At 50.2% G+C, this 72,089-nt stretch overlaps 1 protein-coding gene across 1 annotated transcript; it reads left to right on the top strand.

The window, feature by feature from the left end:
• The first annotated feature begins 29,794 nt into the window (after positions 1–29,794).
• Positions 29,795–56,459, top strand: CLDN15 (claudin 15). Its single transcript, XM_032978497.2, has 6 exons — positions 29,795–30,189; positions 32,050–32,278; positions 53,379–53,543; positions 53,795–53,876; positions 55,080–55,193; positions 55,717–56,459. The coding sequence occupies exons 2-6, from the start codon at positions 32,068–32,070 to the stop codon at positions 55,829–55,831; spliced, it is 687 nt and encodes a 228-aa protein (XP_032834388.1). The 5' UTR covers positions 29,795–30,189; positions 32,050–32,067; the 3' UTR covers positions 55,832–56,459.
• The last annotated feature ends 15,630 nt before the right edge of the window (positions 56,460–72,089 follow it).

Below are 72,089 nucleotides of genomic sequence, written 5' to 3'. Positions count from 1 at the left end.
CACTCACCCACTCATCCACCCACTCGCCACCTCACTCACCCACTCACTCACTCACCCACTCACCAACTCACTCACTCACTCACCCACTCACTCACTCACCCACTCACCCACTCACCCACCCACTCACTCACTCACCTCACTCACCCACCCACTCGCCACCTCACTCACCCCACTCACTCATTCACTCACCCACTCACTCACCCACTCACCCACCCACTTACTCACACACTCACTCACCCACTCACCCACTCACCCACCCACTCACCCACTCACTCACCCACCCACTCACCCACCCACTCACTCACTCACCCACTCACTCACCCACTCACCCACCCACTCACCCACCCACTCGCCACCTCACTCACTCACTCACCCACTCACCCACTCACTCACCCACTCACCCACTCACCCACTCACTCACCCACTCACCCACTCACCCACCCACTCGCCACTTCACTCACTCACCCACTCACCCACTCACTCACCCACTCATCCACCCACTCGCCACCTCACTCACCCACTCACTCACTCACCCACTCACCCACTCACCCACCCACTCACCCACTCACTCACCCACCCACTCACCCACCCACTCACTCACTCACCCACTCACTCACCCACTCACCCACCCACTCACCCACCCACTCGCCACCTCACTCACTCACTCACCCACTCACCCACTCACTCACCCACTCACCCACTCACCCACTCACTCACCCACTCACCCACTCACCCACCCACTCGCCACTTCACTCACTCACCCACTCACCCACTCACTCACCCACTCACCCACCCACTCACCACCTCACTCACCCACTCATCCACCCACTCGCCACCTCACTCACCCACTCACTCACTCACTCACCCACTCACCCACTCACTCACTCACTCACCCACTCACTCACTCACCCACTCACCCACCCACTCACTCACTCACCTCACTCACCCACCCACTCGCCACCTCACTCACCCCACTCACTCATTCAATCACCCACTCACTCACCCACTCACCCACTCGCCCACCCACTTACTCACACACTCACTCACCCACTCACCCACCCACTCACCCACTCACTCACCCACCCACTCACCCACCCACTCACTCACTCACCCACTCACTCACCCACTCACCCACCAACTCACCCACCCACTCGCCACCTCACTCACTCACTCACCCACTCACCCACTCACTCACCCACTCACCCACTCACCCACCCACTCACCCACTCACTCACCCACTCACCCACTCACCCACCCACTCACTCACTCACCCACCCACCCACTCACCCACTCACTCATCCACCCACCCACTCACCCACCCACTCACCCACTCGCCACCTCACTCACCCACTCACTAACACCCACTCACCCACCCACCCACTCACCCACTCACCCACCCACTCGCCACCTCACTCACCCACCCACTCACCCACTCACCCACCCACTCACCCACCCACTCGCCACCTCACTCACCCACTCACCCACTCACTCACCCACCCACTCACCCACCCACTCACCCACTCACTAACACCCACTCACCCACCCACTCGCCACCTCACTCACCCACCCACTCACCCACCCACTCACCCACCCACTCACCCACCCACTCACTCACCCACTCACCCACCCACTCGCCACCTCACTCACCCCACTCACACTGCCTTACAAACGCGACTCCTATCCCGGTGATTCGCGGATTTTCCACTCGCGCGGGGGGTGGCGGTTAGGGGGGGGGGGTTAGGGGGCTGCCCCGCCCCTCTGGTGGCTACGAGTTGGTAGAGTGAACAACAGGAACGGATTTAAAAGGCGATTTAAAATGTTGCTGTTGTTGTAATGAAAATGATTAATGGCGTGTCTAGGGCAAGAGGAGATGTTGACTACCTCGCCTGGTATGCAGGAGGTCGTGGGTTCGATCCCGACCCTGACGATGCCTGTTGCTGTATATTTTGAGTCTGCGTCTCTCTCTCATCATCATCATCATCACGGTGGCTAGGAGATGTTGACTACCTCGCCTGGTCTACAGGAGGTCGTGGGTTCGACCTCGATCCTGACGCCTGCTCTATAATTGGAGTCTGTGTGTCTCTCTCTCACTCTCCCGCTCATTCATTCATTCATTCACTCACCCAATCGCTCTCCAGCTCATTCATTCATTCACTCACCCACTCACTCTCCCGCTCATTCATTCACTCACCCACTCACTCTACCGATCATTCATTCATTCACCCACTCGCTCTCCCGCTCATTCATTTACTCACCCACTCGCTCTCCCGCTCATTCATTCACTCATTCACCCACTCACTCTCCCGCTCTTTCATTCACTCACCCACTCGCTCTCCCGCTCATTCATTCACTCACCCACTCGCTCTCCCGCTCATTCATTCACTCACCCACTCGCTCTCCCGCTCATTCATTCACTCACCCACTCACTCTCCCGCTCATTCATTCACTCACCCACTCGCTCTCCCGCTCATTCATTCATTCACCCACTCGCTCTCCAGATAATTCATTCACTCACTCTCCCGCTCATTCATTCACTCACCCACTCGCTCTCCCGCTCATTCTTTCATTCACCCACTCGCTCTCCCGATCATTCATTCACTCACTCTCCCGCTCATTCATTCACTCACCCACTCGCTCTCCCTCTCATTCATTCACTCACCCACTCGCTCTCCCGCTCATTCATTCACTCACCCACTCACTCTCCCGCTCATTCATTCACTCACCCACTCACTCTCCCGCTCATTCCTTCACTCACTCTCCCGCTCATTCATTCACTCACCCATTCACTCTCCCGCTCATTCATTCACTCACTCTCCCGCTCATTCATTCTCCCGCTCATTCATTCACTCACCTACTCACTCTCCCGCTCATTCATTCACTCACCCATTCACTCTCCCGCTCATTCATTCATTCACTCACCCACTCACTCTCCCGCTCATTCATTCACTCACCCACTCACTCTCCCGCCCATTCATTCACTCACTCTCCCGATCATTCATTCACTCACCCACTCGCTCTCCCGCTCATTCATTCACTCACCCACTCGCTCTCCCGCTCATTCATTCACTCATCCACTCACTCTCCCGCTCATTCATTCACTCACCCACTCACTCTCCCGCTCATTCATTCACTCATCCACTCACTCTTTTCCGCTCATTCATCCACTCACTCTCCCGCTCATTCATTCTCCCGCTCATTCATTCACTCACCAACTCGCTCTGCCGCTCATTCATTCACTCACCCACTCACTCTCCCGCTCATTCATCCACTCACTCTCCCGCTCATTCATTCACTCACCCACTCGCTCTCCCCATCATTCATTCACTCACCCATTCACTCTCCCGCTCATTCATTCACTCACCAACTCGCTCTCCCGCTCATTCATTCACTCACCAACTCGCTCTGCCGCTCATTCATTCACTCACCCACTCACTCTCCCGCTCATTCATCCACTCACTCTCCCGCTCATTCATTCACTCACCCACTCACTCTCCCGCTCATTCATTCACCCACCCACTCGCTCTCCCGCTCATTCATTCACTCACCAACTCGCTCTACCGCTCATTCATTCACTCACCCACTCGCTCTCACGCTCATTCATTCATTCACTCACCCACTCGCTCTCCCGCTCATTCATCCACTCACTCTCCCGCTCATTCATTCTAGCGCTCATTCATTCACTCACCCACTCACTCTCCCGCTCATTCATTCACTCACCCACTCTCCCGCTCATTCATTCACTCTCTCCCGCTCATTCATTCACTCACCCATTCACTCTCCCGCTCATTCATTCATTCACTCACTCACTCTCCCGCTCATTCATTCACTCACCCACTCGATCTCCCGCTCATTCATTCACTCACCAACTCGCTCTGCCGCTCATTCATTCACTCACCCACTCGCTCTCCCGCTCATTCATACACTCACCCACTCACTCTCCCGCTCATTCATTCACTCACCCACTTGCTCTCCCGCTCATTCATTCACTCACCCATTCACTCTCCCGCTCATTCATCCACTCACTCTCCCGCTCATTCATTCTCCCGCTCATTCATTCACTCACCCATTCGCTCTCCCGCTCATTCATTCACTCACCCACTCGCTCTCCCGCTCATTCATTCACTCACCCATTCACTCTCCCGCTCATTCATTCACTCACCAACTCGCTCTCTCGCTCATTCATTCACTCACCAACTCGCTCTGCCGCTCATTCATTCACTCACCCACTCACTCTCCCGCTCATTCATCCACTCACTCTCCCGCTCATTCATTCACTCACCCACTCACTCTCCCGCTCATTCATTCACTCACCCAATCGCTCTTCCGCTCATTCATTCACTCACCCACTCGCTCTCCCGCTCATTCATTCACTCACCCACTCGCTCTCACGCTCATTCATTCATTCACTCACCCACTCGCTCTCCCGCTCATTCATCCACTCACTCTCCAGCTCATTCATTCACTCACCCACTCGCTCTCCCGCTCATGCATTCACTCACCCACTCACTCTCCCCCTCATTCATTCACTCACCCACTCTCCCGCTCATTCATTCACTCTCTCCCGCTCATTCATTCACTCACCCATTCACTCTCCCGCTCATTAATTCATTCACTCACTCGCTCTCCCGCTCATTCATTCACTCACCAACTCGCTCTGCCGCTCATTCATTCACCCACTCGCTCTCCCGCTCATTCATTCACTCACCCACTCACTCTCCCGCTCATTCATTCACTCACCCACTTGCTCTCCCGCTCATTCATCCACTCACTCTCCCGCTCATTCATTCTCCGGCTCATTCATTCACTCACCCACTCGCTCTCCCGCTCATTCATTCACTCACCCACTCGCTCTCCCGCTCATTCATTCACTCACCCACTCACTCTCCCGCTCATTCATTCACTCACCCACTCGCTCTCCCGCTCATTCATTCACTGACCCACTCGCTCTCCCGCTCATTCATTCATCCACTCACTCTGCCGCTCATTCATTCATTCATCCACTCACTCTCCCGCTCATTCATTCTCCGGCTCATTCATTCACTCACCCACTCGCTCTCCCGCTCATTCATTCATTCATCCACTCACTCTCCCGCTCATTCATTCATCCACTCACTCTCACGCTCATTCATTCTCCCGCTCATTCATTCACTCGCCCACTCGCTCTCCCGCTCATTCATTCACTCACCCACTCGCTCTCCCACTCATTCATTCACTCACCCACTCACTCTCCCGCTCATTCATTCACTCACCCACTCACTCTCCCGCTCATTCATTCACTCATCCACTCACTCTTTTCCGCTCATTCATCCACTCACTCTCCCGCTCATTCATTCTCCCGCTCATTCATTCACTCACCAACTCGCTCTGCCGCTCATTCATTCACTCACCCACTCACTCTCCCGCTCATTCATCCACTCACTCTCCCGCTCATTCATTCACTCACCCACTCGCTCTCCCCATCATTCATTCACTCACCCATTCACTCTCCCGCTCATTCATTCACTCACCAACTCGCTCTCCCGCTCATTCATTCACTCACCAACTCGCTCTGCCGCTCATTCATTCACTCACCCACTCACTCTCCCGCTCATTCATCCACTCACTCTCCCGCTCATTCATTCACTCACCCACTCGCTCTCCCGCTCATTCATTCACTCACCAACTCGCTCTGCCGCTCATTCATTCACTCACCCACTCGCTCTCACGCTCATTCATTCATTCACTCACCCACTCGCTCTCCCGCTCATTCATCCACTCACTCTCCCGCTCATTCATTCTAGCGCTCATTCATTCACTCACCCACTCACTCTCCCGCTCATTCATTCACTCACCCACTCTCCCGCTCATTCATTCACTCTCTCCTGCTCATTCATTCACTCACCCATTCACTCTCCCGCTCATTCATTCACTCACTCACTCTCCCGCTCATTCATTCACTCACCCACTCGCTCTCCCGCTCATTCATTCACTCACCAACTCGCTCTGCCGCTCATTCATTCACTCACCCACTCGCTCTCCCGCTCATTCATACACTCACCCACTCACTCTCCCGCTCATTCATTCACTCACCCACTCGCTCTCCCGCTCATTCATTCACTCACCCATTCACTCTCCCGCTCATTCATCCACTCACTCTCCCGCTCATTCATTCTCCCGCTCATTCATTCACTCACCCATTCGCTCTCCCGCTAATTCATTCACTCACCCACTCGCTCTCCCGCTCATTCATTCACTCACCCATTCACTCTCCCGCTCATTCATTCACTCACCAACTCGCTCTCCCGCTCATTCATTCACTCAACAACTCGCTCTGCCGCTCATTCATTCACTCACCCACTAACTCTCCCGCTCATTCATCCACTCACTCTCCCGCTCATTCATTCACTCACCCACTCACTCTCCCGCTCATTCATTCACTCACCCAATCGCTCTTCCGCTCATTCATTCACTCACCCACTCGCTCTCCCGCTCATTCATTCACTCACCCACTCGCTCTCACGCTCATTCATTCATTCACTCACCCACTCGCTCTCCCGCTCATTCATCCACTCACTCTCCCGCTCATTCATTCACTCACCCACTCGCTCTCCCGCTCATGCATTCACTCACCCACTCACTCTCCCCCTCATTCATTCACTCACCCACTCTCCCGCTCATTCATTCACTCTCTCCCGCTCATTCATTCACTCACCCATTCACTCTCCCGCTCATTCATTCATTCACTCACTCGCTCTCCCGCTCATTCATTCACTCACCAACTCGCTCTGCCGCTCATTCATTCACTCACCCACTCGCTCTCCCGCTCATTCATTCACTCACCCACTCACTCTCCCGCTCATTCATTCACTCACCCACTCGCTCTCCCGCTCATTCATCCACTCACTCTCCCGCTCATTCATTCTCCGGCTCATTCATTCACTCACCCACTCGCTCTCCCGCTCATTCATTCACTCACCCACTCGCTCTCCCGCTCATTCATTCACTCACCCACTCACTCTCCCGCTCATTCATTCACTCACCCACTCGCTCTCCCGCTCATTCATTCACTGACCCACTCGCTCTCCCGCTCATTCATTCATCCACTCACTCTGGCGCTCATTCATTCATTCATCCACTCACTCTCCCGCTCATTCATTCTCCGGCTCATTCATTCACTCACCCACTCGCTCTCCCGCTCATTCATTCATTCATCCACTCACTCTCCCGCTCATTCATTCATCCACTCACTCTCCCGCTCATTCATTCTCCCGCTCATTCATTCACTCGCCCACTCGCTCTCCCGCTCATTCATTCACTCACCCACTCGCTCTCCCGCTCATTCATTCACTCACCCACTCGCTCTCCCGCTCATTCATTCACTCACCCACTCACTCTCCCGCTCATTCATTCACTCACCCACTGGCTCTCCCGCTCATTCATCCACTCACTCTTCCGCTCATTCATTCTCCCGCTCATTCATTCACTCACCCACTCGCTCTTCCGCTCATTCATTCACTCACCCACTCGCTCTCCCGCTCATTCATTCACTCACCCACTCGCTCTCCCGCTCATTCATTCATCCACTCACTCTCCCGCTCATTCATTCTCTGGCTCATTCATTCACTCACCCACTCGCTCTCCCGCTCATTCATTCATTCATCCACTCACTCTCCCGCTCATTCATTCATTCATCCACTCACTCTCCCACTCATTCATTCTCCCGCTCATTCATTCACTCGTCCACTCGCTCTCCCGCTCATTCATTCACTCACCCACTCACTCTCCCGCTCATTCATTCACTCACCCACTCACTCTCCCACTCATTCATCCACTCACTTTTCCGCTCATTCATTCTCCCGCTCATTCATTCACTCACCCACTCGCTCTCCCGCTCATTCATTCACTCACCCACTCACTCTCCCGCTCATTCATCCACTCACTCTCCCGCTCATTCATTCTGCCGCTCATTCATTCACTCACCCACTCGCTCTCCCGCTCATTCATTCACTCACCCACTCGCTCTCCCGCTCATTCATTCACTCACTCTCCTGCTCATTCATTCACTCACTCTCCCGCTCATTCATTCACTCACCCATTCACTCTCCCATTCATTCATTCACTCTCCCGCTCATTCATTCACTCACTCTCCCGCTCATTCATCCACTCGCTCTCCCGCTCATTCATTCACTCACCCACTCACTCTCCCGCTCATTCATTCACTCACCCACTCGCTCTCCCGCTCATTCATTCACTCACCCACTCACTCTCCCGCTCATTCAGCCACTCACTCTTCCGCTCATTCATTCTCCCGCTCATTCATTCACTCACCCACTCGCTCTCCCGCTCATTCATCCACTCACTCTTCCGCTCATTCATTCTCCTGCTCATTCATTCACTCACCCACTCGCTCTCCCGCTCATTCATCCACTCACTTTCCCGCTCATTCATTCTCCCGCTCATTCATTCACTCACCCACTCGCTCTCCCGCTCATTCATTCACTCACCCACTCGCTCTCACGCTCATTCATTCACTAACCCACTCGCTCTCCCGCTCATTCATTCAGCCACTCACTCTCCCGCTCATTCATTCTCCCGCTCATTCATTCACTCACCCACTCGCTCTCCCGCTCATTCATTCATTCATCCACTCACTCTCCCGCTCATTCATTCATTCATCCACTCACTCTCCCGCTCATTCATTCTCCCGCTCATTCATTCACTCGCCCACTCGCTCTCCCGCTCATTCATTCACTCACCCACTCGCTCTCCCGCTCATTCATTCACTCACCCACTCACTCTCCCGCTCATTCATTCATTCACTCACCCACTCGCTCTCCCGCTCATTCATTCACTCACCCACTCACTCTCCCGCTCATTCATTCACTCACCCACTCGCTCTCCCGCTCATTCATCCACTCACTCTCCCGCTTATTCATCCACTCACTCTCCCGCTCATTCATTCTCCCGCTCATTCATTCACTCACCCACTCGCTCTCCCGCTCATTCATTCACTCACCCACTCGCTCTCCCGCTCATTCATTAATTCATCCACTCACTCTCCCGCTCATTCATTCACTCACCCACTCGCTCTCCCGCTCATTCATTCACTCACCCACTCGCTCTCCCGCTTATTCATTCACTCACTCTCCCGCTCATTCATTCACTCACTCTCCCACTCATTCATTCTCCCGCTCATTCATTCACTCACCCACTCGCTCTCCCGCTCATTCATTCTTTCATCCACTCACTCTCCCGCTCATTCATTCATTCATCCACTCACTCTCCCGCTCATTCATTCTCCCGCTCATTCATTCACTCGCCCACTCGCTCTCCCGCTCATTAATTCACTCACCTACTCGCTCTCCCGCACATTCATTCATTCATCCACTCACTCTCCCGTTCATTCATTCTCCCACTCATTCATTCACTCACCCACTCGCTCTACCGCTCATTCATTCATTCATCCACTCACTCTCCCGCTCATTCATTCTCCCGCTCATTCATTCACTCACCCACTCGCTCTCCCGCTCATTCTTCCACTCACTCTCCCGCTCATTCATTCCCTCACCCATTCACTCTCCCGCTCATTCTTCCACTCACTCTCCCGCTCATTCATTCCCTCACCCATTCACTCTCCCGCTCATTCATTCATTCACTCACCCACTCTCTCTCCCGCTCATTCATCCACTCACTCTCTCTAGCTCATTCATTCTCCCGCTCATTCATTCCCTCACCCATTTACTCTCCTGCTCATTCATTCATTCACTCACCCACTCGCTCTCCCGCTCATTCATCCACTCACTCTCCCGCTCATTCATTCACTCACTCTCCCGCTCATTCATTCTCCCGCTCATTCATTCACTCTCCCACTCGCTCTCCCGCTCATTCATTCATTCATCCACTCACTCTCCCGCTCATTCATTCATCCACTCACTCTCCCGCTCATTCATTCTCCCGCTCATTCATTCACTCGCCCACTCGCTCTCCCGCTGATTAATTCACTCACCCACTCGCTCTCCCGCTCATTCATTCATTCATCCACTCACTCTCCCGCTCATTCATTCTCCCGCTCATTCATTCACTCACTCACTCGCTCTCCCGCTCATTCATTCATTCATCCACTCACTCTCCCGCTCATTCATTCTCCCGCTCATTCATTCACTCACCCACTCGCTCTCCCGCTCATTCATCCACTCACTCTCCCGCACATTCATTCACTCACTCTCCCGCTCATTCATTCCCTCACCCATTCACTCTCCCGCTCATTCTTCCACTCACTCTCCCGCTCATTCATTCCCTCACCCATTCACTCTCCCGCTCATTCTTCCACTCACTCTCCCGCTCATTCATTCCCTCACCCATTCACTCTCCCGCTCATTCATTCATTCACTCACCCACTCTCTCTCCCGCTCATTCATCCACTCACTCTCCCGCTCATTCATTCTCCCGCTCATTCATTCCCTCACCCATTCACTCTCCCGCTCATTCATTCATTCACTCACCCACTCGCTCTCCCGCTCATTCATCCACTCACTCTCCCGCTCATTCATCCACTCACTCTCCCGCTCATTCATTCTCCCGCTCATTCATTAACTCGCCCACTCACTCTCCCGCTCATTCATTCACTCACCCATTCACTCTCCCGCTCATTCATTCACTCACTCTCCCGCTCATTCATTCGCCGTGAACCCGGCGACCGGCCGAGTTCGATCCCCGCTCACGGCCACGCATTGTAGCAGCAGTAAACATCGCCCCCCGGGGGGAGAGAGACAAAGGCGGCCGGGCGTGGTGCTGGTTGCCCCCCCCCACCCACCCCCCTCGTGTGCCACGGTGCCGGCAGCCTTCATAGATTTGCTGCTGCCCGCAAACGCGGACCAGCACTTGCCCCGACAGCCAGCGGAGGCTACTCGGGGGATCTTTGCCTTTGTGTTAGTGGCGTTGAGAAGCCGTCACCCACCCCCCGCCCCCTTTGTTTTGCTACGGCCCCCACCCTCCGTCCCCGCCCCGCCCCCCGCCGGCATTAAACCGCAGTGACGTCACCACCGCTCCCAGTTCACGGACAAAGCTACCCGGTGACGTCACCAATGACGCCAGCAGCAGCTGTAAGTGCGGCAATCACTGCAGGGAGGAAGGTCAAAGGGCAATGCCCCCCACTGCCCCCCTCCCCCTGTACCCCCTCCCCCGCCGCTAGGTGTACTTTGAGGCCACGTGGAGAGTGTGACACACACAGACACACACACATACACACATACACACACAGACATACACAGACACACACACATACACACACACATACACACAGACATACACACACACATACACACAGACACACACAGACACACACACATACACACACACATACACACAGACATACACACACACATACACACAGACACACACACACACATACACACATACACACACAGACATACACAGACACACACACATACACACACACATACACACAGACATACACACACACATACACACAGACATACACAGACACACACACATACACACACACATACACACAGACATACACACACACATACACACAGACACACACACACACATACACACAGACATACACACAGACATACATACACACATACACACAGACATACACACAGACATACACACATACACACAGACATACACACAGACATACACACACACATACACACAGACATACACACAGACATACACACATACACACACACACATACACACAGACATACACACAGACATACACACATACACACACACATACACACAGACATACACACATACACACACACATTCACACAGACATACACACACACACACATACACACATACACACACACATACACACATACACACATACACACACATACACACATACACACACACATACACACACAAAGACACATACACACAGACATACACACACACATACACACACATACACACACATACACACATACATACACACATACACACAGACATACACACAGACACACACACACATACACACAGACATACACACAGACACACGTACACACAGACACAGACATACACACAGACATACACACAGACATACAGACACACACATACACACAGACATACACACACACATGCACACAGACATACACACACACAGACATACACACATACACACAGACATACACACATACACACATACACACAGACATACACACACACATACACACAGACACACACACACACATACACACATTCACACAGACATACACACAGACACACATACATACACACACATACAGACATACACACACACATACACACACAGACATACACACAGACATACACACATACACACAGACATACACACAGACATACACACACACATACACACATACACACAGACATACACACACACAAACACACACACATACACACAGACATACACACACATACACACAGACACACATACATACACATACACACAGACATACACACAGACACACACACACATACACACATACACACAGACATACACACAGACACACGTACACACAGACACACACATACACACAGACATACACACAGACATACACACAGACATACACACAGACATACAGACACACACATACACACAGACATACACACACACATACACACAGACATACACACACAGACATACACACATACACACAGACATACACACATACACACATACACACAGACATACACACACACATACACACAGACACACACACACACACATACACACATTCACACAGACATACACACAGACACACATACATACACACACATACAGACATACACACACACATACACACACAGACACACACACACATACACACACATACACACACACATACACACACACAGACATACACACACATACACACATTCACACAGACATACACACACACAGACACACACACACACACATACACACAGACATACACATAGACATACACACAGACATACACACAGACATACACACATACACACAGACATACACACAGACATACACACACATACACACATACACACAGACATACACACACACAAACACACACACATACACACACACATATACACACATACACACAGACACACACATACACACACACATACACACATACACACACACAGACATACACACACATACACACATTCACACAGACATACACACACACATACACACAGACATATACACAGACACACAGACATACAGACATACACACACACACATACACACAGACATACACACAGACACACAGACATACAGACATACACACACACATACACACACACATACACACACATACACACGGACACACACATATACACACACACAGACATACACACACATACACACATTCACACAGACATACACACACACAGACACACACACACACATACACACAGACATACACACAGACATACACACATACACACAGACATACACACATACACACAGACATACACACAGACATACACACATACACACAGACATACACACAGACATACACACACACATACACACATACACACAGACATACACACACACAAACACACACACATACACACACACATACACACAGACACACACATACACACAGACATACACACAGACACACACACAGACATACACACAGACATACACACACACATACACACAGACATACACACGCACATACACACAGACATACACACAGACACACAGACACACACACAAACACACACAGACACATACACACACACAGACACACAGACACACACAGACACACGTACACACAGACATACACACAGACACACAGACACACACAGACACAGACATACACACACATACACACAGACACACACACAAAAACACACACATACACACAGACATACACTCAGACACACAGACACACACAGACACACACACAGACACACAGACATACACACATACACACACACACACATACACACAGACACATACACACAGACACACGTACACATAGACACACACATACATACACATACACACACACATACACACACACATACACACAGACATACACACACACATACACACAGACATACACACAGACACACAGACACACACACAAACACACACAGACACACCCATACACACACACAGACACACAGACAACAACAACCGCCATTCGCCACTAAGTGGCGGTGACTTCACCACGACGCTTGTGCCAGGCTATGTGCACCGTGAGGCCACGTGAAGTGTCGAACGCCCGCTGGCAGGAGGTCACTGGGCAGACCCAGGTGCCACGGGTCGACTGACTGAGATGACCGGCTGATGCACCACCTGTGCCCCCTACTGTGCCAACCTGCTGTGCTTTAGCCACCCGGCGCTCCGCTCGTTGTTCTGAGCGTCGCTCCTCCGCCCTCCGTTGTTGTTGGAGGGCGACTGCCTCCAACTGCCCAGTAGCGTTCTTCACGAGCCTCCTCCACAGAGGCCGATCTTGACACCGCTGGTACCAGTCACCGGCAAGTCCACTCAGCTCCACGTCCTCCTGTACCACATCACTCCATCTCTTCTCTAGCCCGTGCCGCGCCCGCTTAGCCCCCTCAATCCGGCCAAACAAAAGCTGTTTCGGCATGCGGTGGCTGGGCATGCGGGCTACATGACCCAGCCATCGCAGCCTTGCCTGCCGGAGGAGCTCACTGATGGGACCCTCCCCAGATCTTTCAAGGATTTGTGAGCTCCTCACACAATCCAGTCTGGTTAAACCCAGGATGGATCGTAGGCAGGCCAGCCTAAATGTTTCTAACCGGCGAAGATGTTCCATTAGGGGGGTCCACGTTTCGCAAGTGTAGAGAAGGGAGGGAATGACCGTGGCCGAGACGACCTGAAGCTTAGTGTGGAGCGACAGACCAGGTAGCTTCCACACAGCGTTACGCAACCGATGAAAAGATATTGCCGCTCGACTGATTCGGAGTGAGACCTCTGCTGTTAAACTGGAGCCAGTCATAAGCACACTGCCCAGGTATGGGAAACTCTCCACTCTCTCCACAACTGCGCCATCACCGATTGGGAGTTGTGGGGGTGGAGTGTCCGATGGTACAAAATACCCAGGCAGGTGCTTAGTTTTGGTGGGGCTGATGGTAAGGCCCCACCTCTTAGTGGCACGCTCCAGTCTCAGCAGCAGCGTCTCCAACTCCTCCTCTGACTGAGCAGCTATTACCAAATCATCAGCATACATAACGTGGTTGAGCAATAGGGAGCCATCCCTTGACCGCACCCGGGCATCGATTAGCCTCCCATTATATCTGTACCATATGGAGATTCCCCCGGTACAGCTATTGAAGGCTTCACGAACTACGTGGTCAAAATAGATGTTAAATAATGTGGGAGCCAGAGGACATCCCTGTCGCACCCCAAGGTGTACAGGCAATGGTTCTGACTCCCGGCCACGTAGTTTTACCCGGGCCCGCTCACCATCATGAAGGTCCTTAATGATCGTGAGCAGAGGGTCAGAGACTCTAAAAGCACGAAGAACAACTCAGAGCCCAGGCCTACTGATGGTATCATAGGCATTGACCAGGTCAATAAAGCAGAGATGTAGGTATTGTTGGAATTCCCTATACCTCTGCTGTAGCAGACGGACAGAAAATATGGCATCTGTGCAGGACCACCCTTTCCTGAAACCGCATTGGGGCTCCGCAAGCCTCTCCTCATCGTGCCTGGCAAGGCGATTTTGAATAATCCTTGCCAGGACCTTTCCCGGCACACTGAGGAGTGAGATGCCCCTGTAGTTGTTAAAGTCTGTGCGGTCCCCCTTCTTAAAAAGGGGGACCACCAGGGCATCCTTCCAATCCTGTGGAACCCGTCCAGTGGCCCAGACTGTTATGATATCATGTAGGGCAGTCTGTGCACAAACGCCACCCTCCCTCAGCATTTCGCTTGGGAGATCATCTCTGCCTGCTGCCTTTCCTGGTCTCAGACTCCGAATCGCCTTCAGTACTTCCTCAACAGATGGTACTTCAGCCAACCACTCACAGGAGGTGACTTCTTCCAATATTCAAGGCACCGTAGCTTCAGCAGGGTCATCTTCACTTTGTGCCACGATGTTTTCCTGGCTGCGGGATTTTCCCTCCTCCAGGACCTCACAGAAATGCTCAGCAAATCTGCACAACTGTTCCTGGGGGTCGGAGATAACCGTTTTTTCCCCTCATTATGGTAATAGGTGTGGCGCTGCAGGTTACTTTTTTGATGGAGTTAAATAGAGATTTGTGATCACGGGCCACTGAGGCAGACTCCATCTCCTCAGCAACCCGCGACCACCACCCATCCTTGCAGCGCCTCACGGCTCCCCGAACCTCCGAGCGAAGGCTGCGGTAAGCCTCCTCATTCTCCGACGTGGGATGCTGTAGACGATGAAAGTGGGCCTTTCGCTTTTTCTAAACTATCCTGAACACCTGCTCTATCAGCCAGGGTCTCTGGGGAGGTCTGTACCGCGTACCCAAAGCAGCCATTGCAGCTGCATGAGTCACAGTCCCAAACCTCGCCCATTTACCCTCGACATCAGGAGGAGTGGGGGACGATGCCAACCCCAGCCGCAAGCGATGATGAAATTCTTGCTTGCAACTTTCATCAGATAACTGAGACCAGGCCACTTTAGGTTGGAATGGGGTCCTGGGTGTACACCCACCACCGGAGCGGAAGAATGGCAGGCGCATTTTACAGATGACTAGTCGATGGTCAGAGGGCAGATCAGCTCCACGGTAGGTCCTGGTGTCAAGGACATGGGCTCGCATCTGCTGGTCCGTCACTATGTAGTCCAGCAGATGTTCTTGCTTGGACCCGGCATGCATCCATGATGTTGTGTGGATGCGCCGATGCCGGAACAGCGTGTTGGTAATTACACCTGATGATGATTGCTTGTGTTGCAGTCGAAACGTCGTGAGAATTTTATTGTTTTATATTTTTATTATTTTATTGTTTTCCCTTCTACGTGGTGACTTTACCGAAAGAACCAAGAATATTGCCATTGTAGTTGCATGTTTAATGTGGCGCTGCACTCTGATGTCGTACGAGAAAACATTTATTAAAAAACGTCTATTAAATTAAGTAGAACGTGTTGTCTATATTTCTTTATAAAGTTGCGCATTTTGATGCGTGACGTCACGTTTCTCAAACCCCCCACCCCCCCCCCAGGTGTGTGACGTCATTTCCGGACACCCCCCCCCCTCCCCCACGTGACTTTACCGAAATAACCAAAGAGTATGGATTCGTATACTCTTTGGTTCTATTGGGTAAAGTCACGTGGTAGGTAAAAAATAAAATAACAAAAATCACGGACGATTCGGCCACAACACAAGCGGCCTTCATCAGGTGAAGGGACGAGACTGTCTCGTCCCCTTCACCTCGTCCCTTCACCTGATGAAGGCCGCTTGTGTTGTGGCCGAAGCGTCCGTGATTTTTTGTTATTTTATTTTTCACCTACTACGTGACTTTACCCAATAGAACCAAAGAGTATGGATTCCTGGCAGTCACGAAAGCTTCAGATCAAGATTCCACCGTCCCCTTCCGTCGCCTGACCGCGCTCCGCCTTCTCGAACGATTCCCGCAAGCCGAAGTATTAAAGCTTTCGTGACTGCATAAAATTGCTCATTCTTTTTTTTGTCCCTCGGGTAAATTCACGTGTGTAGAAATATCATGAAATTATATTAAAAATAAATCAACCGCGACGTTTCGACCGCAAGGCAAAGCGATCATCGTCAGGCGTCAAGCGCAAATCACGGAGGTAAATACAACACACAAAGATGAGAGACGAGAATTCAACTAAACCTAAGAAAAACATTACGTGAAGCCACATCCAGTCAGGTCAACGACACAGTTAAGACGCTTCCTGGCGGACCACGAATTTCAGAAGAGTGTTAAATTTCGCGTTCAACCTCTGCATTGCACATACCAGCACGGACAGAGTGAACAAATGCGAGGTACAAAGTCAGCAGAAATACATATATGCAGGCCCACTTAGAAGCTGGTATGTGCAATCCAGAAGTTGAACACGACATTTAACAATCTTCTGAAATCCGTGGTTTCGCCAGGTAAGTGTCTAACTTTGTTGTTGACCTGACTGGTTGTGCTTCACGTAATTTTTTCTTAGGTTTGTTGAATTCTCTTCTAGGTTTAATTCTAGATTTAAAGCTTTCGTGACTGCTAGGATCCATACTCTTTGGTTCTATTGGGTAAAGTCACGTAGGTGAAAATTAAAATAACAACAAATCACGACGTTTCGGCCACAACACAAGCGGCCTTCATCAGGTGAAGGGACGAGACTGTCTGGAGGACAGCGCTGGAGTGGAAGAAGCCACGCTTAGATCACGATCTTTAAGCTGTGTGAGAAGAAAAAGACCAAGCGCCTTGACAAAGGAATTAGCATAGAATTTAGCATTGAAATGGCTCTTTGAAATAGCTAAGCTAAAGTATACACATCCGCAGAGGTACCCCTTGACAAAGGAATTAGCGCTGCTTGACAAAGGAATTAGCATATAATTTAGCATTGAAATGGCTCATTGAAATAGCTAAGTTAAAGTATACACATCCGCAGAGGTACCCCTTGACAAAGGAATTAGCGCTGCTTGACAAAGGAATTAGCATATAATTTAGCATTTAAATGGCTCATTGAAATAGCTAAGTTAAAGTATACACATCCGCAGAGGTACCCCTTGACAAAGGAATTAGCGCCGCTTGACAAAGGAATTAGCAAATAATTTAGCATTGAAATGGCTCATTGAAATAGCTAAGTTAAAGTATACACATCCGCAGAGGTACCCCTTGACAAAGGAATTAGCGCTGCTTGACAAAGGAATTAGCAAATAATTTAGCATTGAAATGGCTCATTGAAATAGCTAAGTCAAAGTATACACATCCGCAGAGGTACCCCTTGACAAAGGAATTAGCGCTGGAGTGGAAGAAGCCACGCTTAGATCACGACCTTCAGGCTGTGTGAGAAGAAAAAGACCACGCGCCTTGACAAAGGAATTAGCATATAATTTAGCATTGAAATGGCTCATTGAAAATAGCTAAGTTAAAGTATACACATTCTCGTCCCTCATCTTCTTGTTGAATTTGCCTCCGTGATTTGTTCTTGACGCCTGATGAAGATCGCCTGTGTTGCGGTCGAAACGTCGCGATTGATTTTGTTTCAATATTATTTTATTGTATTTCTACAGACGTGGCTTTAACCGAGAAAAAAAAACCAATGAGTATTCCCGCAAGCCACCAGCCCCTCGGCACTCGCAACTTGGCCTTGCAGTGAAGCACAAACTGCTCTCAACGCGTGACGACGTCGATTCTCAATGTGGATAAGGCGAAGGGGGTGGGGGGAGGGGGGAATCAGAGGTCCCGGAATAGAAATAATCACGGTGGCTAGGAGATGTTAACTACCTCGCCTGGTGTGCAGGAGGTCGTGGGTTCGATCCCGACCCTGACGCCTGCTGCTGCTGTATATTTGGAGTCTGTGTCTCTCTTTCTAATCATCATCATCATCACGGTGGCTAGGAGATGTTAACCACCTCGCCTGGTATACAGGAAGTCGTGGGTTTCATCTCAACCCTGACGCCACGGTGGCTAGGAGATGTTGACTACCTCGTCTGGACTACAGGAGGTCGTGGGTTCGATCCCGACCCTGACGACGCCTGCTGCTGCTGCTGTATATTTAGAGTCTGTGTGTCTCTCTCATCATCATCATCATCATCAGGGTGGCTAGGAGATGTTGACTACCTCGCCTGGTGTGCAGGAGATCGTGGGTTCGATCCCGACCCTGACGCCTGCTGCTGCTGTATATTTGGAGTCTGTGTGTCTCTCTCTCATAATCATCATCACGGTGGCTAGGAGATGTTAACTACCTCGCCTGGTATACAGGAGGTCGTGGGTTCCATCTCAACCCTGACGCCACGGTGGCTAGGAGATGTTGACTACCTCGTCTGGACTACAGGAGGTCGTGGGTTCGATCCCGACCCTGACGACGCCTGCTGCTGCTGCTGTATATTTAGAGTCTGTGTGTCTCTCTCATCATCATCATCATCAGGGTGGCTAGGAGATGTTGACTACCTCGCCTGGTACACAGGAGGTCGTGGGTTCGATCCCGACTCTGACGCCTGCTGCTGCTGCTGCTGCGTATTTGGACTTTGCGTGTCTGTCTATCGTCATCATCATCATCACGGTGGCTAGGAGATGTTAACTACCTCGCCTGGTATACAGGAGGTCGTGGGTTCGATCCCGACCCTGACGCCTGCTGCTGCTGTATATTTGGAGTCTGCGTCTCTCTCATCATCATCACGGTGGCTAGGAGATGTTGACTACCTCGCCTGGTATACAGGAGGTCGTGGGTTCGATCCCGACTCTGACGCCTGCTGCTGCTGCTGCGTATTTGGACTTTGCGTGTCTGTCTATCGTCATCATCATCATCACGGTGGCTAGGAGATGTTGACTACCTCGCCTGGTGTGCAGGAGGTCGTGGGTTCGATCCCGACCCTGACGACGCCTGCTGCTGCTGCTGCTGTAGATTTGGAGTCTGCGTCTCTCTCTCATCATCATCATCATCACGGTGGCTAGGAGATGTTGACTACCTCGCCTGGTCCACAGGAGGTCGTGGGTTCGATCCCGACCCTGACGCCTGCTGCTGCTCCTGTGATATTTGGAGTCTGCGTCTCTGTCTCTCCCCATGGCCGCGTGGATTGCGGTTTTTCCCCGTCCCGCATTCAGAATCAACGTCACCCCACGCCTTTAGAGTTTTTTGGCTTCTACCATAAATGTCCCCGCGAAGATCATGATGATGATGATCGATACGCCACTTCGCTGAACTATTATTAGTCATAGCTAGGGTCTCTTCGGCACGACGGCCTTCATACAGCTCAGCAAAGGAAAATAAACACAACCACAGTGGCATCGATCCAGGGTTCGTGAAGAGAGAAATGTCAATACATCGTGCCGTTTATATAAACTGAGGTTTATTTGCGATTACAATAAATACATTCTTCCTTACTCTTAGCATATTTTTTTATCCGGCTGCTCAAAGACGCGAGCATGGCCTACAATGTATAACGTCTGTTCGGGTCTTCTTTGGAGACGCGTTATTTTAAATGTTGTATACCGGATGGATGATTGTGAGCGGAGGACTTATTCAACGAAGGGCTGTAAATATTTCCCATGATAGAGGTTTTTTTTTTGGGGGGGGGGGGTTGGTTAGTTCGCAATAAATATATTAATGTTGCATCGTTAAATCCGCCACCACGTGGCACAGACAATAAGTAAGGGTTTGGTAACGTGAACAGAGCGTGGCCAATTCGTTACTAGTGCAGTGTTTATACTGACGAATAAACGTCTTATGAGGCACACTCTGTTAATTGTAATACTTCCCTTTACGCAGTCCTTAACACACAGAGGGGTACACGGTCCCCTCACCCGATATACCTTAAGGAGGTACAGCCTCCGGACTTGGCGGGACCTACACACAGGTCAACTTGATACCTAAGGAGGTACTTAGCGTGACCTACACATAGGTCTCTTGATACCTAAAGAGGTACAGCCTACGGACTTAGCGGGACCCACACACAGGTCTCTTGATACCTAAGGAGGTACTTAGTGTGACCTACACACAGGTCTCCTTGATACCTAAGGAGGTACTTAGCGTGACCTACACACAGCTCTCTTGATACCTAAGGAGGTACAGCCTCCAGACTTAGCGGGACCTACACACAGGTCTCCATGATACCCTAAGGTGGTACTTAGCGTGACCTACACACAGCTCTCTTGATACCTAAGGAGGTACTTAGCGTGACCTACACACAGGTCACCTTGATACCGTAAGGAGGTACTTAGCGTGACCTACACACAGGTCAACTTGATACCTAAGGAGGTACTTAGCGTGACCTACACACAGGTCTCTTGATACCTAAGAAGGTACAGCCTCCTAGCTTGGCGGGACCTACACACAGCTCTCTTGATACCTAAGGAGGTACTTAGCGTGACCTACACACAGGTCACCTTGATACCTAAGGAGGTACAGCCTCCTAGCTTGGCGGGACCTACACACAGGTCTATTGATACCCTAAGGTGGTACTTAGCGTGACCTACACACAGATCTCTTGATACCTAAGGAGGTACTTAGTGTGACCTACACACAGGTCACCTTGATACCTAAGGAGGTACTTAGCGTGACCTACACACAGGTCTCTTGATACCTAAGGAGGTACTTAGCGTGACCTACACACAGCTCTCTTGATACCTAAGGTGGTACTTAGCGTGACCTACACACAGGTATCTTGATACCTAAGGAGGTACTTAGCGTGACCTACACACAGGTCACCTTGATACCTAAGGAGGTATTAGCGTGACCTACACACAGGGCACCTTGATACCGTAAGGAGGTACTTAGCGTGACCTACACACAGGTCAACTTGACACCTAAGGTGGTACTTAGCGTGACCTACACACAGGTATCTTGATACCTTAGGAGGTACTTAGCGTGACCTACACACAGGTATCTTGATACCTAAGGAGGTACTTAGCGTGACCTACACACAGGTCTCTTGATACTTAAGGAGGTACTTAGCGTGACCTACACACAGCTCTCTTGATACCTAAGGAGGTACACTGCCTCCGGACTTAGCATGACCTACACACATGTCTCTTGATACCTAAGGAGGTACCGCCTCAATCTTGGCGGGACTTACACGTCTACCGCTATCCCAGAGTCCTCCGGCTGGGACCTAGGGGAAGCTATCTGACCCACCGCTGGCCCGGTGGGCTGGAAGGCTGGGTCCAGGGTCCTGGCTATCTTCAGCCCGGGCTTCGTGTAGGGAGAGAACTCACCCTTCTTATACCCGTTTGTGGCCAGGTGTAACCAATCACAGATTCCCACGTGGAACCGTCTGATTGGTTCTTACCAAACTGTGGCTACGATCCACTTCACCTCGTCTGACCCCACCCGTTATGTACACAGAGAGGTAACGCTGCACTGCCCCTTTGATACCTGGTGGCAATGGAGGTTACTGAACAGTGAGTAGTTAACGCCTCTACACTAGTACAGCACTAGTGTATAGCGTAGTGTATAGTGTAGTATGGTGTGTAGTGTATAGTGTAGTGTATTAGTACAGCACTAGTGTATAGTGTAGTGTGTAGTATGCTAGTACAGCACTAATGTATAGCATAGTGTATAGTGTAGTATGGTATGTAGTGTATAGTGTAGTGTATTAGTACAGCACTAGTGTATAGTGTAGTGTGTAGTATACTAGTACAGCACTAGTGTATAGTGTAGTGTATAGTGTAGTGTATTAGTACAGCACTAGTGTATAGTGTAGTGTGTAGTATGCTAGTACAGCACTAGTGTATGGCATAGTGTATAGTGTAGTATGGTATGTAGTGTAGTGTATAGTGTAGTGTACTAGTACAGCACTAGTGTATAGTGTAGTGTGTAGTATACTAGTACAGCACTAGTGTGTAGTGTAGTGTATAGTGTAGTGTATAGTGTATTATACTAGTACACCACTAGTGTGTAGTGTAGTGTCTAGTGTAGTATACTAGTACAGCACTAGTGTATAGTGTAGTGTATAGTGTAGTATACTAGTACAGCACTAGTGTATAGTGTAGTGTCTAGTGTAGTATAATCGTACAGCACTAGTGTATAGTGTAGTGTATAGTGTAGTATAATAGTACAGCACTAGTGTATAGTGTAGTGTCTAGTGTAGTATACTAGTACAGCACTAGTGTATAGTGTAGTGTATGGTGTAGTGTATAGTGTAGTATACTAGTACATCACTAGTGTATAGTGTAGTGTATAGTGTAGTATACTAGTACAGCATTAGTGTATAGTGTAGTGTATAGTGTAGTATAATCGTACAGCACTAGTGTATAGTGTAGTGTATAGTGTAGTATAATATTACAGCACTAGTGTATAGTGTAGTGTCTAGTGTAGTATACTAGTACAGCACTAGTGTATAGTGTAGTGTATGGTGTAGTGTATAGTGTAGTATACTAGTACAGCACTAGTGTATAGTGTAGTGTATAGTGTAGTATACTAGTACAGCACTAGTGTATAGTGTAGTGTATAGTGTAGTGTATACTAGTACAGCACTAGTATATAGTGTAGTGTATAGTGTAGTATACTAGTACAGCACTAGTGTGTAGTGTATAGTGTAGTGTATAGTGTAGTATACTGGTACAGCACTAGTGTATAGTGTAGTGTATAGTGTAGTATACTAGTACAGCACTAGTGTATAGTGTAGTGTATAGTGTAGTATACTAGTACAGCACCAGTGTATAGTGTAGTGTATAGTGTAGTATACTATTACAGCACTAGTATATAGTGTAGTGTATAGTGTAGTGTACTAGTACAGCACTAGTGTATAGTGTAGTGTATAGTGTAGTGTATAGTGTAGTATACTAATACAGCACTAGTGTATAGTGTAGTATAATAGTACAGCACTAGTGTATAGTGTAGTGTCTAGTGTAGTATACTAGTACAGCACTAGTGTATAGTGTGGTATAATAGTACAGCACTAGTGTATAGTGCAGTGTCTAGTGTAGTATAATAGTACAGCACTAGTGTATAGTGTAGTGTATAGTGTAGTATACTAGTACAGCACTAGTGTGTAGTGTATAGTGTAGTGTATAGTGTAGTATACTGGTACAGCACTAGTGTATAGTGTAGTGTATAGTGTAGTATACTAGTACAGCACTAGTGTATAGTGTAGTGTATAGTGTAGTATACTAGTACAGCACTAGTGTATAGTGTAGTGTATAGTGTAGTATACTATTACAGCACTAGTATATAGTGTAGTGTATAGTGTAGTATACTAGTACAGCACTAGTGTATAGTGTAGTGTATAGTGTAGTGTATAGTGTAGTATACTAGTACAGCACTAGTGTATAGTGTAGTGTATAGTGTAGTATACTATTACAGCACTAGTGTATAGTGTAGTGTATAGAGTAGTATACTATTACAGCACTAGTGTATAGTGTAGTATAATAGTACAGCACTAGTGTATAGTGTAGTATCGTGTATATTGTAGTGTATGGTGTAGTGTATAGTGTAATATATAGTGTAGTGTATGGTGTAGTGTAGTGTGTAGTGTAGTGTATAGTGTAGTATACTAGTACAGCACTAGTATATAGTGTAGTGTATAGTGTAGTATATAGTGTAGTGTGTAGTGTAGTGTATAGTGTAGTATCGTGTATAGTGTAGTGTATAGTGTAGTGTATAGTGTAGTGTATAGTAGTGTAGTGTATAGTGTAGTATACTATTACAGCACTAGTATATAGTGTAGTGTATAGTGTAGTATACTAGTACAGCACTAGTGTATAGTGTAGTGTATAGTGTAGTGTTTAGTGTAGTGTATAGTGTAGTATACTAGTACAGCACTAGTGTATAGTGTAGTGTATAGTGTAGTATATAGTGTAGTGTGTAGTGTAGTGTATAGTGTAGTATCGTGTATAGTGTAGTGTATAGTGTAGTGTATAGTGTAGTGTATAGTAGTGTAGTGTATAGTGTAGTATACTAGTACAGCACTAGTGTATAGTGTAGTGTATAGTGTAGTATACTAGTACAGCACTAGTGTATAGTGTAGTGTATAGTGTAGTATACTATTACAGCACTAGTATATAGTGTAGTGTATAGTGTAGTATACTAGTACAGCACTAGTGTATAGTGTAGTGTATAGTGTAGTGTGTAGTGTAGTGTATAGTGTAGTATACTAGTACAGCACTAGTATATAGTGTAGTGTATAGTGTAGTATATAGTGTAGTGTGTAGTGTAGTGTATAGTGTAGTATCGTGTATAGTGTAGTGTATAGTGTAGTGTATAGTGTAGTGTATAGTAGTGTAGTGTATAGTGTAGTATACTAGTACAGCACTAGTGCATAGTGTAGTGTATAGTGTAGTATACTAGTACAGCACTAGTGTATAGTGTAGTGTATAGTGTAGTATACTATTACAGCACTAGTATATAGTGTAGTGTATAGTGTAGTATACTAGTACAGCACTAGTGTATAGTGTAGTGTATAGTGTAGTGTATAGTGTAGTATACTAATACAGCACTAGTGTATAGTGTAGTATAATAGTACAGCACTAGTGTATAGTGTAGTGTCTAGTGTAGTATACTAGTACAGCACTAGTGTATAGTGTGGTATAATAATACAGCACTAGTTATAGTGCAGTGTCTAGTGTAGTATAATAGTACAGCACTAGTGTATAGTGTAGTGTATAGTGTAGTATACTAGTACAGCACTAGTGTGTAGTGTATAGTGTAGTGTATAGTGTAGTATACTGGTACAGCACTAGTGTATAGTGTAGTGTATAGTGTTGTATACTAGTACAGCACTAGTGTATAGTGTAGTGTATAGTGTAGTATACTAGTACGGCACTAGTGTATAGTGTAGTGTATAGTGTAGTATGCTATTACAGCACTAGTATATAGTGTAGTGTATAGTGTAGTATACTAGTACAGCACTAGTGTATAGTGTAGTGTATAGTGTAGTATACTAGTACAGCACTAGTGTATAGTGTAGTGTATAGTGTAGTATACTATTACAGCACTAGTGTATAGTGTAGTGTATAGTGTAGTATACTATTACAGCACTAGTGTATAGTGTAGTATAATAGTACAGCACTAGTGTATAGTGTATAGTTTAGTATCGTGTATATTGTAGTGTATGGTGTAGTGTATAGTGTAATATATAGTGTAGTGTATGGTGTAGTGTATAGTGTAGTGTGTAGTGTAGTGTATAGTGTAGTATACTAGTACAGCACTAGTATATAGTGTAGTGTATAGTGTAGTATATAGTGTAGTGTGTAGTGTAGTGTATAGTGTAGTATCGTGTATAGTGTAGTGTATAGTGTAGTGTATAGTGTAGTGTATAGTAGTGTAGTGTATAGTGTAGTATCGTGTATAGTGTAGTGTATAGTGTAGTGTCTAGTGTAGTGTATATTGTAGTTTAGTGTATAGTGTATTGTATAGTGTAGCTTAGTGTATAGTGTAGTGTATAGTGTAGTGTATAGTATAGTTTAGTGTATAATGTAGTGTATAGTCTGGTTTAGTGTAGTGTATAGTGTAGTGTATAGTGTAGTATACTAGTACAGCACTAGTGTATAGTGTAGTGTATAGTGTAGTGTATAGTGTAGTATACTAATACAGCACTAGTGTATAGTGTAGTATAATAGTACAGCACTAGTGTATAGTGTAGTGTCTAGTGTAGTATACTAGTACAGCACTAGTGTATAGTGTGGTATAATAGTACAGCACTAGTTATAGTGCAGTGTCTAGTGTAGTATAATAGTACAGCACTAGTGTATAGTGTAGTGTATAGTGTAGTATACTAGTACAGCACTAGTGTGTAGTGTATAGTGTAGTGTATAGTGTAGTATACTGGTACAGCACTAGTGTATAGTGTAGTGTATAGTGTAGTATACTAGTACAGCACTAGTGTATAGTGTAGTGTATAGTGTAGTATACTAGTACGGCACTAGTGTATAGTGTAGTGTATAGTGTAGTATGCTATTACAGCACTAGTATATAGTGTAGTGTATAGTGTAGTATACTAGTACAGCACTAGTGTATAGTGTAGTGTATAGTGTAGTATACTAGTACAGCACTAGTGTATAGTGTAGTGTATAGTGTAGTATACTATTACAGCACTAGTGTATAGTGTAGTGTATAGTGTAGTATACTATTACAGCACTAGTGTATAGTGTAGTATAATAGTACAGCACTAGTGTATAGTGTATAGTGTAGTATCGTGTATATTGTAGTGTATGGTGTAGTGTATAGTGTAATATATAGTGTAGTGTATGGTGTAGTGTATAGTGTAGTGTGTAGTGTAGTGTATAGTGTAGTATACTAGTACAGCACTAGTATATAGTGTAGTGTGTAGTGTAGTATATAGTGTAGTGTGTAGTGTAGTGTATAGTGTAGTATCGTGTATAGTGTAGTGTATAGTGTAGTGTATAGTGTAGTGTATAGTGTAGTATCGTGTATAGTGTAGTGTATAGTGTAGTGTCTAGTGTAGTGTATATTGTAGTTTAGTGTATAGTGTATTGTATAGTGTAGCTTAGTGTATAGTGTAGTGTATAGTGTAGTGTATAGTATAGTTTAGTGTATAATGTAGTGTATAGTCTGGTTTAGTGTAGTGTATAGTGTAGTGTATAGTGTAGTGTATAGTGTAGTTTAGTGTATAGTGTAGTGTATAGTGTAGTTTAGTGTATAGTGTAGTGTATAGTGTAGTGTATAGTGTAGTGTATAGTGTAGTATCGTGTATAGTGTAGTGTATGGTGTAGTGTATAGTGTAGTGTATAGTGTAGTGCATAGTGTATGGTGTAGTGTATGGTGTAGTGTATGGTGTAGTGTATAGTGTAGTTTATAGTGTAGTTTAGTGTATAGTGTAGTGTATAGTGTAGTGTATAGTGTAGTGTATAGTGTAGTTTATAGTGTAGTTTAGTGTATATTGTAGTGTATAGTGTAGTTTAGTGTATAGTGTAGTGTATAGTGTAGTGTATAGTGTATAGTGTAGTGTATAGTGTAGTATCGTGTATAGTGTAGTGTATGGTGTAGTGTATAGTGTAGTGTATAGTGTAGTGTATAGTGTAGTATCGTGTATAGTGTAGTGTATTGTGTAGTGTATGGTGTAGTGTATAGTGTAGTGTATAGTGTAGTGTATAGTGTAGTGTATGGTGTAGTGTATAGTGTAGTTTATAGTGTAGTTTAGTGTATAGTGTAGTGTATGGTGTAGTTTAGTGTATAGTGTAGTGTATAGTGTAGTGTATAGTGTAGTATCGTGTATGGTGTAGTGTATGGTGTAGTGTATAGTGTAGTGTATAGTGTAGTGTATGGGGGGGTTCATGATGGGGAGGGGGGTTGGGCGGAATATTTATTTATTTTTGAGGGGGGGTAGGAGTTTATTATTTATTTGTTGGGGGGACGAGGGGGGGGGGATCTTTCACCAGCCATTCCCGCACTGTCGACCGGCACGGTGAAGTCTGGTCGAATGACCCCCCCGGTAGGATCCTGAAGTGGGACCGTTGCCTGGAACGTCGGCCCATCGTCCACTCCGGCCCAACCCTCGACCGGCCTCTCCGTTCACTCGCCCTGAAGCAGGCTCCATTACCCGAAACGTCGCCCCATCGTTCACTGCGGCCTCTCTGGATCCCCTAGTCACGTGGTTTGCACCCGCGGCTTAGGAGGTTACCCGGCCAGGGAGGGGCGAGTGGGCAGGGGGGAGGGAGGAGGGGGACGGGAGGGGAGGGGGAGGGAGGAGGGGGAGGGGGAGGGAGAGGGGGGAGGGAGAGGGGGGAGGGAGAGGGGGGAGGGAGAGGGGGAGGGAGAGGGGGTGGGAGAGGGGGGAGGGAGAGGGGGGAGGGAGAGGGGAGAGGGAGAGGGGGGAGGGGGAGGGGGGAGGGAGAGGGGGAGGGAGAAGGGGAGGGAGAGGGGGGAGGGAGAGGGGGGAGGGAGAGGGGGAGGGAGAGGGGGAGGGGGAGGGGGAGGGGGAGGGGAGGGAGAGGGGGAGAGAGAGGGGAGAGGGGAGGGAGGAGGGGAGGGGCGGGCGAGGGAGAGGGGGAGGGAGGAGGAGCGGAGGGGGAGGGGAGCAGAGGGGGAGGGAGAGGGGAGGGAGGAGGGGAGAGAGAGGGGAGGGAGGGGAGCAGAGCGGGAGGGAGAGGGGAGGGAGGAGAGAGGGAGAGAATTGAGGGGGGTAGAGAGGGAGGAGAGGGAGGGAGAGGAGAGGGAGGAGAGTGGGAACGAGAGGGGAGGGAGGGGGAGGAGAAGGAGCGGGGTAGGGAAGGCGGCAGGGGCTGTCATAATCGAGGGGGCGTTGCGAGAGAAGAGGCGTTAAACGGGCGACTCTCGGGGACAGAGACACACAGAGGGGACACGGAGACACGGAGACACGTGCAGAGGAGACACGCGCAGAGGAGACACGGAGACACGGAGACACGTGCAGAGGAGACACGGAGACACGTGCAGAGGAGACACGAGACACGGAGACACGTGCAGAGGGGACACGAGACACGGAGACACGTGCAGAGGAGACACGCGCAGAGGAGACACGGAGACACGGAGACACGTGCAGAGGAGACACGGAGACACGTGCAGAGGAGACACGGAGACACGCAGAGGGGACACGGAGACACGCGCAGAGGGACAGCAGCTCGGCTCGGGCCTTGGTGATCATCATCGGAGGGCACGGTGATTAACGGTACGGTGAACTCACCAATCAGTCAGTCAGTAAACTGACCAATCAGTCAGTCAGTAAACTGACCAATCAGTCAGTCACTCGACTCGCCAGCCAGTCAGTCACTCGACTCACCAGTCAGACAGACACTCGACTCGCCAGTCAGACACTCGACTCGCCAGCCAGTCAGACACTCGACTCACCAGTCAGTCAGACACTCGACTCGCCAGTCAGACAGACACTCGACTCACCAGTCAGACAGACACTCGACTCGCCAGTCAGACAGACACTCGACTCACCAGTCAGACAGACACTCGACTCACCAGTCAGTCAGACACTCGACTCACCAGTCAGACACTCGCCAGCCAGTCAGTCACTCGACTCGCCAGCCAGTCAGACACTCGACTCACCAGTCAGACACTCGACTCACCAGTCAGTCAGACACTCGACTCGCCAGTCAGTCGGACACTCGACTCGCCAGTCAGTCAGACACTCGACTCACCAGTCAGACACTCGACTCACCAGTCAGACACTCGACTCACCAGTCAGACACTCGCCAGTCAGTCAGTCAGTCACTCGACTCGCCAGTCAGCCAGACACTCGACTCGCCAGTCAGTCAGACACTCGACTCGCCAGTCAGTCAGACACTCGACTCACCAGTCAGTCAGTCAGTCACTCGACTCGCCGGACAGTCAGACACTCGACTCGCCAGTCAGTCGGACACTCGACTCGCCAGTCAGTCAGACACTCGACTCGCCAGATAGTCAGACACTCGACTCGCTAGTCAGTCAGACACTCGACTCGCCAGTTAGTCGGACACTCGACTCGCCAGCCAATCAGACACTCGACTCGCCAGCCAATCAGACACTCGACTCGCCAATCAGACACTCGCCAGTCAGTCAGTCAGTCACTCGACTCGCCAGTCAGTCAGACACTCGCTAGCCAGTCAGTCGGACACTCGACTCGCCAGCCAATCAGACACTCGACTCGCCAGCCAATCAGACACTCGCCTCGCCAGTCAGTCAGACACTTGACTCGCCAGCCAGTCAGACACTCGAATCGCCAGCCAATCAGACACTCGCCAGCCAATCAGACACTCGACTCGCCAGCCAATCAGACACTCGCCTCGCCAGTCAGTCAGACACTCGACTCGCCAGTCAGTCAGACACTTGACTCGCCAGCCAGTCAGACACTCGAATCGCCAGCCAATCAGACACTCGACTCGCCAGCCAATCAGACACTCGCCTCGCCAGTCAGTCAGACACTCGACTCGCCAGTCAGTCAGACACTCGCTAGCCAGTCAGTCGGACACTCGACTCGCCAGCCAATCAGACACTCGACTCGCCAGCCAATCAGACACTCGCCTCGCCAGTCAGTCAGACACTCGACTCGCCAGTCAGTCAGACACTTGACTCGCCAGCCAGTCAGACACTCAAATCGCCAGCCAATCAGACACTCGCCAGCCAATCAGACACTCGACTCGCCAGCCAATCAGACACTCGCCTCGCCAGTCAGTCAGACACTCGACTCGCCAGTCAGTCAGACACTTGACTTGCCAGCCAGTCAGACACTCGAATCGCCAGCCAATCAGACACTCGCCAGCCAATCAGACACTCGGCTCGCCAGCCAATCAGACACTCGCCAGCCAATCAGACACTCGGCTCGCCAGCCAATCAGACACTCGACTCGCCAGCCAGTCAGCCACTCAACTGGCCCTGCCAACCCAGCGGCCTCGGCGCCGTTGAATTAACCGGCTGTTGGTAGTGCTGTTGGTAGTGCTGTTGGTAGTGCTGGTGCTGGTGGTGCTGCTGGTGGTGCTGGTGCTGGTGGTGGTCTACTCAGCTGTTCCCCCACCCACCCCACCCGCACCGCCCACAACCGCAGCCACCGGGCTCCGCGAGCATGGCCCTGGACGTCGTTGGCACGTTGCTGTGCATCGCCGGGTGGACTCTGGTGGGCACGATCATCACCAACCACTACTGGAAGGTGTCGACGGTGGCGGGCAGCGTCATCACCACCAACACCATCTACGAGAACCTGTGGCAAGCGTGCGCCACCGACTCCATGGGGGTCTCCAACTGCCGGGACTTCGACTCCATGCTGAACCTGCCTGGTGAGACTGAGAGCGAGAGAGGGAGGGATAGGGGGGGTTGGATTGATAGGGTGGATGGGGAGAGAGAGAGGGATAGGGTGGATGGGGAGAGAGAGAGAGAGGGATAGGGGGTGACACGGTGGATGGGGAGAGGGATGGATAGGGGGTGACAGGGTGGATGGGGAGAGAGAGATAGGGTAGATGGGGAGAGAGGGAGGGACAGGGTGGATGGGGAGAGAGAGGGAGGGATAGGGGGTGACAGGGTGGATGGGGAGAGAGAGAGAGGGATAGGGGGTGACAGGGTGGATGGGGAGAGAGAGGGATGGATAGGGGGGGACAGGGTGGATGGGGAGAGAGAGAGATAGGGTGGATGGGGAGAGAGGGAGGGACAGGGTGGATGGGGAGAGAGAGAGAGGGATAGGGGGTGACAGGGTGGATGGGGAGAGAGAGGGGGGGATAGGGGGTGACAGGGTGGATGGGGAGAGAGAGAGGGGGATAGGGGGTGACAGGGTGGATGGGGAGAGGGATGGATAGGGGGTGACAGGGTGGATGGGGAGAGAGAGATAGGGTAGATGGGGAGAGAGGGAGGGACAGGGTGGATGGGGAGAGAGAGGGAGGGATAGGGGGTGACAGGGTGGATGGGGAGAGAGAGGGAGGGATAGGGGGTGACAGGGTGGATGGGGAGAGAGAGGGATGGATAGGGGGGGACAAGGTGGATGGGGAGAGAGAGAGATAGGGTGGATGGGGAGAGAGGGAGGGACAGGGTGGATGGGGAGAGAGAGAGAGGGATAGGGGGTGACAGGGTGGATGGGGAGAGAGAGGGGGGGATAGGCGGTGACAGGGTGGATGGGGAGAGAGAGAGAGAGAGGGATAGGGGGTGACAGGGTGGATGGGGAGAGAGAGGGAGGGATAGGGGATTGATAGGGTGGATGGGGAGAGAGATATAGGGTGGATGGGGAGAGAGGGAGGGACAGGGTGGATGGGGAGAGAGATAGGGTGGATGGGGAGAGAGAGAGAGGGATAGGGGGTGACAGGGTGGATGGGGAGAGAGAGGGAGGGATGGGGGGGGGGGTGACAGGGTGGATGGGGAGAGAGGAGGGATGGATAGGGGGAGCGACAGGGTGGATGGGGAGAGAGGGAGGGATAGGGTGGATGGGGAGAGAGAGAGAGAGGGATAGGGGGTGACAGGGTGGATGAGGAGAGAGAGGGATAGGGGGTGACAGGGTGGATGGGGGAGAGAGAGTGAGGGATAAGGGGGGGTGACAGGGTGGATGGGGAGAGAGGGAGGGACAGGGTGGATGGGGAGAGAGAGGGAGGGATAGGGGGTGACAGGGTGGATGGGGAGAGAGAGGGACAGGGTGGATGGTGAGAGAGAGGAGGGACAGGGTGGATGGGGAGAGAGAGGGAGGGATGGGGGGGGGGTGACAGGGTGGATGGGGAGAGAGAGAGGGAGGGATAGGGGGTGACAGGGTGGATGGGGAGAGAGAGGGAGGGATAGGGGGGGTGACACGGTGGATGGGGAGAGAGAGATAGATATAGGGGGGTGACAGGGTGGATGGGGAGAGAGAGAGGGACAGGGTGGATGGGGAGAGAGAGAGAGAGATCGGGAGGGACCCCAACATCCCCAGGGGCCGGTCAGCGTTCTAGCCGGCCACGCCAAACTCGCCATGCGCGGGGCGAGGAAGGTGGCGCTGGAGCGGCACCTTCAGGCCAGCGGCCTGGACACCTCCCGTCGGTGCCAGGCTGGGTGGACCGGCGTTCCGGACTGCGCACAGGCGCAGCTGAGCCACTCCGTGCCAGCCACGGTGCAGTGGAGGGCGCTGGAGGAGGGCTGAGTGGTCGGTGGCTCTGCGTGGAGACACTGCAAGGAGGGCTGAGTGCAGATGCAGCACTTGTCGTAGTTTATTTAAAAAAAAAGGATGCATAGAAAACAGTGTTGAGTCTATGGTTGAAGTGTTGAGTCTATGGTTGCAGTGTTGAGTCTATGGTTGCAGTGTTGAGTCTATGGTGCAGTGTTGAGTCTATGGTTGCAGTGTTGAGTCTATGGTTGCAGTGTTGAGTCTATGGTGCAGTTTTGAGTCTATGGTGCAGTGTTGAGTCTATGGTTGCAGTGTTGAGTCTATGGTGCAGTGTTGAGTCTATGGGCAGTGTTGAGTCTATGGTTGCAGTGTTGAGTCTATGGTGCAGTGTTGAGTCTATCGTGCAGTGTTGAGTCTATGGGTAGTGTTGAGTCTATGGTGCAGTGTTGAGTTTATGGGCAGTGTTGAGTCTATGGTGTAGTGTTGAGTCTATGGGCAGTGTTGAGTCTATGGTTGCAGTGTTGAGTCTATGGTGCAGTGTTGAGTCTATGGTGCAGTGTTGAGTCTATCGTGCAGTGTTGAGTCTATGGGTAGTGTTGAGTCTATGGTGCAGTGTTGAGTTTATGGGCAGTGTTGAGTCTATGGTGCAGTGTTGAGTCTATGGGTAGTGTTGAGTCTATGGTTGCAGTGTTGAGTCTATGGTGCAGTGTTGAGTCTATGGTGCAGTGTTGAGTCTATGGTGCAGTGTTGAGTCTATGGTTGAAGTGTTGAGTCTATGGTTGCAGTGTTGAGTCTATGGTTGCAGTGTTGAGTCTATGGTTGCAGTGTTGAGTCTATGGTTGCAGTGTTGAGTCTATGGTTGCAGTGTTGAGTCTATGGGCAGTGTTGAGTTTATGGGGCAGTGTTGAGTCTATGGGTCGTGTTGAGTCTATGGTGCAGTGTTGAGTCTATGGGGCAGTGTTGAGTCTATGGTGCAGTGTTGAGTCTATGGTGCAGTGTTGAGTCTATGGTGCAGTGTTGAGTCTATGGGCTGTGTTGAGTCTATGGGCAGTGTTTAGTCTATGGGTAGTGCTGAGTCTATGGGTCGTGTTGAGTCTATGGGCAGTGTTGAGTCTATCGTGCAGTGTTGAGTCTATGGTGCAGTGTTGAGTCTATGGTGCAATGTTGAGTCTATGGGCAGTGTTGAGTCTATGGTTGCAGTGTTGAGTCTATGGTTGCAGTGTTGAGTCTATGGCGCAGTGTTGAGTCTATGGTGCAGTGTTGAGTCTATGGTGCAGTGTTGAGTCTATGGTGCAGTGTTGAGTCTATGGTGCAGTGTTGAGTCTATGGTTGCAGTGTTGAGTCTATGGGACAGTGTTGAGTCTATGGGCAGTGTTGAGTCTATGGTTGCAGTGTTGAGTCTATGGACAGTGTTGAGTCTATCGTGCAGTGTTGAGTCTATGGGCAGTGTTGAGTCTATGGTGCAGTGTTGAGTCTATGGGCAGTGTTGAGTCTATGGTTGCAGTGTTGAGTCTATGGTACAGTGTTGAGTCTATGGGCTGTGTTGAGTCTATGGGGCAGTGTTGAGTCTATGGTGCAGTGTTGAGTCTATCGTGCAGTGTTGAGTCTATGGTGCAGTGTTGAGTCTATGGTTGCAGTGTTGAGTCTATGGTGCAGTGTTGAGTCTATGGTGCAGTGTTGAGTCTATAGTGCTGTGTTGAGTCTATGGGCAGTGTTGAGTCTATGGGCAGTGTTGAGTCTATGGTGCAGTGTTGAGTCTATGGTGCAGTGTTGAGTCTATGGGCAGTGTTGAGTCTATGGGGCAGTGTTTAGTCTATGGGCAGTGTTGAGTCTATGGTGCAGTGTTGAGTCTATGGGGCAGTGTTTAGTCTATGGGCAGTGTTGAGTCTAGGGGCAGTGTTGAGTCTATGGTGCAGTGTTGAGTGTATGGTGCAGTGTTGAGTCTATGGGTAGTGTTGAGTCTATGGGCAGTGTTGAGTCTATGGGCAGTGTTGAGTCTATGGGCAGTGTTGAGTCTATGGTGCAGTGTTGAGTCTATGGTTGCAGTGTTGAGTCTATGGGCAGTGTTGAGTCTATGGTGCAGTGTTGAGTCTATGGTTGCAGTGTTGAGTCTATGGTTGCAGTGTTGAGTCTATGGGTAGTGTTGAGTTTATGGGCAGTGTTGAGTCTATGGTGGAGTGTTGATTCTATTGGCAGTGTTGAGTCTATGGGTAGTGTTGAGTCTATGGTGCAGTGTTGAGTCTATGGTGCAGTGTTGAGTCTATGGGCAGTGTTGAGTCTATGGTGCAGTGTTGAGTCTATGGGCAGTGTTGAGTCTATGGTGCAGTGTTGAGTATATGGTGCAGTGTTGAGTCTATCGTGCAGTGTTGAGTCTATGGTGCAGTGTTGAGTCTATGGGGCAGTGTTGGGTCTATGGTGCAGTGTTGAGTCTATGGTGCAGTGTTGAGTCTATGGGCAGTGTTGAGTCTATGGTGCAGTGTTGAGTCTATGGGCAGTGTTGAGTCTATGGTGCAGTGTTGAGTCTATGGGCAGTGTTGAGTCTATGGTTGCAGTGTTGAGTCTATGGTACAGTGTTGAGTCTATGGGCTGTGTTGAGTCTATGGGGCAGTGTTGAGTCTATGGGTCGTGTTGAGTCTATGGTGCAGTGTTGAGTCTATGGGGCAGTGTTGAGTCTATGGTGCAGTGTTGAGTCTATCGTGCAGTGTTGAGTCTATGGTGCAGTGTTGAGTCTATGGTTGCAGTGTTGAGTCTATGGTGCAGTGTTGAGTCTATGGTGCAGTGTTGAGTCTATAGTGCTGTGTTGAGTCTATGGGCAGTGTTGAGTCTATGGGCAGTGTTGAGTCTATGGTGCAGTGTTGAGTCTATGGTGCAGTGTTGAGTCTATGGGCAGTGTTGAGTCTATGGGGCAGTGTTTAGTCTATGGGCAGTGTTGAGTCTATGGTGCAGTGTTGAGTCTATGGGGCGGTGTTTAGTCTATGGGCAGTGTTGAGTCTAGGGGCAGTGTTGAGTCTATGGTGCAGTGTTGAGTGTATGGTGCAGTGTTGAGTCTATGGGTAGTGTTGAGTCTATGGGCAGTGTTGAGTCTATGGGCAGTGTTGAGTCTATGGGCAGTGTTGAGTCTATGGTGCAGTGTTGAGTCTATGGTTGCAGTGTTGAGTCTATGGGCAGTGTTGAGTCTATGGTGCAGTGTTGAGTCTATGGTTGCAGTGTTGAGTCTATGGTTGCAGTGTTGAGTCTATGGGTAGTGTTGAGTTTATGGGCAGTGTTGAGTCTATGGTGGAGTGTTGATTCTATTGGCAGTGTTGAGTCTATGGGTAGTGTTGAGTCTATGGTGCAGTGTTGAGTCTATGGTGCAGTGTTGAGTCTATGGGGCAGTGTTGAGTCTATGGTGCAGTGTTGAGTCTATCGTGCAGTGTTGAGTCTATGGTGCAGTGTTGAGTCTATGGGGCAGTGTTGAGTCTATGGTGCAGTGTTGAGTCTATGGTGTAGTGTTAAGTCTATGGTGCAGTGTTGAGTCTGGGTCTCTATGCGTGCACGTACATTGAACTTCCTTCACACCGTACGTAGCCAACCGTGCCAATCGACCGAGAGCTCACAAGCTCAGCGGGGGGGGGGGGGTCGTGACGTGCCTCGTCAACGCGTTCGCGAGTTCACGGAGTTTCCCTAACTCGTACAAGCGCACGCGAAAAGTGGAGTAGCGACCGCAGTGGGGGGAGGAGGCAAGGCACGGGGGCAAGGCAGGGGGCAAGGCAGGGGGCAAGGCAGGGGGCAGGGGCGCACGTGGCTGCTCTTGCGAAAGGAGCGAGCGAGCGCGTGGCCTTGGCCAGACGAACTCCGTGACCGCAGGGTTTCTGTACGGGGCGACAGGTCGACTCCCACACTTCTCCCCGTGTCTCTCTCTCTCTCTCCCACACTCTCTCTCCCCCTCGCTCATCCACGCGCTCACTCACTCGTTCACTCACCCACCTACCCACCCACTCGCTCACCCACCCACTCGCTCATCCACGCACTCACCCACCCATCCACTCATTCACTCATCCGTTCACCCACTCATCCACCAACCCACTCACCCACCCATCCACTCATCCGTTCACCCACTCATCCACCCACCCACTCACGTACCCATTCACTCACCCACCCACTTGCTCATCCACGCGCTCACTCACTCGTTCACTCACCCACCCACTCGCTCACCCACCCACTCGCTCATCCACGCACTCACCCACCATCCACTCATTCACTCATCCGTTCACCCACTCATCCACCAACCCACTCACCCACCCATCCACTCATTCACTCATCCATTCACCCACTGATCCACCCACCCACTCACGTACCCATTCACTCACCCACCCACTTGCTCATCCACGCTCTCACCCACTCATCCACCAACCCACTCACCCACCCATCCACTCATTCACTCATCCGTTCACCCACTCATCCACCCACCCACTCACGTACCCATTCACTCACCTACCCACTTGCTCATCCACGCTCTCACTCACTCGTTCACTCACCCACCTACCCACCCACTCGCTCACCCACCCACTCGCTCATCCACGCACTCACCCACCCATCCACTCATTCACTCATCCGTTCACCCACTCATCCACCAACCCACTCACCCACCCATCCACTCATTCACTCATCCGTTCACCCACTCATCCACCCACCCACTCACGTACCCATTCACTCACCCACCCACTTGCTCATCCACGCGCTCACTCACTCGTTCACTCACCCACCCACTCGCTCACCCACCCACTCGCTCATCCACGCACTCACCCACCCATCCACTCATTCACTCATCCATTCACCCACTGATCCACCCAGCCACTCACGTACCCATTCACTCACCTACCCACTTGCTCATCCACGCTCTCACTCACTCGTTCACTCACCCACCTACCCACCCACTCACTAACCCACCCACTCACTCATCCACGCACTCACCCACCCATCCACTCATTCACTCATACATTCACCCACTCATCCACCCACCCACCCACTCACGTACCCATTCGCTCACCCACCCACTCGCTCACCCACCCACTTGCTCACTCATCCACGTGCTCACTCACTCGTTCACTCACCCACCTACCCACCCACTCACTAACCCACTCACTAACCCACCCGCTCACTCATCCACGCAATCACTCACCCACCTACCCACCCATTCATATACCAAGCTACTCACTCACTCACGCACTCACTCTCCCACCCACACACCCACTCACTCACCCACTCACTCACTCACCCACTCACCCACTCACCCACTCACTCACTCACCCACCCATTCACCCACTCACTCACTCACCCACTCACTCACCCACTCACTCACTCATCCACTCACTCACTCACCCACTCACTCATCCACTCACTCACTCACTCACCCACTCACCCACTCACTCACCCATTCACCCACTCACTCACTCACCCACTCACTCATCCACTCACCCACCCACTCATTCACCCACTCGCTCACCCACCCACTCATTCACCCACTCACATCCCCACCCCAACAGTCTGCTACAGGCTACACGGTGGATCTCTGTCTTTTACACACACGGCTGTGACAGGCACACAGGTGACCAGCGCGTGCTGGTGGTGTGTGTTGGTGGTGTGTGTTGGTGGTGTGTGTGTGTGTGTTGGTGGTGTGTTTTGGTGGTGTGTGTGTGTGTTGGTGGTGTGTGTGTGTTGGTGGTGTGTGTGTGTGTTGGTGGTGTGTGTTGGTGGCGTGTGTGTGTGTTGGTGGTGTGTGTGTGTTGGTGGTGTGTGTGTTGGTTTTGTGGCTGTTGGTGGTGTGTGTCTGTTGGTGGTGTGTGTGTTGGTGGTGTGTGTGTTGGTGGTGTGTGTGTTGGTTTTGTGGCTGTTGGTGGTGTGTGTCTGTTGGTGGTGTGTGTGTGTTAGTGCTGTGTGTGTGTTGGTGGTGTGTGTGTTGGTGGTGTGTGTGTGTGTTGGTGTGTGTGTTGGTGGTGTGTGTGTTGGTGGTGTGTGTGTTGGTTTTGTGTCTGTTGGTGGTATGTGTGTGTTGGTGGTGTGTGTGTGTTGGTGGTGTGTGTGTTGGTGGTGTGTGTGTTGGTTTTGTGTTTGTTGGTGGTGTGTGTCTGTTGGTGGTGTGTGTGTGTGTTGGTGCTGTGTGTGTCGGTGGTGTGTGTGTTGGTGGTGTGTGTGTGTGTGTTGGTGGTGTGTGTGTGTTTTGGTGGTGTGTGTGTGTTGGTGATGTGTGTGTTGGTGGTGTGTGTGTGTGTTGGTGCTGTATGTGTGTTGGTGGTTTGTGTGTGTTGGTGCTGTGTGTGTGTTGGTGTGTGTGTTGGTGGTGTGTGTGTTGGTGGTGTGTGTGTTGGTGCTGTGTGTGTGTGTGTTGGTGTGTGTGTGTTGGTGGTGAGAGTGTTGGTGGTGTGTGTGTGTGTTGGTGGTGTGTGTTGGTGTGTGTTGGTGGTGTGTGTGTGTGTGTTGGTGGTGTGTGTGTGTTTTGGTGGTGTGTGTGTTGGTGGTGTGTGTGTTGGTGGTGTGTCTGTTGGTGGTGTGTGTGTGTTCGTGGTGTGTGTGTTGGTGCTGTGTGTGTTGATGTGTGTGTTGGTGGTGTGTGTGTGTGTTGGTGGTGTGTGTGTTTTGGTGGTCTGTGTGTTGGTGATGTGTGTGTTGGTGGTGTGTGTGTGTGTGTTGGTGCTGTGTGTGTGTTGGTGGTTTGTGTGTGTTGGTGCTGTGTGTGTGTGTGTTGGTGTGTGTGTTGGTGGTGTGTGTGTTGGTGGTGTGTGTGTTGGTGCTGTGTGTTGATGGTGTATGTGTTGGTGGTGTGTGTGTTGGTGGTGTGTCTGTTGGTGGTGTGTGTGTGTTGGTGGTGTGTGTTGGTGCTGTGTGTGTGTTGATGTGTGTGTTGGTGGTGTGTGTGTCTGTTGGTGGTGTGTGTGTTGATGTGTGTGTTGGTGGTGTGTGTGTGTGTTGGTGATGTGTGTGTGTGTGTGTGTTGGTGGCGTGTGTGTTGGTGGTGTGTGTGTTGGTGGTGTGTGTGTTGGTGGTGTGTCTGTTGGTGGTGTGTGTGTGTTGGTGGTGTGTGTGTTGGTGCTGTGTGTGTGTTGATGTGTGTGTTGGTGGTGTGTGTGTCTGTTGGTGGTGTGTGTGTTGATGTGTGTGTTGGTGGTGTGTGTTGGTGGTGTGTGTGTGTTGGTGGTGTGTGTGTGTGTTGGTGGTGTGTGTGTTGGTGGTGTGTGTGTTCGTGGTGGTGTGTGTGTGTGTTGGTGGTATGTGTGTGTGTGTGTTGGTGCTGTGTGTGTGTGTACCTTTGTACCTGTGTACACAACACACACGCACACAAAAGCGTGACACATACCTGCCGTGTGTGTGCGTGCGTGCGTGTTTGTGTGCGCGTGTGTGTGTGTTGGTGGTGTGTGTGTTGGTGGTGTGTGTGTTGGTGGTGTGTGTGTGTGCGTGTGTTGGTGGTGTGTGTGTTGGTGGTGTGTGTGTTGGTGGTGTGTGTGTTGGTGGTGTGTGTGTTGGTGGTGTGTGTGTGTGTTGGTGCTGTGTGTGTGTGTTGGTGGTGTGTGTGTGTTGGTGGTGTGTGTGTGTGTTGGTGGTGTGTGTGTTGGTGGTGTGTGTGTGTGTTGGTGGTGTGTGTGTGTGTTGGTGCTGTGTGTGTGTGTGTTGGTGGTGTGTGTGTGTGTGTGTTGGTGGTGTGTGTGTGTTGGTGGTGTGTGTGTGTGTTGGTGGTGTGTGTATTGGTGGTGTGTGTGTTGGTGGTGGTGTGTGTGTGTGTGTTGGTGCTGTGTGTGTGTGTGTTGGTGCTGTGTGTGTGTGTGTGTACCTTTGTACCTGTGTACACACCACACACGCACACAAAAGCGTGACACATACCTGCCGCGTGTGTGTGTGTGTGTGCGCGTGTGTGTGTGTGTGTGTACACATGCTTAGATAACCCCTTGAACCACGCTCCGGGGACAAATGTTTGCTTTATAAATCTGTATGGGGATTGGGGGGGGAGGAGAGGGTATTTCCTCTCTTTGTCTTTCAATATTTGATGTTGCGCCTAGGAGGGCACAGATGTGTCGAGGCTCTTTACATTTTTTTTTCCCGGCGATGATCGATGGTCGCTGCGCGTCTTGGCGACGTTAACACGAGCAATGATTGATCCCCACGTGGTGATTGACGTCACGCGACGCGCTGCGTCTGTTGTGACGATTGCGGTTTTGGGGGGGGGGGAGGAGTTTAGGTGAGGGGGGCGGGGCGTAGCGGTTAGCGCGCGACGCTGCGCTACGAACCCGGCGACCCGATCATCCATTCCCGCTCACGGGCCACCAACACCGGTGTGACGGTAATCTGAGCCGGTCCTTAGGCCTCTCCTAGGTCGACTCAGCCTCAAATTCGTACCCGGGGGCGGTGGTGTGGTAATCGCCGCCACTGGGGGGGGGGGGGAGACAAAGGCGGCCGGGCGTGGTTGCTGGCCCACCCACCCCATCGTGTATCCACGCAGGTGCTACTCGCATAGCAGCACCTGTCCCGAAGCCTGTCAAGGCTATTCGGGGGATCTTTGTCTTTGTCTTTGGAGCGGTGGCATAGCTGGTTCGCGAACCCGGCGACCCCGAGTTCGATTCCCGCTCATGGGGGGCCCACCGGTCCTTAGGCCTCTCCTAGGTCGACTCAGCCTCAAATTCGTACCCGGTGCGGTGGTGTAGTGATCGTCGCCACTGCTGGCCCACCCGCCCCCTCACGTGCCACAGTGCCGGTAGCCTTCATAGGTTCCGCTACTCGCTACTAACAGCACTTGCCCCCTACACTCTGTTAGAGGCTACACGGGGGACCTTTGTCTGTGTCTACCTTCATAGGTGCTGCTGCTACTCGCTACTAACAGCACTTGTCCCTACAGTCTGTAGAGGCTACACGGGGGACATTTGTCTGTGTCTACCTTCATAGCTGCTGCTACTCGCTACTAACAGCACTTGTCCCTACAGTCTGTAGAGGCTACAGGGGGGACCTTTGTCTGTGTCTACCTTCATAGGTTCCGCTACTCGCTACTAACAGCACTTGCCCCCTACACTCTGTTGGAGGCTACACGGGGGACCTTTGTCTGTGTCTACCTTCATAGGTGCTGCTGCTACTCGCTACTAACAGCACTTGTCCCTACAGTCTGTAGAGGCTACACGGGGGACCTTTGTCTGTGTCTACCTTCATAGCTGCTGCTACTCGCTACTAACAGCACTTGTCCCTACAGTCTGTAGAGGCTACACGGGGGATCTTTGTCTGTGTCTACCTTCATAGGTTCCGCTACTCGCTACTAACAGCACTTGCCCCCTACACTCTGTTGGAGGCTACACAGGGGACCTTTGTCTGTGTCTACCTTCATAGCTGCTGCTACTCGCTACTAACAGCACTTGCCCCAGCAGTCTGTAGAGGCTTCACGGGGGATCTTTGTCTGTGTCTACCTTCATAGGTTCCGCTACTCGCTACTAACAGCACTTGCCCCCTAAACTCTGTTGGAGGCTACACGCGTGAGGGGTGTGTGTGATGCGGGGGCGGTGGTGGGTGGAATCTTTGTCTCTGTTGAATGACCAAAGACGACCGGCACTCACGCCACCGACGATGAGCCCGCAAACCGCAAAATCTGTCGCCCCTCCTTTAAGCAAACGCCTCCCCGTGTTTTTGGAGCCTAGTCTCGTATGGTGTTCAACCAGATGAAAATGTCTCTGGTATGGAGCAATCGGTCTCAAGGACAATGCATAATCTTCTTTGGTTCTTTCGGTAAAGTCACCACCACGTAGAATGAGAATAAAATAATAAATTGATAAAATAAAATAACACAATAATATTCTCACGACGTTTCGGCCACAACACAAGCGGCCTTCATCAGGTGAAGGAGACGAGACTGTCTGGAGGACAGCGCTGGAGTGAGAAAGCCACGCTGAGATCACGACCTTTAAGCTGTGTGAGAAGAAACAAAGCGCCTTGACAAAGGAATTAGCATAGAATTTAGCATTGAAATGGCTGAGTGATTAGCTTGTGACTGGTCACAGAAAAGGCTATGTTAAAGTTAAAGCATGCACATCCGCAAAGGCACCCCTTGACAAAGGAATTAGCATAGAATTTAGCATTGAAATGGCTCATTAAAAATAGCTAAGCTAAAGTATACACATCCGCTGAGGCATTCCTTGACAAAGGAATTAGCATAGAATTTAGCATTGAAATAGCCGAGTGATTAGCTTGTAACTGGTCACAGAAATAGCTATGTTAAAGTCAGAGCATATACATTCACCGAGGCAACTAGTACAAATCAAACAGGAGAATTTAGCATTGAAATAACTAGGCGAATTTAGCATTGAAATAACTGAGTGATTAGCTTGCGACTGGTCACAGAAATGCATAAGTTTAATCAAGAATTAAAGCTTTCGTGACTGCATAAATTACTCATTGTTTTTTTCGAGCAACCAATGAGTGATTTTATGGTATTCCTACGGTAGGAATACCATGAAATTCTATTAAAATAAAATAAACCAATCACGACGTTTCGACCGCAACACAAGCGATCTTCATCAGGTGTAAAAAAAACAAATAGCGAGGGAGCATAGAGGGCGACATCAACGCAACACACAGAGAGCGTTAAACTTACACGGAGGTAAATACAACAAGAAGATGAGAGGCGAGAATTCAACAAACCTAAGAAAAAAATTACGTGATGCAAAACCCAGTCAGGCCAACATCACAGTTAGACACTTGCCTGGCGGACCACGAATTTCAGAAATTATCCATCCAGCCAGCCGCATGTAAATCCATCCGCCCGTTGTTCCATAGAATTTCAGAAATTCGTGGTCCGCCAGGCAAGTGTCTAACTGTATTGTTGGCCTGGCTGGTTTTGCAATGCATAAGTTATCAGAGTATTGTTTCGTTGTTTGCATTTGACTGCAAGTATTGCGGTTAATGTAAACACGATTCCTTGCAAAAGGTGTCAGTTTTGTTGCCAGATGAAAGGGGAAAAAACCCCTATGAGTATATTTTGGTACTGGCAAAGGAGGCCTCATGATGTAGACTCTTTACATGCGTTCACTTATTGATCCATCCTGCCAGCGGTCTGTAAATCGATCCATCCGTTGTTCAACAGACCGTCTTTCCATCCATCCACCTGGATGTTTGTCCTTCCATGCATTAACCTATCCATCCAGCCAGCCAGCCGTATGTAAATCCATCCGTCCGTTGTTCCATAGATAGTCTTTCCATCCGTCCACCTGGCCGGGCAAACGTTCCAAACGCCGGGCCTAACGTTGGCACAATTATTTGGTGCCGCTGTCGCCGCCGCCACCGCCGCCGCGTTGCCACTGGGTGCACAAGCGCAGCCAACAAAAACGTGAAAACCCAGCACGTTCCATGCCAACAAAAACGACACCGTACGGTGACTAGGAGACGTTGACTACCTCGCCTGGTCTACAGGAGGTCGTGGGTTCGATCCCGACCCTGACGATGCCTGCTGGATATTTGAAGTCTGCGTCTCTCTCTCATCATCATCATTATCACGGTGGCTAGGAGATGTTGACTACCTTGCCTGGTATACAGGAGGTCGTGGGTTGGATCCCGACCCTGACGATGCCTGCTGCTGTATATTTGGAGTCTGCGTGTCTCTCTCTCATCATCATCACGGTGGCTAGGAGATGTTGACTACCTCGCCTGGTCTACAGGAGGTCGTGGGTTCGATCCCGACCCTGACGATGCCTGCTGCTGTATATTTGGAGTCTGCGTCTCTCTCTCTCATCATCATCATCATCACGGTGGCTAGGAGATGTTGACTACCTCGCCTTGTCTACAGGAGGTCGTGGGTTGGATCCCGACCCTGACGATGCCTGCTGCTGTATATTTGGAGTCTGCGTCTCTCTCTCTCATCATCATCATCACGGTGGCTAGGAGATGTTGACTACCTCGCCTTGTGTACAGGAGGTCGTGGGTTGGATCCCGACCCTGACGATGCCTGCTGCTGTATATTTGGAGTCTGCGTGTCTCTCTCTCATCATCATCATCACGGTGGCTAGGAGACGTTGACTACCTTGCCTGGTCTACAGGAGGTCGTGGGTTCGATCCCGACCCCTGACGCCTGCTGTATATTTGAAGTCTGCGTGTCTCTCTCTCATCATCATCATTATCACGGTGGCTATGAGATGTTGACTACCTCGCCTGGTCTACAGGAGGTCGTGGGTTCGATCCCGACCCTGACGATGCCTGCTGCTGTATATTTGGAGTCTGCGTCTCTCTCTCTCTCTCATCATCATTATGGTGGCTAGGAGATGTTGACTACCTCGCCTGGTATACAGGAGGTCGTGGGTTGGATCCCGACCCTGACGATGCCTGCTGCTGTATATTTGGAGTCTGCGTGTCTCTCTCTCTCTCATCATCATCATCACGGTGGCTAGGAGACGTTGACTATCTTGCCTGGTCTACAGGAGGTCGTGGGTTCGATCCCGACCCCTGACGCCTGCTGTATATTTGAAGTCTGCGTGTCTCTCTCTCTCTCTCATCATCATCATGGTGGCTAGGAGATGTTGACTACCTCGCCTGGTATACAGGAGGTCGTGGGTTGGATCCCGACCCTGACGATGCCTGCTGCTGTATATTTGGAGTCTGCGTGTCTCTCTCTCTCTCATCATCATCATCACGGTGGCTAGGAGACGTTGACTATCTTGCCTGGTCTACAGGAGGTCGTGGGTTCGATCCCGACCCCTGACGCCTGCTGTATATTTGAAGTCTGCGTGTCTCTCTCTCATCATCATCATCATTATCACGGTGGCTAAGAGATGTTGACTACCTCTCCTGGTATACAGGAGGTCGTGGGTTCGATCCCGACCCTGACGATGCCTGCTGCTGTATATTTGGAGTCTGCGTCTCTCTCTCTCATTATCATCATGGTGACTAGGAGACGTTGACTACCTCGCCTGGTCTACAGGAGGTCGTGGGTTCGATCCCGACCCCTGACGCCTGCTGTATATTTGAAGTCTGCGTGTCTCTCTCTCATCATCATCATTATCACGGTGGCTAAGAGATGTTGACTACCTCTCCTGGTATACAGGAGGTCGTGGGTTCGATCCCAACCCTGACGATGCCTGCTGCTGTATATTTGGAGTCTGCGTCTCTCTCTCTCTCTCATCATCATCATCACGGTGGCTAGGAGACGTTGGCTACCTCGCCTGGTGTGCAGGAGGTCGTGGGTTGGATCCCGACCCTGACAATGCCTGCTGCGGTATATCTGGAGTCGGCTCTCTCCCTGTGCTCGCGTGGATTTCCCTACGGGTCCGCCAGTTTCTTCCCCCTCCACATGTAGAATCGACGTCGCGGCGTTTCGAGCATTTCGCTACCGCTACAAATGTGCACGTGATGCTGATGATGATGGTAAGCCACCACTGCGTGCGAGCTATCATTTCTGATAACCAGGTCGCTTCTGAAAAAGAGCTACTCATGAGCCCCCCTGTCACGGTCAATAATTCCTCGACCCTTGCACGCCTTTTTTCATCTGAATCACCCTGTTTTTTCTTGCCGCTTTTTAAACTTTGTGATGGAGCGTGCCCTGTGCTGAGGTGCTCAATAAATCTAAAATAGGATAAGATAAGACGATAAACCGACGGCCATGAGTTGATTCACCGCCACGGTAGGTGCTGGTGTCAAGGACGTGGGCCCGCGTTTGCTGTTCCATCGCAATAAATAGTCCAGCGGATGGCCTTTCTTGCACCCGGAGAGCAACCGTGACATTGTATGGGATATGCCGATGCCTGAGCAGCATGTCGGTGATTACAAGCCCATGTGGGCTGTACAGAAGGCCTATCAGCCTCCTTAACATAGCCACCACCTCCGAACCCTCATAGTGGTCGCCCTCCGGTCTCACATTAACATTATGCTAATTTCTCACATTAACATAACCAGCCCCGCCCACTCCGTTCATGACCCTTGGGCTACGCACATTTTAAACCTTTAAAACAGTCTGCCTCAGCGGATATCTCCCCCAATTATTTTCTTCCCGATGACGGACGCTTGTGTTGCGACCGAAACGTCGTAGTTTTTAACGAATATTTTTTTCGTTTGTTTCTTATTTCCTTTGAGCCTATCTACGTGACTTTACCAAAAGACCCAAATAATACGAATCCCTACAATCGTTGGCGTGGTCCATGCCGACCAGTCACTTCCTGCCCAAGTCCATGGGTCATGGACCCACTCGGGCACCCACCAGAGCCGTATCATCCAGCAGACCACAGTAGCCACTTGTGCCTAGGGCCTACGGAAACTTAAAGGGCCTACGGAAAAAAAAACTCCACCCATGTGTGCTTTTTGGCTTGTATGATAAAAAGAAAAGAACAACGTTACCAAGATATCCTCTTGAATGAATATACATTCATGGATTGCAAGAATAGTGCACGGTGTGCATAGACAGAGGCAGAGTCGCGTTAACGTCAATTGCTTTTTTGTCTTTGTTTCATGAGGCGAGGGAGAAATTAACGGCGGAGATTAACTTTTTTCCAGTGGTTTTTTTTTCCCCTTCATTTCACCGCAAGATGAGCAAATAAACACCTGCAAATGGTGCCCTTCCGCACAACGCGCCAGCAGTAACGGCATCTCTCCGGCCGGCTGGACGGCGCCTGAACGCTTGAGAATCAAGCGCGGTGACAGCGCCGGTAGCTGTGGCAGCGATGCTGGGCGGCGGCAGCGGCGGCGGCGGCGACAAACCGTAGGCAGCCATCGCTGAAGGTCTACTAGACAGAATTGCCTAGGCCCTGCGAGAACCTGAAACTGACCCTCGATGCCCGTCCTCGGCGATCAAATTCGGGCGTTCGACGCGGCCAGCCGCCGCCGGCGATCGCCCGCCATTACCCGATGGGCTCGGCCCTCGGCGAGGGAAAAGGGGGCGGCTGGCGAGGGGCCGGGGAGGAGTTCACGCGGCTGGGCCCAGGGCGCTCGGGGCCCGGCCCTTCCGGGGGTCGTTTCATTTTTTATTTATTTTTTTAGACGCCGGATGTCTCGCCGGGGATCGGCGGAAGCGGCGGCGCCGTCTCCTCATCGGGCCGTGCGGCGTGAGGGGTGCCGGGGTCCTGAGAGTCGCTCTCAAAGGCCGGGGGATCGGGGCAAAGCGGCGCTTGCGGGACCGACGATTATTGTTCGATTCGTTGACGCAACTCGAGTTTCAATTCTTCCTCCCGCTCTTCTCGCTTCTTCATTCGTGCTTTCATTCTCCTCCACTTCATTCATTCCTCTTCTTCTCTTCATTCTTCTTCTCTTCATTCTTCTTCTCATTATTCTTCATTCTTCTGCTTTTTCATTCTTCCACTCTTCATTTTTCTTCATTTTTCTTCATTCTTCTTCTCTTCATTCTTCTTCTTCCCATTATTCTTCCATCCTTCATTCTTCTGCTTCTTCATTCTTATTCTCTTCATTCTTCTTCTACTCTTCATTCTTCTTCATTCCTCTTCTTCTCTTCATTCTTCTTCTCTTCATTCCTTTTCTTCTCTTCATTCTTCATTCTTATTCTCATTATTCTTCTATTCTTCGTACTTCTGATTCTTCATTCTTATTCTCTTCATTCTTCTTCATTCTTATTCTCTTCTTTCGATTTAAAGCTTTCGTGACTGCAAGGATTCATCTTCTTTGGTTCTTTCGGTAAAGTCACCACCACGTGGAATGAGAATAAAATAATAAATTGATAAAATAAAATAACACAATAAAATGCTCACGACGTTTCGGCCACAACACAAGCGGCCTTCATCAACGTCGTGAGAATTTAATTGCGTTATTTTATTTTATCAATTTATTATTTTATTCTCATTCTACGTGGTGACTTTACCGAAAGAACCAAAGAAGATCTTCCTCTCTTCGTTCTTCGTTTCTCCTCCTCCTTCTGCCTCACCTCCTCTTCATCTCCTCTTCACCTCCTCTTCACCTCCTCTCCATTCTCCAGTCCCCTTCTCTGTGCACGTCGTGTTTGCGGGGACTCTGCAAGCGACTGCAAGAACGCGAGGCGTCCGCGACCTGACGTGCCGTCCGAGCGCCTCGCGAGCTCGCCCGCCGGGGATTTTGTTTCCGGAGGCCGCCCATCGAACGGATCGACCGGGCGGTCGTGTCGCGAGTTTCACCAGTGCCGGAAATCACCACCACGAGAGTCATCATGACCCCCCTCCCCCCCACGTGTGAGTGAGCGAGTGAGGAGTGGAGTGGAGTGGGGAGCGGGTGGATCCCGATGTCTTGCTCTCAATAGCAAAACAACAACGACAACGACGACTTCTCACTCGAGTTTAAATTGCCACTGGAAAAATCCCCGTGCCGGAAGCCGTGACCCGCCCCACTTTCACGCAGGCCAGGCCTCATGGCATCGTCGCGTCGAACCCCCGTTGCAAAGCGTGAGAGCAAAAGCATCGACCTGTTACGCCAGAGGGCTCGGGGCCGCTGCACGCCCAGGTGATGCGCCGACGTCGGTAACATCGGCGCCACGGTGGCTACGAGATGTTGACTACCTCGCCTGGTGTGCAGGAGGTCGTGGGTTCGATCATCATCACGGTGGCTAGGAGATGTCGACTACCTCGCCTGGTATGCAGGAGGTCGTGGGTTCGATCATCATCATCATCACGGTGGCTAGGAGATGTTGACTACCTCGGCTGGTGTGCAGGAGGTCGTGGGTTCGATCATCATCACGGTGGTTATGAGATGTTGACTACCTCGCCTGGTATGCAGGAGGTCGTGGGTTCGATCATCATCACGGTGGCTAGGAGATGTTGACTACCTCGCCTGGTGTGCAGGAGGTCACGGGTTCAATCCCGACCCTGACGATGCCTGCTGCTGTATATTTGGAGTTTGCGTCTCTCTCATCATCATCATCATCACGGTGGCTACGAGATGTTAATTACCTCGCTTGGTGTGCAGGAGGTCACGGGTTCAATCCCGACCCTGACGATGCCTGCTGCTGTATATTTGGAGTATGCGTCTCTCTCTCTCTCTCGTCATCATCACGGTGGCTAGGAGATGTTGACTACCTCGCCTGGTCTACAGGAGGTCACGGGTTCAATCCCGACCCTGACGACGCCTGCTGCTGTATATTCGGAGTTTGCGTCTCTCTCTCTCATCATCATCACGGTGGCTACAAGATGTTGACTACCTCGCCTGGTATGCAGGAGATCGTGGGTTCGATCCCGACCCTGACGACGCCTGCTGCTGTATATTCAGAGTTTGCGTGTCTCTCTCATCATCATCATCACGGTGGCTACGAGATGTTAATTACCTCGCTTGGTGTGCAGGAGGTCACGGGTTCAATCCCGACCCTGACGATGCCTGCTGCTGTATATTTGGAGTATGCGTCTCTCTCTCTCTCGTCATCATCACGGTGGCTAGGAGATGTTGACTACCTCGCCTGGTATACAGGAGGTCACGGGTTCAATCCCGACCCTGACGACGCCTGCTGCTGTATATTCGGAGTTTGCATCTCTCTCTCTCATCATCATCACGGTGGCTACAAGATGTTGACTACCTCGCCTGGTATGCAGGAGATCGTGGGTTCGATCCCGACCCTGACGACGCCTGCTGCTGTATATTCGGAGTTTGCGTGTCTCTCTCATCATCATCATCACGGTGGCTAGGAGATGTTAACTACCTCGCCTGGTATGCAGGAGATCGTGGGTTCGATCCCGACCCTGACGATGCCTGCTGCTGTATATTCGGAGTTTGCGTCTCTCTCTCTCTCCCTCTCTCTCTCTCCATGGTCGCGTGGATATTTTTTTCTCCGGTTTCCTCCGGGGTTTTTCCCCTGCACATTTAGTAAACACGCGTTTCGAGTATCTGGCTACTGCTTTAAATGTCCACGTGGTGATGATGATGATGGATAGGCCAACTTCGTTGAGCTATTGTTCGCGAGAGACGCCAGGGTCGCTTCTGTAAAAGAAAACACAGACACAATTTCAACCGAGAAGATGCTTTCAAATTAAGCAATCATTGGAAAGATGTTCTAAATCATACCAAACTAATTTCCAATGGTACAGTATATTTATACAAGTAGTGATATACCAAACTTTCGCAGCAGCTTATTTCCCTTCAAAACAACGTTTGTAATCTCCCCTCCCCCTCCCCCGTGTTAGGCGCTCTATCAGCACTTTACGCTAATTCCTTTGTCAAAGCGTTTGGTTTCCTCCCACACAGCTTAAAGGACTCGACCTGGGCTTGACTTTCTCAATTCCAACGCTGTCTTCGTGACAGCACGTGTCCCTTCACCTGATGAAGGCCACTTGTGTTGCGGCCGAAACGTCGTGATTACTGTTGTTTTATTTTTTTTACCTACTACGTGACTTTACCGAATAGAACCAAAGAGTGTGGATCCTTGCAGTCGCGAAAGCTTCAAATCTTGAAAAGAAAAGAATAAAAGGGAGCCACGCAGCTCAGTGGGGCTAAAAAATACGAACTTTCTTTCACTGTCTTATTAATTTAATAGCTAAACCGACGTTGGCTTGCGGCTAAGGAGCGCCGGTCTCACGTCGCCAGCGAACATTCACCGTCCGCCGGGCCCCTACCAACCTCGGGCACCGGTCCGACCTCTGACCCTGGGCCGCCATGCTGCGCCGCCCACGCCACAACCCCCAACCCCCGGCCGCCTTGGCCTCGCGGTACACCAATTAGCGCCGTCAGCTGGATGGCCTATCAGTCGGAGACGAGGATGACAGTCGTAAAGCGGCCGAGATCGGTCAGGCCACGTTGTCTCACCGTCTCTGTGGCAATCGTTACCTCATCCCCCCCCCACAACCCCCCAACCCCCCAACGCCCGTGGTGTTTGCTCAGAGCTCTTGGCGTTATCTCGAGATTACTTCAGCAAATCCAGAGTCCCCAGGGCTTTAGTCTGCTCGCAGCGATAATTCAGACGCTGATTTGACATCACGGCCATGCGCAGACAAGGGCCCCTTTGAATGTTTATTGGGGCCGTAAAGCCAAGTCGAGTTATTTGCCCGTCTGTCTGACCTTCTACCCATCTCTAGGTCCATGCTGACTCTTGTCTATCCATCCGCGCGTTCGTCCGTCTCGCCGTCTGTGCGCGAATCTGTCCGTTTGTCTTTTCCATGCGTTCACCTACCCATCCATCCAGCAGGCCGTCTGTAAAACCATCCGTCCGTTGTTCTGTAGATAATACTTCCAGCCGTCCGTCAATCTAACCCTCCGTCTGACCAGTCCGTCTAACCCTCTGTCCATCTATCTGTCTGACCCTCCGTCCGTCTGTGCCTCCATCCGTCCATCCGTGGGTCCATCCATCTAACCCTCTGTCCGTCCGTCTAACCCTCCGCCCATCTAAACCCGGTCTGTCCGCCTGCCCTCCCCGTCCGCCCCCCAATGTACACCAGGCCACGTGCAGGCGTGCCGGGCTCTGGTCATCACGGCGATCGTGCTCGGATTCTTCGGCACGCTGCTCGCCTTCCTGGGCATGCGCTGCACCAACATCGTGAGCAGCGACGCCGAGGTGAAGGGTCGCATCGTCTTCTCCGCGGGCATCATCTACATCCTGGAAGGTGAGAGACCGCGCCCGTGGCCGCTGGACAGCGCTTGGCCCCCAAAACAGTCTGTCAAGGCTACATGGAGGAGCTTTACCCGTGCATGCGTGTGTGCGACTCAGCCTCAAATGAGTACCTGGTGCGGTGTGTAAACATCGTCACTGTGGAGACAAAGGCGTGCCGGCCCTCGTAGGTGCTCGTTAACAGCGCTTGCCCCAACAATCTTTTAAGGCTACACGGGGGACCTTTGTCTTTTGCGTGTCCGGCAGGGCTGAGCGCCATCATCGCGGTGTCGTGGTACGCGGCGCAGGTGGTTGCGGAATTCTTCGACCCCTTCTACGCCGGCACAAAGTGAGTGCTTGTGCTGACCTCGCAGGAGCCTTTGACCCTGACCCTGACACTATCAATCCAGCACACACAGGTCATGACCCTGACACTAACAATCCAGCACACACAGGTCATGACCCTGACCCTGACACTATCAATCCAGCACACACAGGTCCTGACCCTGACCCTAACACTATCAATCCAGCACACACAGGTCCTGACCCTGACCCTGACACTAACAATCCAGCACATACAGGTCCTGACCCTGACCCTTACACTATCAATCCAGCACACACAGGTCCTGAACCTGAACCTGACACTATCAATCCAGCACACACAGGTCATGACCCTGACCCTTACACTAACAATCCAGCACACACAGGTCCTGACCCTGACACTAACAATCCAGCACACACAGGTCATGACCCTGACCCTGACACTATCAATCCAGCACACACAGGTCATGACCCTGACCCTGACACTAACAATCCAGCACACACAGGTCCTGACCCTGACACTAACAATCCAGCACACACAGGTCATGACCCTGACACTATCAATCCAGCACACACAGGTCCTGAACCTGACCCTGACACTATCAATCCAGCACACACAGGTCATGACCCTGACACTAACAATCCAGCACACACAGGTCCTGAACCTGACCCTGACACTATCAATCCAGCACACACAGGTCATGACCCTGACACTAACAATCCAGCACACACAGGACCTGAACCTGACCCTGGCACTATCAATACAGCACACACAGGTCCTGACCCTGACCCTGACACTATCAATCCAGCACACACAGGTCCTGACCCTGGCACTATCAATCCAGCACACACAGGTCCAAACCCTGACCATAACCTCAACCCTGAGCCTGTGTACGTGTGTGTATGTATGTACACAAGTACCTGTGTGTGTACACAAATACCTGCGCGTGTACACAAGTACCTGTGTGTGTACACAGGTACCTGTGTATGTACACAAGTACCTGTGTGTGTGTGTGTACACACACAGGTACCTGTGTGTGTACACAGGTACCTGTGCGTGTACACAAAGGCAGCAGGGCCGGTGGGCGGGCGTGGTGTTGGCCATCCACCCCCTCGTGTGCAAAGGTGTCGGCCGGCCTCCATAGGTGCTACAAATTGCGAACAGCAACTTGCCCCAAAAGTCTGTTGAGGCTATACGTGGGACAAACATATCTTTGTCTTTTGCCTGCAGGTATGAGTTGGGGCCGGCTCTGTACATGGGCTGGGCCGGCTCGGGTCTGGCCATCTTAGGCGGCGGCTTGCTGTGCTGCGTCTGCTGTACTGGGGCCCGTTCGTCTACGCAGAGGTAACTGGGCTGAGCCTCGATGCCTTGCGTCACGCGCAAGGTCAGAGTTCGGAGCAGAGGTTCCCTTATCAAAACCTTTGCCCTCAGAACGAGGGCCTGGCCTGCTTGACCTACATCGTGGCCACTCACGAGGAGAGTCAATGGTGGTCGTCCTCACGGTGAACCATCGCCGTGGCGGTGTGTCTGTGTGTGTGTGTGTGGCTGACGGGATGAGTGAAATAACAATGCTTGTGCATTTCACATGCACGGACCGAGTGACGTGGGAAGGAGGCGTGGTGTCCACGTGTTGGCTTTGCTGCTACACCACGTGTCCATTGTGAAGTCACAACGGTCCATTGTGAGGTCACAGCGGTCGCCCTCCCGTTCGCGTGGTGACTCAATGAGCGTCACTCCGACAGCGGCGAGCAATGCTGAGCGGGGGCATCAGCAATTGTTTGGCCTGGAATCGCAGGTCACGTGCACCGGTGGGGTAAAGTGTTGGTACCCCCCCCTCCCCATCCACCCTCCCCCATGCACTCCGCAGAGACCACACGTTCAAGTACTCGGCGGCGCGTGCGGCGACCCCGATCAGCACTGCCACCCCACGGACGATCCTCGACATGGAGGGGCAGACGTACGCCCGGCAGGGCTACGTCTAGCGGCCCGACATGGTGGCTCCCCCAGAAGGCCGCCCCACCCTCCCACCCACCACCAACCCCGTCGTCTGGGAGGCCCTGCACTGGCGACCGGGTCCTCGTGAACTTCTTCCCCCCCCCAAGACTTCCCTCGGTGACGTCCGAGCCTCCAACAGTGCCAGCAGCGCGCAAGGATTCTGGGAGGTTTAACGGTGACCCCGGCCGCCACCGCGTCACGACCCCGGCCGCCACTGGGTCAGGACCCCGGCCGCCACTGGGTCAGGACCCCGGCCGCCACTGGGTCAGGACCCCAGCCGCCACTGGGTCACGACCCCGGCCGCCACTGGGTCACGACCCCGGCCGCCACTGGGTCAGGACCCCGGCCTCCACTGGGTCAGGACCCCGGCCGCCACTGGGTCAGGACCCCAGCCGCCACTGGGTCACGACCCCGGCCGCCACTGGGTCACGACCCCGGCCGCCACTGGGTCAGGACCCCGGCCTCCACTGGGTCAGGACCCCGGCCGCCACCGCGTCACGACGTCAAACCGCGGCCAGGACTTTTACAAGGCCGCCCCTGCTGGGCCCCGACGGCAATATCTTTGCACAAAGTTTTAAATCCCGCCGGTGATGAACAGAGAGTTGGCGGGGGGTGGGGGGGAGGGGTAGGGGGGAAGGAGGTGGGGAGTCGCAGTAGCACGGGCCGGGTGCACAACGGAGAGACTGTTTCGGATTTCGCATCGTTTGCTCGCGCCCCCCACGAAACGGAGGCGGCTATCGTCGTCTGTTGGCACAAATTTCCGATCGCGGGCGCCGACGTCCTCCGCCGACGTCGTCGTCCTCGTCGCCGCCGCCGCCGCCATCGTGGTTGTCCCGCAAGATGTTTAATCAAGGGATGTTGCCGCCGCCGCCGGTGTCACGGTTAGCGGACCGGGCTTGCGATCCACTCACGGGAGCTGGCTACTTTGAGGCCCCCTTGATCAATCACGCATGCTCACACACACACACCGATACACATGCAGGCATGCTCGCTGCTGCTGCTGCTTGCTGCTGCTGCTGCTGCGGTGGTGTGATGGTCAACAACGCTGGGAACTCCGGAGATCACCTGGTTCGATCCTGTCTCCAAGCAAAGGAAGTCGAAACAATGGCGCAAGCCCCGCAACACCGTCACGGCCTCCGTCCCCACCCGGCGCCGGGGGGTTAAAATGTGGCCACTCCCATCCCTTCCAAGATGCCAAGCCGGCTTGGACGAGTAGGCCACAACGCTCTTAAAAGGGGCTGCTTTGAGCAAGAAATAGCAGAGCTCCGCCTGTATCTTTTAACGCGTTAACCGCCTTCTAATACTTAACGGGGGTTGCGGGGGGTGGTGGTGGTGGGGGGCGTTAATTCTCGTCGGTATTTTTGTTGGATTGTTGGATTTTATCAGGGCCTGGTGTTTACAGAATTTGCGGCCTTCGTCAATGGAATCGCGGTCGCGGCAGTTCGCCTGTGAGAGCAACAAAGGCACACTTACGCTTGTGTGCCAGCGACAAGGCAAGCGCACAAACCTTTCCCGTGCGCTCGCGACACACACTCAGGCCCCTGGTTCACAGGCGTGGTTTGGCTCAGATTTGGGCCTGGCTTAAAAGCCACGCCACTTAACCTGAGCGCAGCCTGAGCACGGCGGTTCTCCGCGAGCTCGAGGCCGGGGCCAGGCCACGGATGAGCCGCTCGTTGCGCCTTTGGAAGCAACTGAGCGACTCAAGCCTGAGTTGGGCCGTGCTAGAGGCCTGTCCTGAGCCGGATCGCGTTGGAGGCCAATGCTGAGCCGGGCTGTGTTAGAGGCCAAACCTGGGCTGGGCCATGTTAGAGGCCAAACCTGGGCTGGGCCATGTTAGAGACCAAGCCTGAACTGGGCCATGATAGAGGCCAAGCCTGAGCTGGGCTGTGTTAGAGGCCAAGCCTGAGTCAGGCCGTATCCATAGTCACGACCCCAAGTCCATCGACTCTCTCTCCCGTGTACAAAACTTCACGAACCTCTCACCGCAACAACAACAAACAAAAAAACGCCACAGAGGCAATCTGGAGTATCGCCGTCAAACTTTGGACTCACACCGAGGCACGTGCCAAGAAACCGCGCCGCCAATTCTCAAATTCCCCCCCCCCTCCCCGTCGGCTCCAAATTGTAGCTGGAAGCAGTGACAAAAAAAACAAATACTCGACACATTCCTTAATAATGCTGCCATTTCAGACAAATGGTTTTTTTTTCACAGCACAAACAACGTAGGCCTGAAGGGGAGCGAGTGGTCAATAAGGGTTGAAGACTGCACTCCGTGGGATAATGTGCAGTCTCCAACTCATATTATCCACTGCATCCCTCCCGCTCGTTCAGAAATGACTTCACGGGATCTTCAAATGCCCGTTGCTGCGAGTGAAGCGGACGGTGCACGGGTTAGTTGCACTGATTGCTACGGTTGATTCCCGCGTCGCGGCATTAACCAGGGTAGCCTGTCGGATTCAGCCCGGGCACATTCCACAACAACGCGCGTTGTTCTAATGTACTGCTCCCTTGCTTTGTTCCAACGCCGTACGAACTGAAGAGACTCACACATTTGCACGCTTCAATCCAGCAAACCCAGGGTCACGTCCAGTGTGAACCTCCTCTCACCAATGGGGGAGGTTCTCCCAAACCCAATTAGCACCTCATATTCCTGCCAGCACCTCCGGTCTTACATGGTTGGCTACATACGTTGGGAAAGAAGTTATCTCTCTACTGGAGGTCAGATGACTGAAGGAAGGTCCACGTGTGAGCCCACACTGACTGGGCTGGTCCTTCGGACACTTAAGCAGGTCCTGAGTGCCATGATGGCATCCTTATGGCATGAAGTCACACACACGCACGCACACAAGAGACAGAGATTTCCCATGCAGCCTACCAAAAGCTCTTGGAGCAAGTGCTGTGAGCGAGCACCTATGAGGGCCAGCACTGCACGCCTAATAAAGGTGGCGTAGCCATGAATAAAAACTCGACCGCCTTTGCCTCTACATACAAACCCAAGGGGTCAGTCACTCGATCTCCTCTGCTGCCCCCCCAATAACCACATCAACGACCCCGGTGTCTGGAATTCCCTCCCCGTGGTTCAACCCGTTTCCATCCCAAAATGTTTTGTAGCCACATCTCCGCCTCTCCCGGCTCCATTCAGACCGCCAGCTCTCGGATCTCCCGCAAAAAAAAAAACACGGACATCTCCCGGCTGGCCGTCTTCGAACCGTCGCACTGACCGATGGAACAGGAACCGGAACATTCCGTCCGTCCATCCGTCCGTCGCCGGCGAAGTGTGGCGAGCACACGGCGCTGTCCGCCCCGGTGTCTCCCACCCCCCGCGCGGGTCCGTCGTCGCGAGTAATTTTTAACCACTTTTGTCGTCGTCGTTAAATATTCGCTTTCCGTTTGTTACTTCTCGCGTTCTCGCCGTCGGTACGGGTCGTCCCGTACGACGTCTTGAGTAAAAGCACTTGTATTTTTGAGCGGGTGGGGGTGGTGGTTTATGTAAATTCGGATCGTCGTTTTTCCCGTCGTTGTTTGTCGTCGTTGTCGTCGTCGGTTGGTTCTTGAGTGAATTTCGCTGGTGACAGGATCGGCGCGTGTGCGTTTCGTCGCAGTAAACGAGGGGGGAAAGGAGGCGACCGCTTGCCCGTGTGTATCATCCACAGTTGAGTAAAAAAAAAGAATAATAATAACCTGCGGTGTAATCGTTTGAATGTGAACCGTGGCGCTGTAACAGGATGAAAGGAATCCGCGGCAAGAATCAATTATGAATTATGGTCGTGTGGAAGGAAGCCAATCAGCGGCAAGTGGAGGCCTGTTATGGGTTTTTCGATTCACAAATCGTCTCTTTAGGTCTGGAAATCATGCGACAAGGGATCACTTTAACGATTTTTTAAATGCGCATTCTAAAATATCACGGCTATGTGTTCGAGCATGGATGGAGCATGGATCAAGCTGTGTACCCTGTGGCAGATCCGGCAATGCGCTGTAACAGGATGAAGTGAAACCATGACAGAATTAATGATGAGTTATGTTAATATTGAAGGAAGCCAATCAACATCAAGGGGGTGGCTTCCTGTGGCGTCGTTCGAACAACAAATTGTTTCATTCGGTGCCAGAAATCGCGCGACTGGGGACCACTCTAACGATTTAAAAATATTTAGGCGTGGATCAAGCACGGATCAAAGTTCGTATCGTTAAAAATCGGTCGATTCCCGTTCCAGTATTCCTTCAGTGGGCAAAGCCACGCCCCATCACTCCATATATGGGCCTAAAAACATCAAACATAATTTATCATTAATTTTATCCTATTACAGTGCTAACGACGCCACGGGATCTTTGGATGTCGAAAACGTTGAAATCCATAACACAGCTTTTTTTGGGGGTTAGATCGCGTAAATATATAAATGTGTCATTAAACCCGCCACCACCCGATAAGGCCAATTAGTAAGGTTTGTCACGTAAACAGAGCGTGCCAATTCGTTACTAGTACAGCACTAGTGTATAGTGTAGTGTATAGTGTAGTATACTAGTACAGCACTAGTGTATAGTGTAGTGTATAGTGTAGTATACTAGTACAGCACTAGTGTATAGTGTAGTGTATAGTGTAATATACTAGTACAGCACTAGTGTATAGTGTAGTGTGTAGTGTATAGTGTAGTCTATAGTATAGTGTATAGTGTAGTATACTAGTACAGCACTATACTGGCGTGTTGGACAGCCAAGCCACAACATTTACAATCTGAGTACGACGTTTCGCAAGTAATTAAAACTAGCTTCATCAGGCCACATTTAGATTTGCGGAGAAGAATTGGCTACGTTCTGTTTACGTGACAAACCCCTTACTAATTGGCTGTGTCGGGTGGTGGCCGGTTAAACGACACAACATTTATATATTTACACGATCTAACACCCCCCCCCTCCCCCCAACAAAATCTGGATCAAGGATGACATTGGTCGTGAAAGCCTCCTACGTGTTAAACGTCGAAATCCGCTCCATCACAATGAAGTCGTCGGGCCTGGATGCTAATCGATTTGCCACCACCCCGAAACAAACCGGGTAGGCAATATCCCTCGGACGGGCCCAGGTCGAAACCGCGCAGCGATCGAGTTGGCCGCGTGAGGCCTTGCCTGGCTGTGAGAAGCCTGAGCCAGAACCGTGGCTGGGGCCCACTCGGCCAGATGGCTGATGGGCCCTACGGAAGGCCCCACGCAAGGCCCCACGCATGAGCCCATGCCGATGGGGCTCGGGCACCTGGGCCCTTACGCAGGTCCCGAGCGCCACAATGGGTGACCTCGTGGCAAGAAGTCTCAAACAGCGGTACGTGCCATGCGCGCTCACCGGTGACGCCGGCGTCACCTGGAGGCGCCGGTGCCAGGCCAGGCGCACGAAGTCTCAACAAAGCTCCCCTGGATAGCCCAGTGCCGGATTAAGCTATTGCGGTGACTGTAGCATAAAGGGGCCCTAAATTAACGGGGGGACAAAACAAACCACGTAAACATTCAAGCACACGCATTTTTTTGCTTGCACAGTAAAGTAATTGTATGTTTTCATTTTCTATACAGCCAGATAATACGACAAATCGCTAGACTTAAACACCCGGTCGTTGGTAAAAGTCGAAGGCGGTATAGTACTATAGTAATAGAGCAAGTGCAGAATCGCTGAACCGGAATTGATAGCTTGAAAGCATTTCGCGCGGGGCCCCTTGAGAGTGCGAGGCCCGTTAGCTACTACTTGTGTCGTAGCTACTACTACATAAGTAGTAGTAGCTACTGCATAGTAGCTACTACTACATAAGTAGTAGCTACTACATAGCTACTACTACTTGTGTCGTAGCTACTACTGCATAAGTAGTAGTAGCTACTACATAGCTACTACTACTTGTGTCGTAGCTACTACTACATAAGTAGTAGTAGCTACTACATAGCTACTACTTGTGTTGTAGCTACTACATAGCTACTACTTGTGTCGTAGCTACTACTACTACATAAGTAGTAGTAGCTACTACATAGCTACTACTACTTGTGTAGTAGCTACTACTACATAAGTAGTAGTAGCTACTACATAGCTACTACTACTTGTGTCGTAGCTACTACTACATAAGCTACTACTACATAAGTAGTAGTAGTAGCTACTACATAGCTACTACTACTACATATGTAGCTACTTTTGCTACTGGGATAATCCGGCACCCACCCACCCACCACGCCCCCCCCCCCAAAATGTGCCGAAGCCGGTCCAGGCTTTGTCCGTGGTGCCTAAAACGCTTTCTGGTCTAGTCCAGGGCGTGGTGGGGGGGGGGTAGAGGTGAACGTGGGAGGGGAGAGAGAGAGAGAGGGGGGGGCACAATGAAAGTGGAGGTGGCGTTTCAGAACACTGGGGGCAGTCGATTTTTTTCCCCCACCCACCCCCCCCCCCCCCGAAACCCCCTTTTATCATTCAGCAAGTGAGACGAAGTTGAGCCATCGGTACCGCAAAGGGCTGAGAAGGGCGCCCGGTGCACTTTATAAAGGACTCCGTTTACTGCCTGCCTGCCTGCCCCCATGATTCTCGCTCTCTCTCTCTCTTAAACGGGGCGGGGGGTGTGGGTGGGTGGGATGATTAAAGGTTAAACTCCGTAAACGATAATCTCGGCTGGCAGTGGTTGGTTGGTTGTGGTCGTGGATTGGGAGAGCTTAAAGCGTGGCTTAGACCGGTGGTGGAGGCGGTGGTGGTGGTGGTGGTGGCAGCGGTGGCAACTCCACGTTGCCACCACAGCTGTCAACCCAGACGTGTATTAACCTCCACACCCCCCATCCCCCTCCCGTATTCTTGCATGGGCGAATTGAGTTTGCAGGTCTGCGCGGCGTGCAGCCGTTTCAATGCGGGCTTTGTAGGGTGAACGTTGAGATCGATAAGTGGCACGGGTTGACCAATGCGGTTTGAATTGGTCTGTGATAAGGTAGGGCCCTGATAAGCGGTTGACAGGTGTGTAGTAGTGTAGTGTTTCCTAGTGTAGTGTGGAGTGTATAGTAGTGTATAGTGTGGTGTATAGTAGTGGTGTTTGGTGTAGTGTATAGTTGTGTAGTGTATAGTGTAGTGTATAGCAGTGTAGTCTATAGTGTAGTGTATAGTAGTGTATAGTGTAGTGTATAGTGTAGAGTATAGTGTAGTGTATAGTGTAGTGTATATTTGTGTATTGTATAGTGTAGTGGATAGTTGTGTAATGTATAGTATAGTGTATAGTTGTGTAGTGCATAGTGTAGTGTACAGTTGTGTCGTGCATAGTGTAGTGGATAGTTGTGTAGTGTATAGTGTAGTGTATAGTAGTGTAATGTATAGTAGTGCAGTGTATAGTAGTGTAGTGCATAGTAGTGTAGTGTATAGTAGTGTATAGTGTAGTGTATAGTAGTGTAGTGTATAGTGTAGTGTATAGTGTAGTAGTGTAGTGTATAGTAGTGTAGTGTATAGTGTAGTGTATAGTAGTGTAGTGTATAGTAGTGTAGTGTATAGTAGTGTATAGTGTAGTGTATAGTAGTGTAGTGTATAGTAGTGTCGTGTATAGTGTAGTGTATAGTAGTGTAGTGTAGAGTAGTGTATAGTGTAGTGTATAGTGTAGTGTATAGTAGTGTAGTGTATAGTGTAGTGTATAGTAGTGTAGTGTATAGTAGTGTATAGTGTCGTGTATAGTGTAGTGTATAGTAGTGTATTCTATAGTAGTGTATAGTGTAGTGTATAGTAGTGTAGTGTATAGTAGTGTAGTGTATAGTAGTGTAGTGTATAGTAGTGTTGTGTATAGTAGTGTAGTCTATAGTAGTGTATATTAGTGTAGTGTATAGTAGTGTAGTATATAGTAGTGTATAGTGTAGTGTATAGTAGTGTAGTGTATCGTAGTGTAGTGTATAGTAGTGTTGTGTATAGTAGTGTATTCATAGTAGTGTATAGTGTAGTGTATAGTAGTGTAGTATATAGTAGTGTATAGTGTAGTGTATAGTAGTGTAGTGTATAGTAGTGTAGTGTATAGTATTGTAGTCTATAGTAGTGTATATTAGTGTAGTGTATAGTAGTGTAGTGTGTAGTAGTGTATAGTGTAGTGTATAGTAGCAAACCTGTCAACCCATGCGGTTGACTTGTATTCCTGTACAGGGGAATTGAGTCTTCAGATCCATACTGCGTACAGCCGTTTCAATGCGTGCCACAACTAAATGTGTTAGTTTAACACATAGCGGCACGCTTTCGCCACAAGGACGAATCATAATAAAGGCTTTTGGGTTCGATCGCTTGAGTATTATTTTTGTTTATTATTATTATTATTATTTTTTATTCACTTTATTTTCATTTTTACGTTTTATTATTTTACCGTTCTATCTACGTGACTTTACCGAAAGACGCAAAGAATATGAATTCCTGCTAGTCACGAAAGCTTTAAGTCAATATTCAATAACAATTGTGTCGCAAAATCTCCACCACCCAGCACGGCCAATCAGTAATTTGAAAATTAATTTCCTGCCTAAAATATTTTAAAAAATCACTAACAAATAGGATGGACTTTTTATTTATGTTTTACCATAATGTCTCATAGTGTTATTGTATTTACATTCATCTGTTTTTTTTATTTTAGTTTTACCTTTTCTTGATTCATTGTATGTAATGGCAGAGATTAGGGATTTATAAAGTGCAACCATAATCACAATCATATAAACAGAAATCAATTTTATAGCAATATTGTGGGGGGATGTGCCCCCCCCATATATATTAGAATTATATATCATTATTATATATTAGAATTATATATTATCATTATATGTTATCATTATATGTTATAATTATATATTATCATTATATATTAGAATTATATATTATAATATATTATCATTAAATAGTATAGCATTATAATTATATGTTATCATATATTATAATTATGCATTATATATTATAATATATATAATACATACTTATAATATATAATATATTATCTAATTATATAATTATAATTATCTGTTATAATTATATCAGTATATGCCACGATTATATAATTATATATTACAATTATATATTATAATATATTATAATAATATATAATAATATAATTATAGCTATATATTATTATATATTATAATTATATATTATAATTTATCATTATATTATCAATATATTATACTATATGATAATTATAATTATATATTACATATATTATAATTATATATCATTATTATATATTATAATAATGTATTTTTTATTATATATTATAACTATCAATTATTATACATTATAATTACGACCTTGGCTTGAAGAGTGAATCCACAACATTTAGAATGTCAGTAGCACAACGTTTAAAACGGAAGGTTTATATCGGATCAAATGACGTCATGCACCTAGGGGTGGGGGGTGGGTGGGGTGGGGTCAGACATTTGTGACGATGCGTGACGAGGGGGGGGGGCAGGGGGTGTTGAGAAATGTGACGTCACACATCAAAATGCGCAACTTTATAAATAAATACGGACAACACGTTCTACTTAATTAAATAGACTTTGTAATAAATGTTTTCTCCTACAACATCAGAATTGCAGCGCCACACTAAACACGCAACTACTCACAATGACAACAATAGTTTAAAGCGATTTGAAGAATGGGGGGGGGGGGGGGGGGGCGGGGCAGAGCTTTGTGACGTCATATTTGAGGGGGGGGGGAGGTCTGACTTTTTGTGACGCCGTGTGACGAGGGGGGGGGTAAAAAATCGTTCACAATTGCGTGACGTCATTTATGGACAGCCACCAACGGGTGACGAGGCCCCCATACTCAGCCGCTGTGTAGAGATTTTTTTAGTACTCACTCTGTCTGTTGTTGTTGTGGTGGTTGTTGTGGTTGTTGTGGTTGTTGTGGTTGTTGTTGTATCCTCAAATCTTGTGACTCAATATTAACCCGCTTCCCAATGTGATATCGACTGCAAAACTTGGTATACTGATGTCAAACTGATGACAATACTACATTATATTATAAAAATAAAAAATAAATATTTTTAAAGAACCTTTTTACACGCTTTCATTTAACTCACCCTGTCTGTTGTTGATGTATCCTCAAATCTTGTAACTCAATATTAACCCGCTTCCCAATGTGATATCGACTGCAAAACTTGGTATACTGATGTCAAACTGATGACAATGCTATATTATATCATAAAAATAAAAATATATATTTTTAAAGAATCTTTTTACACACTTTCATTTAACTCACTCTGTCTGTTGTTGGTGTATCCTCAAATCTTGCAACTCAATTTTAACCCACTTCCCAATGTGATATCGACTGCAAAACTTGGTACACTGATGTCAAACTGAAGACAATACTATATTATATCATAAAAAATAAAAAATAAATATTTTTAAACATTATTTTTACACGCTTTCATTTAACTCACCCTGTCTGTTGTTGGTGTATCCCCAAATCTTGTGACTCAATTTTAACCCGCTTCCCAATGCTTTATCGACTGCAAAACTTGGTACACTTATGTCATGCTGATGACAATACTATATTATATCATAACAAAAAAAATATACATCTTTTTTTAAACGTTATTTTTTACATGTTATGTTTCGGCTTGGGTCTTTTTGTCCACGCTCAAGTGACGTTGGCTGTGATTGGCCAAGGACCAGTTACAAGCTAATCACTCAGCTATTTCAATGCTAAATTCTATGCTAATTCCTTTGTCAAGGGGTACCTCTGCGGATGTGTATACTTTAACTTAGCTATTTCAATGAGCCATTTCAATGCTAAATTATAAGCTAATTCCTTTGTCAAGGTGCTTGGTGTTTTTCTTCTCACACAGCTTAAAGGTCGTGGTCTGAGCGTGGCTTCTCCCACTCCAGCGCTGTCCTCCAGACAGGATCGTCCCTTCACCTGATGAAGGCCGCTTGTGTTGTGGCCGAAACGTCGTGATTTTTTGTTATTTTATTTTTTACCTACTACGTGACTTTACCCAATAGAACCAAAGAGTGTGGCCAAGGTCTCTCACCTTCTTTGGTTCTTTCGGTAAAGTCACCACCACGTGGAATGAGAATAAAATAATAAATTAATAAAAAATAAAATAACACACTAAAAATTCTCACGACGTTTCGGCCACAACACAAGAAGGCCACCTTGTGTTGTGGCCGAAACGTCGTGAGAATTTTATTGTCTTATTTTATAAATTTATTAATTTATTCTCATTCCACGTGGTGGTGACTTTACCGAAAGAACCAAAGAAGATGAATCCTTGCAGTCACGAACGCTTTAAATCGAAAGGTCTCTCGCGTTCATAATAAAGGTGTTTTTGGGTGAGATCGCGTTATTTATAAATGTGTCGTAACCCTCCACCACCCGACACGGCCAATCAGCAAAAAATAAAGTATCACGTTGACAAATGACAAAATTAGTTCACCGCTTTAGCCCCATACCGGTGCGTTGAAGAGTGAATCCACAACATTTACAGCTTGAGTGCTCCGGTGACGTTTCGCTGGTAATTACATCCAGCATCATGGGGCAATTCGCCAGAATGGTATAAGCCCTCTCCACTTGCTCTCGGTCTTAAATAGAGCAGCAGCAACAGCAGTAGGGTGACACTTTATTTTGCTGATTGGGCCGTGTCGGGTGGTGGAGAGTTTCGACACATTTATAAATAACGCGATCTCACTTTAAAAAAAAAGAAACCACCTTCATTATGAATAATATTGGTCGCGAAAGCCTGCCAAAGTGTTAAACTGTCTCTCACGTTGTGGCAAGACTCGGGCCCACTTCCTGGAGTCGTGCAGCTTTTTCCATTTACTGGCACGGTACACTTGAACCGAGAACGATGGCGGCTCAAGGGTGGAAGAGGCTCGTCACGGTCGTCGTGTGTGGAGCTTTACAGCGGGTAGCCGAACAGGTCTAGAAAAATAAACCCGCACGTTTCCGATTGTGAAGCGGAGACAAATCCACGCGACCACGGGGATGGAGAGACACGCAGACTCCAATTATAGAGCAGGACCCACGACCTCCTGTAGGTCAGGCGAGGTAGTCAACATCTCATAGCCACCCTGATGATGATTAGAGACGCAGACTCCAAATGTAGAGCAGCAGCAGCAACAGGCGTCAGGGTCGGGATCGCACCCACGACCTCCTGCACACCAGGCGAGGTAGTCAACATCTCCTAGCCACCCTGATGATGATGATGAGAGAGAGAGAGAGAGACGCAGACTCCAAATATACAGCAGGACCCACGACCTGCTGCATACCAGGCGAGGTAGTCAACATCTCCTAGCCACCCTGATGATGATGATGAGAGAGACACGCAGATTCCAAATCTACAACAGCAGGCGTCGTCAGGGTCGGGATTGAACCCACGACCTCCTGCACACCAGGCGTGTTAGTCAACATTTCCAAGCCACCCTGATGATGATGACAGAGAGAGACACGCAAACTCTAATTATACAGCAGCAGGTGTCAGGGGACGGGATAGAACCCACGGCCTCCTGCATCCCGGGCGAGGTAATTAACATCTCCTAGCCAACACTTGGCCCGCCTGAAGCTGAACCAATTACATGCTCAGCTCAAATTCTAATTGGGCCATTAGTGTTTGTGTGTGTGTGTGTTGTTGTTGTGTGATTGCTCTGGAAATAGCGGTGCCAGTCCAAATGAAGACTACTTCCCCCTGTGCCTCTTGGCTGGGGTGGCGAGCGAGATGCACATTGAGTTCCCACCACCCCCCACGGTGGCTATGAGATGTTGACTACCTCGCCTGGTGTGCAGGAGTTCGTGGGTTCGATCCCGACCCTGACGCCTGCTGCTGTATATTTGGAGTCTGTGTGTCTCTCTTTCATCATCATCATCACAGTGGCTAGGAGATGTTGACTACCTCGCCTGGTGTGGAAGAGGTCGTGGGTTCAATCTCGACCATGATGCCTGCTGCTGTATAATAGAGTCTGCGTCTCTCTCTCATCATCATCACGGTGGCTAGGAGATGTTGACTACCTCGCCTACAGGAGGTCGTGGGTGCGATCCCGACCCTGACGACGCCTGCTGCTGCTGCTGCTGAATATTTGGAGTCTGTGTCTCTCTCTCATCATCATCATCACGGTGGCTAGGAGATGTTGACTACCTCGCCTGGTCTACAGGAGGTTGTGGGTTCGATCCCGACCCTGACGACGCCTGCTGCTGCTGTATATTTGGAGTCTGCGTCTCTCTCTCATCATCTTCATCATCAGGGTGGCTAGTAGATGTTGACTACCTCGCCTGCTGCTGTATATTTGGAGTCTGCGTGTCTCTATCTCATCATCATCACGGTGGCTAGGAGATGTTGACTACCTCGCCTGGTCTACACGAGGTCGTGGGTTCGATCCCGACCCTGACTACGCCTGCTGCTGCTGTATTTTTGGAGTCTGTGTGTCTCTCTCATCATCATCATGGTGGCTAGGAGATGTTGACTACCTCGTCTGCTGCTGTATATTTGGAGTTTGTGTGTGTCTCTCTCTCTCTCATCATCATCATCACGGTGACTAGGAGATGTTAACTACCTCGCTTGGTGTGCAGGAGGTCGTGGGTTCGATCCCGGCCCTGACGCCTGCTGCTGCTGTATATTTGGAGTCTGCGTCTCTCTCTCTCATCATCATCATCACGGTGGCTAGGAGATGTTGACTACCTCGCCTGGTGTGCAGGAGGTCGTGGGTTCGATCTCGACCCTAACGACGCCTGCTGCTGCTGCTGAATATTTGGAGTCTGTGTCTCTCTCTCATCATCATCATGGTGGCTAGGAGATGTTGACTACCACGCTTGGTCTACAGGAGGTCGTGGGTTCGATCTCGACCCTGACTACGCCTGCTGCTGCTGTATTTTTGGAGTCTGCGTGTCTCTCTCATGATCATCACGGTGGCTAGGAGATGTTGACTACCTCGCCTGCTGCTGTATATTTGGAGTCTGCGTGTTTCTCTGTCTCTCCGTCTCTCTCCTCGTGGTGGTCGCGTGCATTTTTCTCCTCCGGGTGTTTCCCCTTCTCCACGTTTACAATCGACGTCACCCACGGCGTTCAGAGCAGCGGTCACTCATAACCTCTGCTGCAGACTTGCAGAACTTTGATCCTCAATCTTTACGACAACGCGCAATGTGAATAACGTTTTTACGTGCACCTATCTACGCGACTTTACCGAAAGACCCCTGACAAAACGCCGTTAAATATTAAGTCAATGTTTAACAGCATAGGCTTTACATGTTGGGGCAGTGCATAAATGACGTCACGCACCTGGGTGGGGGTGGGGGTGGGGTGAGAAATGTGACGTCACACATCAAAATGCACAACTTTATACATAATTATAGACAACACGTTCTTCTTAATTAAATAGACTTTGTAATAAATGTTTTCTCCTACAACATCGGAGTTTCAGCGCCACATTAAATACGCAACTACTCACAATGACAACAATAGTTTGAAGCGATTTGAAGCGTGTTTTATATTTATTTATTTTTGGGATGGGGGGGGGCGGGGCGGGCAGAGCTTTGTGACGTCATATTTGAGGGGTGGGGGCGGTGGGGGTCTGACTTTTTGTGACGTCGCGTGACGATGGGGCGAACGGGGCACGTGGGTCAAAAAACCGTCCAAAATCGCGTGACGTCATTTATGGACGGCCCCTGAATCGACCTAATAGGGGCCAAGGGAGCACGGCTCGGACGCTCGCCACCGCGGTTCTCGTGCCAGGCTAGGTGCGCGTGGAGCTCCGCGTGCCGCCGCTGTCCAAGGGTCGCGGGCGGAGGGGTCAGATGCGGTGACGATGCCCTAGAAAGCTGCTAAAACCACGCGGTTTCAATGGGGGCCACGTTGAGTCAACGTAACATTCGGCTGGTGTGTGCGTGTGTCTGTGTATCTCTCGTGGTGGGACTTTGTAGTAGGGTGAACGTTGAGATTTATAAGGGGGCACGGGGTGACGAATGAGGTCTGAGTTGGTACGTGATAAGGTAGGGCACTGATAAGGTGTGTGTGTGTGTGTGTGGGGGGTGGGGTTGACAGGTGTGCGCTGAGATTATAATTCACGTCGACTCTCAAGCAACAGATGCGTTGATCTTCAATCATCGCTGAGAGACGCCTCGCTATTTACAAAACATTTTGACCACGAAAAAAAATGCAATTGTTCACACTCCCCCCCCCCGCCTCCCACAGTTGGTATCGCCCATCTGGCACCGCCGTGCATTACCTTTGGACCAGGTCACATGCTGAGAAGAGAAGGGTGGGGGGTGGGGTTGGGGGCAGTGTCTAAGATTCTCCCCCTCGGTATCCCGGCTCCCACAGTTGGTATCGCCCATCTGGCACCGCCGTGCATTACCTTTGGACCAGGTCACATGCTGAGAAGAGAAGGGTGGGGGTGGGAGCAGTCTCTAAGATTCTCCCCCTCGGTATCCCGGCTCCCACAGTTGGTATCGCCCATCTGGCACCGCCGTGCATTAGCTTTGGACCAGGTCATATGCTGAGAAGAGAAGGGTTGGGGGTGGGAGCAGTCTCTAAGATTCTCCCCCTTGGTATCCCGGCTCCCACAGTTGGTATCGCCCATCTGGCACCGCCGTGCATTACCTTTGGACCAGGTCACATGATAAGGAACGAGGGGTGGGGTAAAATTCGTGGCTCCCCATTACCACTACCCCATCGCCCACCTCACCCCCTTCTCAAATGGTTTCGCCCAATTGCCACCAGCGTGCATTACCTCTGGACCAAACCACATGCTGAGAAGAGAAGGGGGGGCAGTATCTAAGATTATCTACCACCTCCATCCCGGCTCTCACAGTTGGTATGGCCCATTTGACGTAGTCGTGCATCATCTTTGGAACAAACCAAATGCTGTCTCAGATTTCCACTTCGCACCCATCACCACCCCCCGTACTCCAGCTCCTACGATTGGTTTCGTCCATTTGGCACTGCCGTGCATTACCTTTGGACCAAACCAAGCGCTTCGAAAAGCCAGGGGGGAAGGGGGTCTCAGATTCCCCCTCGCACCCATCCCACCCCCCGTACTCCAGCTCCTACGATTGGTATCGTCCATTTGGCTCCGGTCATGCGTTACCTTTGGACCAAACCAAACGCTGCGAAAAGGGGGTGTGGAGGTGGAGTGAAGTGTCTCTGATTCCAGCTTCGCAGCCATCCCACCCCCCCGTACTCCAGCTCCTACGATTGGTATCGTCCATTTGGCTCCGGTCATGCGTTACCTTTGGACCAGATCATCATCACATGCTGGCAGGGTGGCGAGGTTGGGTTGGTGATCGGCCATAAACTTAAAGGCAGCCCAAGA

The sequence above is a fragment of the Petromyzon marinus genome, unplaced genomic scaffold, assembly GCF_048934315.1.
Source record: "Petromyzon marinus isolate PM22_M1 ecotype Great Lakes invasive population unplaced genomic scaffold, UKy_Petmar_22M1.pri1.0 PM_Scaffold_17, whole genome shotgun sequence".
NCBI lineage: Eukaryota > Metazoa > Chordata > Hyperoartia > Petromyzontiformes > Petromyzontidae > Petromyzon > Petromyzon marinus.
This window is presented reverse-complemented; position numbering and strand designations above follow the sequence as displayed.

What these genes read in the sequence shown, in the direction of transcription:
- CLDN15 (XM_032978497.2), top strand. Translation starts at nt 32,068, where the DNA reads ATGGCCCTGGACGTCGTTGGCACGTTGCTGTGCATCGCCGGGTGGACT. An exon ending in CTCCATGCTGAACCTGCCTG is followed by an intron (nt 32,279 to 53,378) that starts GTGAGACTGAGA and finishes AATGTACACCAG; the next exon opens with GCCACGTGCAGGCGTGCCGG. An exon ending in CATCATCTACATCCTGGAAG is followed by an intron (nt 53,544 to 53,794) that starts GTGAGAGACCGC and finishes CGTGTCCGGCAG; the next exon opens with GGCTGAGCGCCATCATCGCG.